Source organism: Dromiciops gliroides, chromosome 6 (assembly GCF_019393635.1).
Source record: "Dromiciops gliroides isolate mDroGli1 chromosome 6, mDroGli1.pri, whole genome shotgun sequence".
Taxonomy (NCBI): Eukaryota; Metazoa; Chordata; class Mammalia; order Microbiotheria; family Microbiotheriidae; genus Dromiciops; species Dromiciops gliroides.
The window spans coordinates 1542488-1609954 of NC_057866.1; the positions used below are offsets into that span (position 1 = coordinate 1542488).

General features: G+C 52.6%; 1 protein-coding gene and 1 pseudogene across 1 annotated transcript; both read left to right on the top strand.

The window, feature by feature from the left end:
* The first annotated feature begins 4825 nt into the window (after positions 1–4825).
* Positions 4826–59326, top strand: MUC5B (mucin 5B, oligomeric mucus/gel-forming). Its single transcript, XM_043970576.1, has 42 exons — positions 4826–4886; positions 5028–5087; positions 5195–5338; positions 5471–5554; positions 6122–6383; positions 7307–7421; positions 8361–8451; positions 10058–10164; positions 10973–11189; positions 11742–11867; positions 12427–12544; positions 12709–12847; positions 13581–13691; positions 14090–14159; positions 15180–15317; positions 15646–15810; positions 16153–16247; positions 17150–17276; positions 19648–19903; positions 20451–20503; positions 20763–20863; positions 21407–21558; positions 22369–22507; positions 22599–22712; positions 23345–23524; positions 24238–24477; positions 27440–27596; positions 28204–28332; positions 32974–33118; positions 33467–33510; positions 33601–33801; positions 34934–45817; positions 46801–46982; positions 49505–49685; positions 51574–51678; positions 51875–51912; positions 53609–53731; positions 54606–54692; positions 54913–55035; positions 56171–56219; positions 56607–56715; positions 58356–59326. Exons 1-42 carry the CDS (start codon positions 4826–4828, stop codon positions 58537–58539), a joined length of 16206 nt encoding a protein of 5401 aa, XP_043826511.1. The 3' UTR covers positions 58540–59326.
* On the top strand, positions 29688–30674 carry LOC122733001 (annotated as a pseudogene).
* Positions 59327–67467: the final 8141 nt, after the last annotated feature.

A 67467-nucleotide genomic window follows, 5' to 3' on the forward strand; every position in this document is an offset into this window, starting at 1 on the left:
AGGGAGGAAGCCGTCCTTGCAGAGGACAGAGCAAGTGGCCTGTGCATCAGAGATGGAGCCTGGGAGATCCTGACCTCGGCTCTCTGTCCGTGGTGCTGCATTGGCTCTCGGGGCCACGTGCTCATTGTCCCTGGGTGCTTCTCATCAGGCAGCCTGTCCTGAGACATCCCATGGCTGATGTGTCCACTAGAACCCCCACATCTTTTTCAAATGAAATTCTCCCACACTTGCTTTCGGGTGGAGGCGATCTTTGGAATCTAAGTCTAAAACTTGACACACACTCTATCCCTGTCGCACTTCAGGTTTTTAGAATTATTCCAATGCCCAACCCCCTCTTTTTGGATCCTGACTGCCATCCCAGCTGAGTGACATCAGCAAATGTGGCAAAGTCATTCCTAACACTGCCAAGCAGCTCAGGGCCCAGCATAGGTCCTTGGGGCTCCCCACTAGAGACCTCCTTTTGAGCAGATGGTGACTAATCTTTGGGTCTGGCCAGTGAGCCAGGTCTGAATCCTGCAGCTAAAGGATCATACAGCCCACTTTCCCCCGTCTCTTCCACAGAAATAGTGAGAGACTTTATCAATTTGATTTTATTTTGTAACAATATAAGTAAATGGTGTGTCCAGCATTTCTCTGCTCTACCAGCCTAGAAATGCTACTGCCAAAAAAGGAAATAAAGTGAGTCTGGCATAAGCTGTTCTGGTGAAGCCAGGCTGGACCTCGGTGACCACTGCTTCTGTTTCTGGATGTTCACTGACTATCCCTTTGATCACTGGCCAGAACCAGTCATGTTCATTGGCACAGGATTCACAAACGCTTTTCTTCCTTTTATTCAGGGGAAGGGGGTTGTCAGGGGTGAAAGGAAGCTGAAATGGGAAGATTTGTCCTGTAGACCTGAGGTTGTCATTATCTGGTCTCATCTCACACTAAAAGGCTTCTCTCCCATCTCTTTTCCTTCCTCCCTTCCTTTCTTTCCTCACTCCTTCTTTTCCCTCCCTCCTTTCTTTCTCTCTTCTCTCTTCCTTCTCCCTCCCTTCCTTCCTTCTTCTCTCCCCTTTTCCTTCCTTCCTTTCCTTCTTCCTTCCTTCTTTCCTTCCTTCCTTCCCTTATTCCTTCCTACCTTCCCTCCCTTCCTACCTTCCCTCCCTCCCTCCCTCCTTCCTTCCTTCCTCCCTCCCTCCTTCCTTCCTTCCTTTCTTTACTGACTTCCCACTTCCAGCTTAGCCCCCAAAGAGTTCCAGTCTGTGGGGCAGGGGCGGAATGTGAGGCCACTTCACATCTAGCTACAACTCTGTGGTCATCATAATGAGGCCGTGCTCCCTGGACCCCTCCTTTTTCAGAGGGACCTGGGGAATCGTCCAGGGGCTGGGATTCCTTGGGAGACTCCAGTCACTGAGCCCTTCCTCCTGGGCTTACCCTGCCACCCTGGCTCATGTCCAAGCACAAACACACAGGGTGCCCACTCCCAGGGAGGGGCAGTCCCCAGCACTGGTCTACTCAAGCCCCACCTCCCCAGACCCTGGCATGGGAGCTGGAGGGGAGCCAACATGGCCCTGCTATATAAACTTCAGCAGCCTGTGGCGGAGCCTTGCCTGCCCACCACCCTTCCTTGGGGCCATTCTGTGCCACCAGTGCCACTCAGCATGGGCACAGGGAGGGGGCTTCTGGACCTTCTCTGGACCCTGGTAATAGCAGTCTGCATAACACACCGAGCAGGTCAGCACCCTGCCCCACCCCAATGTTCTTCTCTCTGGGCATGGCCCTCATGGAGCGTCCTTGGGTCCCCAGAGACTGTCCAGGGTTGGGGGCTCCCAGTCTTTACCCTGGAGAGGAGCTGCACACCCTCTTATAGCTCTTCTATTGATACCCAAGACTGGAGCGTGGCTGCCCCCAGCAAAGCCCATTGGGAAAGGGGAGGTCGGAGGTGGCAAGACCAGGACCCCTGCCTCTGGGGAACCAGGCTGCGCACCAAGCCTGGGTCTGGTCTAGAGACAGGCACAGTAGTTGGTCCCCCTGGGGGAGGGTGGATGTCCCCTGAGGCAACCTAGAGGGGCCCCATGGGCAGGATCAATCGAGACCCTTTCAATTCTCCATCCTGTGAGTACCTCAAGCTTGTAAGTGGCACCATTCTAGGGCAGCCGAAGGGGATTAGAGCTCTGTAGGGCTTCGGTTGCCTCTCCAGTCAGATCCCGGTTGCTAATGAGTCCTTTAATCCTTACTGTCAACAGTGAAACTTAGTGCCCCAGGGGCTGCTCAGCTACTGACTAATTATACCTGGAAGGGGTGGAGAGGAGAGGAGAGGAGTGGAGAGGAATAGAGGAGATGGGAAGAGAGGGGATAGAGAAGGGGGAGCGAGGGGAAGGAGTTGTGCCTAGCCAATGTAATGAAGCTTGAACTAGAAGGCAAAAGGAAATCCTTTGGAGTGTGGGGGGGGAGCACATCCTGGGACAGAGCCAGTAGACCCAAATTCCTGACACCCTTGGGCTTTTCAACTCAGCCCCATCCAATTGAATCATTACCTGTCTGTCCTTTGACCTGTTGACCTCCCATACCACCCTGTGGGCTTAATCCCCACTGTGGCTGTTTGATAAGCAGAGGCACGGGCTCTTGGTTTCCTAGTTGTGACTGGCAGCAGGAGGGGCACAGGTGGCTCTCTGGTGGCAGCTTGGAAGGTTGGGGGGTGGGGAGGATGGGATATCGGGAGGGATGATTCTCACTGAAGGGAGAACATTCTCTGGGTGCCCCAGGCCCCTTCCCCAAGGTGGGCATCAGCTGGTGTCCCAGCCAACGTTGCCCAGCCTGGCCAAGGTCAGCTTTGTCCTGGAAAGTGGTTCCAGTCCAGGACTGGGGTTTAGATGCTCCCCCAGGCTAGGTCAGGACAGCTGGCTCACTGATTGTTCTGCTTAACCATGGGGGTGTCAGCTCCTGGGATGGGGCAATGCTGATCACATTATAGGTCTGTGCCAGGGGCAATTTCTCTTCTGGATGAGTCTAATGTGATTGGAGACACTACCACACATTGGAAAGAGCTCTAAGGCTGAGGTCAGGAGAGCCCTGGGTTCCAGTCCTGGCCAGACACTTGTTCCCTGTGTGACCTTGTGGAGATGACGATGTCTCTGAATTTCACCCTGCTCAAGTGGAAACTAAGGGGGGCTAAGAGCCTTCTCAGATTATATGACTTACTAGCTGCATGACTTGGTCAAGTCATTGAAGCTTCTGTGCCTCAGTTTCCCAATGGCAAGAAGAGGACAAAATAATAAACTGTCCTCCTTCCCAGAGTGCTGTGGGAGAGGTGTTTGCACATCTTGCGGCATGAGAGAAGAGCAGGGCTCCTAGGGTCCCGATATCACAGACTCTGAGCCAGAAAAGCCTGCAGAGACCCCACTCTTTCTCCTGGGTGGGGCTGGACCCACTGGCTCCTGTCCCCATTTCCCGCCAAGACAGCTCCCTCCTCCCTCCTCAGCCCTCCTCAGAAATGCCCCATCACCAACCAATGGAGGGTCCTGCTTCACAGCAGCCTGCACACATACACACACAAATGCACACAGCAATGCCTTACACACATGTACACACGTGCTACACATTGCACAGTGCATATGCAAACCCGGGCATACACATGTGCGTGCTTGTGCTCACACATGAACACTTATGTGCAGGCACACGTGCATGCATGTGCACGATATACGTGCGCGCACATTCGCTAACTGCCCCCTCACTCACACAGGCCCGGGAGTTGGCAGAAAGGGCGTGAGCTTTTCCATCAGAGAATCTGGCCAGTCACCTCCCTCCTTGGAGCCTCAGGAAAGCAAAGGGTCAGGCCCCAGCTTCTCTTGGGTCCTTTCTACCAGACACTTGGGCACGCTATTCCTTGGGGAATGAGAGAGGGCTGATCTCGGCTGGAGAATCTCTCTAGTTTCTAATGCTTCGGGAGAGGAGCAGGAAGGGTCTGCAGGGTCTGAGGCGCTGACTTCTTCGCCCAGGGACCAAGGGGGGGGGGCAAGGAGTGTGTGCTGCAGGGCCAGCTCAGGCTTGGCCTCCCAGAGGCGGGGGCAGGGGGTGTCTTCCCACCTTCCTTCCGGGAGCTTTGAGAAGGATGTGGAGATAAGAAAAGGTGAAAAATTAGACACCAGACAGGAAGGCTCAGTTGGAAACAGCCTGGAGCGGGGATAGGAACCCCCTCTTCTTTCCTCTCTCTGTGTCTCCCTGTCCCTGTTTATTTCTCTCAGTCTCAATGTCTGTCTCCCTCTGCCTCTGTCTCTGTCTCTGATCTCTCTTTTTCTGTATATCTCTCTGCATCTCTGATCTCTCTGTCTCCTCTCTCTGGTCTGTCTCTTTGTGTGTGTGACTTTCTTGGCCTCTATGTCTCTGTCTCTGTCTCCCCCGCTCCCCTTGCAGGGAATACCAGTAATAAGGGCTTTAGCAGCCACTCACCAGCCTCATGTTTTCAGGCTCCCAGGTTGTTTTCCTCTGAACACTCTGAAAGAGAGGCACTGCCGGAGCTCTTGTCTCCATTTTACAGAAGAGAACACTGAGGTTCACGGCTCTCTCCTTCAGGGCCAACATGGGGAGGGTCACTAGTCTTCCTGGGCCCTGGAAAGCACAAAGATGATGAGACAGAGGGTGACCCTGTGCTGAAGCCACCAGGTCACATGGGGTGGGAACATTCCACAGGAAATTCCAGGGCAGCCCATCCCTTCTCACCTGCCAGGCGCTGGAGAGCCGGAGCTGCTGCCAAACTTGGCACTGGCAGGAGCCAGAGCCAGGGACCTGGGGGGACACGGGCTGGGGGAGGGGGTTGGCATCCCCTGGTGCTAGACCATCTCCCATGCCTGAAACGCCCTTCCTCACTCACCTCGGCCTCTTGGAATCCTTAGCTTCCAGCAAGGGTCAGCTGAGTCCCTATTGGCCGCTGGCAGCCTCCGCTAAGCTTTGGCTCACTTTGTGTTGACTCCGTTGATCTGGGCAGACTTGAGTCCTGCCCAAAGAGCCAATGAGGGCCCGTCACTGATTCTATTCTGTCTCCCCAGAGACCCAGGAGGCGACCTACGGGAACCCCTACCAGCCAGACTACACTCAGCCAGACTATGGTAAGGGGATCTCTTCCTTTTAAGGGCGGCCTCCATTCCCCTCCAGGTCTCCTGGCAGAGCCTCGGTCAGACCCTAGAGGCCTCTCTTCTCCCTCCTGTTTACAAAGTCCTTTCCTGCCCACAGCCCCGGGAGGTCGTCAGGGTGGGCATTATTCTAACCCAGCTGAAGAGGAGGAGGAGGCTTAGGGGAGGGTCCCGGCCACCTCCCCGGGCTGCTGCTCCGCAGACAAAGGCCAGCACAGGCCTCCACCGTAGGACAGAGAGGGAAGGGAAGAGGATTTAGGCAGTCCTACAGTGTGTGATCTGGACCTAGCTCTGAGGCCCCCCCAGGGCCAGGCTTCCCCACACTGACCAAAGGTGGCTTTCTTCTCCCGACTCCTCAGACTACTTCACGGCCTCATCTGAGCCCCGGACTGGCCCTCGAGTAACCTTTATCCCCACTGGCACCATCACCCCCTATGCAAGTGGTAAGTCTGTAGCCCGGGCAGAGCAGAGCCTCGAGGGGGTGTCCCCCAGGCCCATCCTGGGCGGCTCCCCCCCCCCCCGTGTGTGTGTGTGTGTGTGTGTGTGTGTGTGTGTGTGTGTGTGTCTTTTTCCCTGGGGCCCATCTCTGTGCTGATGACTCCCGGAAGGATCAGTCATGGCTTTGAACCTCAAGTCATTCGTTGTGGTTATTTCTAATTCCTCCTTCATCTGTTCCATGGATCTCGTTTTCTGTCACCATTGACAATGTTTGATGATGACTGACTGACCACCAGTGAGGACAAGCCACACTGATTAAACCCCTGCTGTGTGCAGAGGCTGGAGCTTCAGCCTTCAGGAAGGCCAGGCCCCTGCCCTTGGGAAGCTCACAGTCCGGGAAGGGCTTAGACAGAAAAGCACATTATGAGATTGGTTCGTGCTCTGTCACAGACTGGGGCTGCCCTGGGGTGTGGGAGGTGGACCCTGCCTTAGACTGCAGGCCTGGCAGTCCTGGAGGGAGGGTCCCTTGCTCTCTGCCAGGGCAAAGGTTCCCAACCTCTCCTTTGCTGCAGCCCTGAATCCTTCACACAACGGTCAAGTGTGCAGCACGTGGGGCAGCTTCCATTACAAGACCTTTGACGGGGACATCTTTCAGTTTCCTGGCCTATGCAACTATGTGTTTGCCTCACATTGCCAAGCCGCTTATGAGGATTTCAACATCCAGATCCGGCGCTCCCTGGCTGGGGAGACCCCCACCATCAGCCGCATCCTTATCAAGACAGAAGGAGTGGCCTTAGAGCTCTCTGCCAACTCCGTCCTGATCAACGGGCAGCGGTGAGCCCCAGAAGTGTCCCCCTCCCCTTCTCGAGGGCTGGGACCCAATTGTCTACCTCCCCTTGGGACATTTCCTTTGGTTGTCAAGGTTCGTGGCTGCTAGAAGTCCAGAGGGCCTCTGTTGGCAAGGCCCCCGCGGCTATCCAGGCCACCCCGCCTTTTATTTGACAGAGAGAGAAACTGAGGCCCAGAGAATTGCCCAGGCTTGCAGGAGAAGATGATAGGCCCAGGATTTGAACCCAGATCCTCTGACCTCCATAGTTTTTCCATAAGCTTTCACTCAGTAGACCCTGAACTCAAGTGTTTGTATTTTGCGGGGCAAGGAAGGTTAAGTGACTTGGCCAGGGTCACACAGCTAGTAAGTGTCAAGTGTCTGAGGTCGGATTGGAACTCTGGTCCTCCTGAATCTGAACTCAGGATTAATGAGAGCAGGTTGAGGGCCTCCAGCCTGCAGCTAGGGGGCACCACAGTGCCTGGAGTCTTCTCAAGCTCAAATCCTGCTTCAGACATTCACCAGCTGTGTGACCCTGGCCAAGTCCCTTAACCCCTGCCTCGGTTTACTTAACTGTAGAATGGGGATCATCACTGCACCTACCCTCAAGGCTATTGTGTGGATCAAACAATATCCTCTTTGTAATGTGTTCTGGTAATCTTTAAGCACTATTGTTGTTATGAAGGGAAGGATATTGGACACCACAAAGGCTCCGAACTCCAGTGTGGGGAGGGGGTTGCAGAGGCCCTCCATAGGTAAGGAGGAGGCAGCCCCGCAGCCCGGCTGTGGCCTGGGCCATCCAGGGGTGACCAGACGCAGGCAGGGAAGCCCCGCAGAGGCCCGAGACCCTGGGGTCAGCCCTTCCCTAGGGAGGAGGCCCCTCCTCTCCAGGGGTCCCTCCATCTACCCCCATCCTGCTCCCTCCTTGCAGGGAGCAGCTGCCCTATAGCCGGGCAGGATTCGCTGTGGAAGCCAGCAGCAGCTACATCAAGGTCAGCGTGAGGATGCTTCTAACCTTCCTGTGGAACGGCAATGACAGTGCCCTGGTAAGGGAGGAGACCCTGGGAGCTGGCCCGCCCTCTCCTCACCCCTTCCTCTCAGCGCCAGTGAGGGGAGATGGGAGCTGCCTATGGCCAGTGGTGGGCAGGGAGGGGTAGCTTGTCCCTTTTCTGCAAACCTACCTCAGTATCTACCATGGGCCTGGCCCTGCTCTAGAGGCTAGGGACAAAAGTCCTGGCTCCTGCCCTCATGGGGCTTAAAGCAACAGGAAGAGAGACAAGGACACACACACCTGTCCAGACACTAGCACAGAGCACACGTATGCATATATGTGCAGCCATGCATAGACACATACACACGTGTGCATGTCTGGGCACATGCACATAGCCTTTTCTACCAATAGGAGGTCCCAGCATTGGCAGCAGCCGGCTGAGCCTCCTGCAGGGGGTGACTCTGAGCGGAGCTTGGAGGAAATCGAGGATTCTGTGAGGCAGGAAGGGCATGCTAGGCATTCGGGTAGCTCAGGCAAAGACTCGGAGGTGGGAGAGGTGTGATGTCTGGGGCATGGGTGGGCTTTAAAAGCCAAAGGCAATTTCTATTTTATCTGGGAGCTTCTTGGGTGGGGGCTTGCCCTGATTAGATCTAATCTGTGCTTTGGAGAGATCTCTGGAACCTGTGCAGAGAATGAGGGGAGGAAGTAGGAAGACTAGTCGGTCAATTGGTCAATCAGTCAACAAATGCTTATTAAGTGGCTGCTGTGTGCTGAGCTAAGAGCTGGGGTACAAGAGAGGGGACAGTTCCTGCCTCAAGGGGCTCAAACCCCATCAGGAGGAGATGACACAAGAAGAATGAAGTGTGGGAGACCCCCCCCCAGATGGCCCAGACCCCCCCACCCCTCCACTGCCCAGGCACTGCCTGCTCTCGACTTTATCAATGAATCGGTCTCCATTTCTTCCCACCCCCACCCCCTGCTCCATCCTTCTCAGCTGGAACTGGACATCAAATATGCCAACCAGACCTGCGGACTCTGTGGTGACTTCAACGGCTTCCCCACATTCAATGAATTCTACTCCAACAGTGAGTGACACCTCCCTTTTGGATGGCCAGTTCCTTGGCCTTCCAATGTGGGGGGCCTCACTTTTGGTCACTGGTCCTAGGGGCTCAGGAGACAGGGGCTGGATGTCAGGCCCTTGTGTCCAGCCTTGGGAGAGGAGAGGAGAGGGGAGGAGAGGAGAGGAGAGGAGAGGAGAGGAGAGGAGAGGAGAGGAGAGGAGAGGAGAGGAGAGGAGAGGAGAGGAGAGGAGAGGAGAGGAGAGGAGAGGAGAGGAGAGGAGAGGAGAGGGGAGGAGAGGAGAGGAGAGGGGAGGGGAGGGGAGGGGAGGGGAGGGGAGGAGAGGGGAGGGGAATAGAGGAGAGGGGAGGGGAGGGGAGAGGAATAGAGGAGAGGGGAGGGGAGGGGAGGGGGAGGGGAGGGGAGAGGAATAGAGGAGAGGGGAGGAGGGGAGAGGAGAGGAGAGGAGGGGAGAGGAGAGGAGAGGAGGGGAGAGGAGGGGAGGGGAGAGGAATAGAGGAGAGGGGAGAGGAATAGAGGAGAGGAGAGGAGGGGAGAGGAGGGGAAAGGAGGGGAGGGAGGGGAGAAGAGAGGAGGGGAGAGGGAAGCCAGTCAATTGCGCAGCCCCAGGCTAGGGAGGAGGGAGGCAGGGTCCCCCTCCACAAAATGGTGAGGCTGGGGGTGTCTGCCGAGGCCTTGCCTGAGCCCCTTCCCCAGCCTGATCTTTGCACTTTGTTCTGAGCACCGTCCCCATGGAGGGTGAGGTGGGCAAGGGGCTCCCGGAGTGGGGATGCCTCAGTGGGCTGGCTTCCTCTGCTCCCGCCCCACAGGCAACAAGCCCAAGCTCTCCCCACGGCCTCCCTTGGCCTTTCCTCCACCCAGCCTCCACAGGGTCTGGGGTTCCTAAGAATCCAGAACCTCCGAGCTGGAAGGAACCCCCTTTTACAGACAAGGAAATTGAAATCCAGAGTTAGAGGGCTGAGCCACAGTCACGCAGGTCTGCCCCAAATGCTGTGTGTGTTTGTCATTGGAGGCTCAACGGTGGGCGGTGTATGCATGTTTATACACAAGATGTGTGGTAAGTGAAGCGCCTCACTTGTGGAAACAGCGAGGGAAGGTGCTTCCCAAGGCCACTGGGCAGTAGAATCGGGACCCCTGTCCACCCGTGTCTCCTGGCTCCTGGCCCAGGGCCAGCCCCTTCAGAGAGAGCCAGGGTGGAGCACTGGCATCATTTCCAGTGCTCCTTGGGAGCAGCCTGGAGGAAAATCCCCTCCTGGCTCTCCCCTGGGACCGCAGACTTGGGCCTTTCAGCTCAGCCAGTCTGGGGCTCCTCAGGAAAGGAACATCTGGCCAGATGAGCCGGGGAAGCACTAGTAGCGCCCAGAGCCAAGCTCAAGGTCGTCTCTGGCACGCCCTGCAGGGTTTGGGGCAAGGACCCCTCGCCTTTCTGACTTCACCTTCCTGACTGAGGGTTTACTGTGAGGCTCCAAGCAAACAATGGAAGGCCTGGGGCTGCATGCTCAGGGTTGGGCTAGATGCAGCACCAATGTGTCACTGTGCCCTCCCTTGGTGCAGAGGGCACCCAGCCCGTCTGTGCTCCCCAGAACCCTGACAGCAGTGTGTCTCTTCCAGATGTCAAGCTGACCACTTGGCAGTTTGGGAACCTTCAGAAGTTGGATGGACCCACGGAGCAGTGTCAGGACCTTGTGTCTTCCCCGGCAAACAACTGCACGGATGAGGTGAGGATCCACGTAGCTCACGTGGCCTGGAGTGAGAGACCCTTCTCTGTGGCTCTGGACACCCCTGACACCATCCGTCCTTTGTCTGCTCCCTGTCGGAATCCTCTCTGTCCCTTGAGTTCCGGCTTCTCCAGGCCTGGCCACTGCCCCCTCCATGGGCTCCCATGATGCTCGGTGGGTGCGCTGCTCATCCCATGCCTGGGCCAACGGCCCCTGAGGGACCAACCGAGTCAACTTACCTTTGCTTCCCCCTCAGCAGACATCACAGGGCCATACCTGATGGCTGGTTTATGGGAGGGTGTAGGGCACAGTCATCCAGGAAGAAAAAGAGGATGGGGGTGGAAGAGTGGAAGCCCCCAGCCTGGCTAGCACACAGGAAGGCAGAATAGACCAGACAGGCCTCTGTGGGGAGCCCAGAGTGGCTGAGGCAGCTCTCAGTCTGGAAGGAAGAATCTACAGGAGGTGAAGTAACTCAAGGATGGGGGCCGTGGTCAGGGAATGGACCCCAACGTGCCCTGGGTGGGGCTCTGCAAAGAGCAGACCAAGAAGGGCCGGGAGGAGCCAGGAGATCTGGGACAGCAGGATCGTCAGTGAGAAGGGGTGCTGGCCATCCCTGGTCAAAGCCACCTCCCCACCTCTCATCTCACAGAGGAGAAAATCAATTGGAGGCCACCCTGGGGCGGGGGTGGGGGGGAAGGGAAGCTCGGCCTCTGATCCTAGCTCCGACACTTCCAGGAACACGAAGCCCCTCCCCCTCTCCGATTGCTATGGAGGCTGGGTTGCCGACCCTGCCTCATGTTTCCTCCAGGAGAGCAGCTGCCTCAGGGTGCTGAGTGGCCTGGCTTTGGGGGGGTGCAACCAGCTGGTGGATCCCAGACCCTACATCGAGGCCTGTGTACAAGACCTATGCAGGTGCCAAGAAGCCAACCGCTCCTCCTGCCTGTGCGCCACCTTCTCTGAGTATTCGAGGCAGTGTGCGCACGCGGGCGGTCAGCCCCTCAACTGGCGGCGCCAGGACCTGTGCTGTGAGTGGTGGGCATGAAGCCGGCCTTCAGAGAACTGATGATCTGGTCAGAGTGAGACCCACCCAGAGTAGAGATGCCCACCCAGGGCTATGTGAGGTCTGAGGGCAAAGGGAAAAGCCAGGAAGGCTTCCTAGAGGAGGCAGGCTTTACAGGCTGGGGCCAGGGGGATTTCACCAGGCAAAGAAGCAGAGGGAAATCATTGAAGCCCTTGGTGGTGGTGACTGGGACTGTAGCACAGGGGCACAGAGAAAGGCATAAGAAGAGGAAAGGAGGCACCAGATTGTGATGGGCCTTAAATGCCAGACCTAGGAGCTTGCCATTAACTAACTCTCTAGGCCATGGGATTGAAAAGCCGGAATTGTCAGGGCCTGGGGGTGGGGGATGGAGGGGATCGGCCCCATTTTAGAGATGAACAAACTGAGGCTTGGGGTGGGGGAGGAGCCGGGCTTGGCCAAGGGCACCCGAGTGGGAAGTAGGAGAACCAGAATTCCAACCCCTGTCTACAGAATCTTCTCCATGAAGCAAGCTTCTGCCTTGGTTTCCCCATTCCAGACAAGACGTGCCCGGCCAACATGCAGTACCAGGAGTGTGGCTCCCCTTGTGCGGACACCTGCTCCAACCCTGAGCGGTCCCAGCTCTGTGAGGAACACTGCATAGATGGTTGCTTCTGCCCCCCAGGCAAGTCTCTCGACATTTGCATTGGGCGCTTTGGCATCCCCCGCCTGGAACGTGGGGCTCGTGGCTTTCCAGTGAGATGGGAGGGGCCCAGCAAGGACGAATGACCTTGAGAATTACAGGCGGGCTGGCGGCCAACAAGCAGCTCTGAAGCACCTACTATGTGTCGGGCACTGTGGCCTCGAAGAGCCAGACCACGCAGTAGAAGGAAGCAGGACCCAGCCGTGAGCCTCCCCCGAGCGGGATGGGCTTCCCCTCCCCAAAGAGCTTCCGATAACAGCTGGAGGACTGCCCGGGGAGATGTGCTGTAGGGAGCCCCTCTCCCGATGCTGAGCTACTGACACTCTGGGAAACGGAGGTCCAGAGAGGGAGGAGTCGCCCAGCCTGGGCCCCATTACCCACCGCAAATGTTCCCTAGAGACCCTGCTGCACAGCTCTTGCGGCGCAGGGGCGGCTCCTCCAGCAGCCTCTCCGGCCGCCTCTCCCTCCGTGGGCCCTGGATGCAGAGCAGCTGGAGCCCCACCCCTTCCCAACACCTGGCCTGTGCTGCCTGTCTTTGTAGGGACCGTCCTGGATGACATCCGGGGCCAGGGCTGCGTGACTCTGGACCAATGTCACTGCACCCACAACGGCCAGACCTTCTTTCCCGGAGCCTCCTTCTCTACGCACTGCAGCTCCTGGTAACTCACCGCCCTCTGCCCCGACCTGTTAAGCCCCCCCCCCCCCCGCCCCAGATGTCCCTCCTGCAGATGTTATGGGGGGGGGGCTCGCCCTAAGCCCACGGATTCCTTCAGAGGCGGCCTGACCACTCAGATGGCCGTCCTTCTCTCTGCGTCCACTCTAGCACTTGCCTTTCTGGCCTCTGGCAATGTGAGGAGCTTCCATGCCCAGGCATGTGCTCCGTGGAGGGCGGGTCCCACATCACCACCTTCGACCAAAAGCGCTACAATGTCCACGGGGACTGCAGCTACGTCCTGTCCAAGGTGATCGCAGGGCATCGGAGGGCCAGAATGGGAAAGAGGGAGGCTGAGGAGAAGAGAGAGGGAGGGAGGGCGGCTCCCCTCCTTGGGAGTCAGACCCCCACCTCTGGGAAGGAATGGCGCCCCTCTCCCCCCCACCCCCGCCCCCGCTCTGGAGTGGAAGAGCCCCGCCTAGCGAAGCCTCAGTGGACTCCTTCGAATAGGGGGCGCGCAGGGGCAGGGCCGAGGCTCAGGCTGTGAGGTTGGAACACGTGCCTCCGAGCGCCCCTCCCGCTGAGGACCGGACTGTTGGGACTTTGGGGTGGGGGTACGCTGCAGCTCGCCTTGTCCATGCAGGTGGTCAGAGGCACAGGCAGCCCTGCCCACTCAGACACACACACATCCAGTGCACACTCACACACGCTGTTGTGCAACTCTTACACAATCACACATTCCCTTGCACTCTTACATGTTCACACACATGAGCATTTACACAGATCCCTATTCACACACACTTGCACACATCCACACAGATACATAGATATTCACATACGTATACACTCACACATATACACACAGATACATACACATGTATTCACAGTATCCTCACACACATATTCACACTTATACACACACCGATACACATTCACATAACAACATACATGCACTCCTACACATATTCACATACAACGCATTCACCCATAATTCTCACATGCCCACACACCAACGATGCCATTTTGGAATTCTGCCCCATCAGAAGTGTGAGGACGCCACCTTCACCATTCTGGGCGAGCTACGTAGGTGTGGCATAACAGAGAATGAGAACTGCCTCAAGTCAGTGACCTTGAGCCTGCATGGAGGAGAGACGGTAAGGCAGTCCCAGGTGCTTCCTCCCATTGCTCGGAAGGACCCTGGGACAGAGGAGGCAGAGCTGGAGGGTGCCCTTTCCTTATTTTACAAAGGAGGAAACTGAGGCTCCAAGAGGGGACGTGCGGGGAAGAATTGGCAGAAGCCAGATTCAAACCCAGGCCCTCCAAGGAGCCCCCAGGAGCTGCAATCAGGCCTGGAGGGGTTAACCCAGAGGGGAAGAACCGGGAGCCATGCATGGGGGAGGAGTGGGAAGGGAAGAGATGCCCAGAGCCCCTGGCCACTGGAGGTGTGTAAGCAGGGGCTGGAGGACCACAGAGAGATGGGCGGGACGCCTGGGAAGCTCTGTCTCTGATTCCGCGGCACTGTGACCACGCTGGGCCCCTTTTCTTCCTCCAGGTCATCAGGATCCAGCACAATGGGGGCGTGTTTGTGAACTCTATCTCCATGCAGTTGCCCATCTCTGCGGGTAGGTGGCCCTGCCAGACACACCTGGACGCACTGGGGTGCTAGAGAGCAGCAGCTTTGGGGGACAGTCCCCAAGGCCACTGGTCTTGAAGGCAGGAAGCTCTGTCCTCCCCATGCCTCAACAGCCATAAGTTGCCCAGAACCTCCCGCAGGATCACAGTCACCACTTAGGAAGGTTTGTTTACACTTGGCCTCAGGTCACATTGCTCCAGGAAGATGGGCCCCTGCCCAGCCATCTGGCATGTGCTCCCTCAGGCTGAGGAAAGAGCAGCCAAGGCGGGTTTCCTAACTAGCCAGCCAGGAACCCCAGAGTAAGAGCTGGAGCTCCCCGGGATTCTCTGCCAGGCCGTCCTCAAGACAGCGGCTGGTGCAGGCTCGCCTGGGTCACAGCCAGAGCAGGAAGGCCTGTGACAGGCCAAGAAGAGCCAGAGGTGGCCATCCCCCGGCTCAGGGTCTGTGGCAGCGGCCCCTAGATGTCTCCGTCCTCGAGATCCCAGGGTCTGCGATGTCACCTCAGCTGGCTGCACGTCATCCTGGCAGCTGGAATCAGGGGGTTCAGGGAGCCATAGGCACCGATGGACCAACCCCTGCTTTTATAGAGGAGGCCGAGCCACAGATGGGGTGGCCTCAGAGAGGCCTGCGGGAATCTGTGAGCGTGTTCCTTAATGACTCGCCAATTGCCTCTAGCAGGCTCTGGGGTCGCATCAGAAGGGACCAAGGCTGGCCAGGATGCGCCAGGCTGGGCCCTGCAGCCCCTTCAACATCCATTTCACCCCTGACTTTGAACTCCAAATTATTCAGGGAGAGTGAGTGAGGGGTCCGGAGCCATTCAGCGGACCCCAGAGCATTAGAGATCCCCTGCCCTGTGCCCCTGCCTCAGCATTATGTAAAGCAAGCATCTTGGCTGATGATCCAGCAGACGTGTGTGTGCATGTGCATGTGCATGTGTCCAAGGCTGGTTCTCCGCACAGCCGGCACCCCCTTCCCTCCTCCTGACTCCTCTCCTCCCCCGTGCCTCTAGCCAACATCACCATATTCCAGCCCTCGACTTACTTCATCCTGGTCCGCGCTGCCTTCGGCCTGCTCTTGCAGATTCAGCTGGTGCCTCTCATGCAGGTGTCTGTGCGGTTGGATCCCTCCTTCCAGGGCCAGATGTGTGGTGAGGACCTGCTGCCTATGGGACCGGCCGGCTTCCTTGAACCCCAGGCTGGGGGGGGGGTCCTCCCTCACTCCCCTTGCCTTGGCCCAGGCAGTGCACAAAATGCCCTTGGCTGGGCACCTCTGACATACCAGCCTCTTGTTCCCTGGTAGGGGGAGGGAGGAGCCCAGAGCGGTCCCCATAGATGGGCAGGAATTCCCTCCACAGTCTCTCTTTGGGCCACCCACTCACAACCATAGGAGGAGCAGAGTCCACGTTGGGGGGGAACTCGAGGGGGGCGTTTCCCTTCCTGGAAGAGTTTATTCGGAGGCCCACCCCCCACCTACAGGCCTCTGTGGAAACTTCAACCAGAATCAAGCAGATGATTTCACAGCCATCAGTGGGGTGGTGGAGGGGACAGGGGCAGCTTTTGCCAATACCTGGAAGACTCAGGCTGACTGTACCAACGTCAAGAACAGCTTCGAGAACCCGTGCTCCCTCAGCGTAGAGAACGGTATCTATCTGGGCGCTGGGGGTGCCCCTCATAAGGAGGCTCTGGGGCCTGGACAGGGCGGAGAAGGGGCCGGCATGCATGGGAGTGGGAGGGCATTAGGGGCTAGCACGGGCTATCTGGAGACATTGGGGAGGAGGACCCCAGGAACGGGGCAGGGGTGGGTCTGTGGGCAAAGGAAACGGCCCTCCCTCCACACTCGGTGAGGCTGTGGCTCCCCTGGCCGTGGGGAGCGGCTCCTGCACTCTGGCACTCGCTCCCATACTGTAGGGAGCTGCCATTTCTCTGGGCTAGGGCTGGGGACCTGGCCCCCAGGGAGGGGGTAACCACCTCCTGCCTCCCCAGAAAATTATGCCCAGCATTGGTGCTCCCTGCTCACGGACCCGGGTACCACCTTCTCCCAATGCCATGTGGTCGTGAACCCTGCACCCTACTACAAGGTGAGTGAAACTGGAGGGACCCTTTTGTCCAGTCCTGGCCCAGGCCTCAGCACCAGCCCCAGGGGCTGACCTCGAGGCTGGCTCCTTGCAAGGACAGGCCCCAGGAGCTGCCTTGCAGAGCCTTGCCTAAGGGAGGCAGCAGAGAGCTGAGTACAGGGCACCTACCCCCTGGGCACTGGGGTGGCCTCTGGGAGCTCAAGACCAAATGGACATCTGGGGCCCTTGTGCCAAGCCCTCCTCTCCACTGTCCTCTGTGGGTGCTGGTGGGGTGGTCACACCTGTGCCCTTGAATGCCTGACTGTTCTCACCGAGGAGTGCAGTGCCTCCCCCCACCTGCCTAAGATGTACCTGTCTCTAGGAACCAAAGGAAGGAAGGGAAGGAGGGAGAAAGGGAAGGAGAAAGGAAGGGACAGAGGAAGAAAGGAAGGCGGGGAGGGAAAGAGGAAGGAAGGGAGGAAGGAAAGGAGAAAGAGAAGAAGGGAGGGAAGGTGGGAGGAGGGAGGGAAGGAGGGAGGGAGGGAGAGGGAGGGACAGAGGAAGAAAGGAAGGCAGGGAGGGAAAAAGGAAGGAAGGGAGGAAGGAAAGGAGAAAGAAGGGAGGGAGGGAAGGTGGGAGGAGGGAGGGAAGGAGGGAGGGAGGGAAGAAGGAAGGGAGGGAGGCAGAGGGAGGGATGGAAGAAGGGTGGGAGGAAGGGAGGGTGGAATGGAAGAAATGTAGGAGGGAGGGAGGGATCTGCTACAGCAAGGATGGGATGGCGTCTGGGACAGGATTCCCAGAGAGCAGACTGGACACGCCTAGGGGTGGGGGGCTCAGCTCTGCCCACTCCCCCATCCCCAGGATGAAGTACAGCCCAATAAGGGGCTGGGTCTCCTGGGGCATTGAGGGCTTTCTCTGCTCCCCAGAACTGCATGTTTGACACTTGTAACTGTGAGAAGAGTGAGGACTGCCTGTGTGCGGCGCTATCTTCCTACGTGCAAGCCTGTGCTGCCCGGGGAGTGCTGCTGTGGGGCTGGAGGGCCGGGGTCTGCAGTAAGTGAGCAGGGGACAAAGGAAGCTGGCATTTCTGTAGCCACTCAAGACTTGACAAACACTGTACAGATGGAACCTCATGTGGTCCTCCTAACAGCCCTGGGAAGCAGGGGCTATGAACATTCCCATTTCACAGATGGGAAAGCTGAGACTAGTTAGGGTCAGATCAGGACTGGAACTCAGGTCCTCCTGAATCCTTTGTGATGCCCAGCAGCCTTACAACAACTGCACGGCACATTCCTAGTGGCAGCTTGGGGGGGGGGGGAGGGGCTAGTGGGCTCATCATCATCCCGTTTTACAGGCCAGAAAAGGGAAGTGGCTTGTCCCGGGAGTTTCAGGAGGGACTTGAGCAGCCTTCCAGTACAACCCCTTAATTTTACAAAAGGAGAAACTGAGGTCCAGAGAGAGGATGAGCCTTGTCCAGAGTCAAAATTCTGAGTCCTACATCCAGCCCCTTCACTGACCAAGAACTGGAGAAATCCAGGACCAGCACAGGGGGTAGAAGTATGAGGGGACAGGGCAAGGAGGGAAGGAGCAGATGCCCCAGGAGGGGGTCTGTGTGCCCCCGATTCACTTACCCACCCACCTCCCGCCCTTAGACACACACCACTCACACACATACACTCAGACACACACATTCACACAGACTGCACATGTATCTATATACACCCACACATATGCTCAGACACACACAACTCATACATAATTACACAGAGTACACCCTCCCACTCACAAACAATACATGCAGTCACACTGAAATACATACACACACCTTACATGCACTCACACACACATGTTACAGGACACCTGTGTGCTCAGCGATGGGCCTGAGCAGACACTGTGTCCAGTGTCTAGGAAGAAGAGAGGGATAGAGAGAGGAAGGAAGGAAGGGAGAGGGAGAGAGGGAGAGGTTGAGGGAGAGAGAGGGGGGGGGAGGGAGGGAAGGAGGGAAAGGGAGAGAGGGAGGGAGTGAGGGAGAGGGAGGGATGGTGGGCATTTTAAATGGCTACAATATGTCAGACACTATTCAGACCTTCTCTAGGGACTTCCCTCCAGTGGCCTCCCTGGGGTCCCCGCAGGCTCTGCCTTGCCCTTAGGACCTATGGGGGTGCCAGCCTTTCTGGCTGAGGCCCCAGTTGCTGCTTTGGGGATTCAGCCTCATGAAGCCAAGAACTACCTCCAACATTTCGGTGACTTCCTGAGGTCTGTCAAACATTTAAAAGTCAGCCTCTCCCCACAATCCCAGGAGGAAGGGGCTACAGGCACCATTGTGCCCACCTTACAAACAGGGAAACTGAAGTTTAAAGAAAAGTGAAGGAGTTCGGCCAGTGGGTCCAGAGAACTAGAAGAACCACAACAGATACAGAAGCAATGGCAGGGGTAGAAGGACCTTTCAGACTGATGCTTGATGTCAGGAGAAACGGCCTAATATAGAGGATTGTCTGAGAGTGAAGGGATGCTTCAGCAGGTAGTGAGCTCCCCATCCCCAAGCTCTTCCTCCAAAGGCTGGATGAGCCCTAGCTGGGGCTGTGCCAGGGGACTAGAGGCCCTGGGGGTCCCTGCCAGCTTGGAGACCTTGGGACTCTGTGACTGTCCCACAAGGCCATGGTTCTGATCCCTGGGAACCTCTTGGTAGGTGAGGCAGGAGCAGGGGCACTGGGTCTGGAGGCTGTGGCTGCTGTGAGCCCAGGACAGGCTGGATTTGGAGAGAGTGGGGAGTCACTTTGATGCCTATTTGCGGGATGACCTTAGGCCAGTCCCTTCCCTTTTGGAGTCATCACAGAATTCTAATAGTGGGCAGGTGGCCCAAGCTTGCTCCTTTACAGAGAGGGAACCAGACCAGCAAGGGAGAATTACTTACGCAGGCTTGGGATAAGTTACAAATCCAACTCGAACCCAGGTCCTCCCCGTAAACCTGGTGCTTTCGCCCCTGCATCCCACTGACCCATCTTTAAAAAGGAAGGGTTGTGCTCGTTTGTGGTTTGGGATGGGGAGATAGTTAGACAGGGGAGTGACCAGAGCCCCCAGGGTCCTTGGGCAGGGGAGGGACCAGAGCCCCCCCAGGGGCCCTTAGACAGGGGAGGGACCAGAGCTCTCCGGGGGCCCTTAGACAGGGGGAGGGACCAGAGATCTCCGGGGGGCCCCTAGACAGGGGAGGGACCAGAGCCCCCCAGGGGCTTTGGGCAGGGGAGGGACCAGAGACCCGCTGGGGGCCTTAGACAGGGGAGTGACCAGAGCCCCCCCGAGGGCCCTTGGGCAGGGGAGGGACCAGGGCCCCTCCCCCCCCAGGGGCCTTTACATAAGGGAGACCAGAGCCCCCAGTACCCCTCCTGGTCCTGTGTTTCTCAGGCCCCCGTTTCTCCCCCTTCAGCCAAGTACATGGGCAGCTGCCCGAGTTCCCTGAGCTACAGCTACGTGGTGGAGACGTGCCAGCCAACCTGCCGCTCCCTAAGTGAGATAGATGTCACCTGCAGTGTCCAATTCAGCCCCGTGGATGGCTGCGTTTGCGCCAATGGCACCTACCTGAATGATGAGGGGCAATGTGTGCCGGCTGCCCAATGCCCCTGCTACTTCAAAGGTGCCATGGTGGCCCTGGGAGAGACCATCCAGGAGAATGGCGTGGTGTGGTAAGAAGCCTGGAGCAGGGCCCTGGGAACCCTGGTGGGGGGCAGAGGTCAGAGAGGCCAGGAAGGCCAGGGACCATCGTCACTGACGTGGCCACGGCGCCGGAGTGGGGTGTTGCTGAGGGCTTCCCTTTCCCTCATCAGAGCCCACAGCAGCCCTGGAGGCCACTGTCCCCAAGGATTTGAACCTAGGGCTCCTGACTCCCGGCCCAGGGCTTATCCATCCATCCCGTAGCGTCCTTGTAACTCGAGCAGTCACATTGGCCAATAAGCCCCTTGAAAAGGCCGCTTCCAGGGCAGCCGCGGCTCTGCCCTGACTTGGGCAACGGATGGGGTGCAGGGGGTGGGAGAGGGTCAAGGACAACGCCAGCCTCAAGAGTCTGAGGGATGGGGAGATGGCGGCGCCCTCAGCAGCACTGGCAGAAGAGAGAGGGTCTGCCGGGAAGGCCAATGGTTGAGTGGGAGGTGCTCCCAGGATGTCTGGTCAGACACACAAGAGACGTCTGGAGACTTAGGCGCAGCACTGCTGATTATTTCCCCTTGCCCCTAGCTCCTGCATGAGTGGGAAGCTGAGCTGCTTTGGAGTCATGGATCCAACCCCAGGTACCAGCCTTCCTTTCCCCCTTCCCCTCCCTGCTCCCTTCCCGCGGCCCGAGCTGCCCACCGAGAGTTGTGGGGAGAAGAGACTGAGGAGAAATGCAAACCTTGGGCTAGCCCTTCTCGGGCTTGAGCTGCCCATGTGCTGTCCCCCCCTCCCTCCCCCATGGGCAGCCAGGTCCAGCCGGGCCCCACATGCAGCCCAGGGTCAGTCAGGTGTGGGTGTGAGGGCCACCTCCACCCATCCTCTCCTCCTCCCCCTCAGTCTGCACTGCTCCCATGATCTACTTGGACTGCAACAATGCTTCAGCGGGAGCCGTGGGGGCCCAGTGCCAGAAAAGCTGTGACACGTTGGATGTGGCCTGTGTGAGTTCTGGCGCCCACCTGTGGGGAAGGCTGATGCTCTCCATGAGCTCGGGGGCTGCTATGGGGATACCTTCACGTGGGGGTGTGACTAGATCGTATCCCTCCGATCCTGCGTCTCTGGGCTGTGGCCCTGGACTTCTAGGGGTCACTAGCGCAGGTCCATTCAGATCTGTGCCAAGCCCTCGCTGGTCCATCACATACTGCCAGCGGCTCTCGGAGGAGGCTGAGCTTAGAGACCTTGGTCTTCTGTCTTTATGAAAGTCTGAGCTCCATCCCTCAAGAGCCTCTGCACAGCAGGGAGGTGTCCGTGGAGGGCTCGAGGCTCTCCTTGTTCAGGATGGCGACCGGGTCTGTCCACACCCTTGGTACGTAACCAGGGTGAGCGGGCTGCTAGGGCCCCCGGGAGGCTGAAGACGGATGAATGTAGTTGTCCATCTGTGGTCGAGGAGGACTAGGAGACTGAGATGGAGTGGGAGTCTGGGGCCACCACCCTTCAGGATGGGTCACACCGAGCGGGCCACCTCACTGTCTTCTCTCAAACAGTACAACACCCAGTGTGTGTCTGGCTGCATCTGTCCCAGCGGTTTGGTAAAGGATGGGAATGATGGCTGTGTCAAGGAGGAAGACTGTCCTTGTGTTCACAACGAGGCCACCTACAAATCGGGGGAAACCATCCGAGTGGACTGTAACAACTGGTAGGCAGGAGTGGGAAAATTGGGCATGAGGGAGTAGAGCGGCAGGTCATTGCATCTGAGAGGTACCCACAGCTAGTGTCTGAGGCGGGTTGGAACCCAGGGCTTCCTAACCACAGGTAGACTCTATGCAAGGTCCACTGCTCAGTATGAGGAGAAGCAGAGCCCCAACTGGTTTGAGACAGAGCAGAGGGGACTGAGTGTTGGGGCCACCACAGAGGGGTACTTGCTCACATCTGGTCAGATTTGATGCCTTGAGTGCCCCTCCCAGCCTTGTGAAGCTGAGATTCTCTGGTGCCACTGGAGAGGAGTTGAGAAGCCATTACCATGGGGGTGTGAGGCTCAGCTATGACTGTGAACCACGTACCTCCCGGCTGTTTGGCCACCAGCCAACCCATAATAACCACCCTCTCCATCTCCCTAGAGCACCAACATCTGCAGAGACTTTCCTCTCGGTGAAGGAGGGAGTACAAGAATTATCACCATTTTATAGATGAGGAAACTGAGGTGTAGCCTGTTAGAGGTTGCACTCCTTCCTGAGCTTGGGGCTCTGCCCACTGTGTGCACACCAGTGCCCCAACAAAAATCCAGCGTCCGGGGGGGGGCAGCAGGCTCGGCCTGGGGGAGTAGCCATGGGGTCAGAGAAGGGATGCAGGAGCAGTGGCAGTTGGGGAGGCTTCCTGGAGGAGGAGGCTGAGGCTTGTGCCGGGCCCTGCTAGATGACAAGGGAGGACTGGCTGGTGCTGTGAGCAGGCTCCAAGGAGGAGCATGCTGTGAGGAATAAGCTTTTTGCCCCAAACTCCTGCTTCCCAGCACCTGCCAGAACCGGAGGTGGAAGTGCACCCAAGCCCCGTGCCTGGGCACATGTGCCGTGTATGGAGACGGGCATTTCATCACCTTTGACAGCGAGCGCTACAGCTTTGAGGGCAATTGCGAGTACACCCTTGCTCAGGTGGGCTCCCAGCCTTTTGCTTTCTCCGTCCACATCTGCCCAAGCACAGTCCGCAGACTTTGTGACCCCTTTCTCTCTCTTCTCCCCCCAGGACTACTGTGGGGGAAATGCCACCACAAACGGGACCTTCCGTGTGATCACGGAGAACATCCCTTGTGGCACCTCAGGCGTCACCTGCTCCAAAGCCATCAAAGTATTTCTCAAGGTGAGTAGAGGAGCCGACCCCCTCCTTCAGAGGGGACCCCAGAGGAGCGGCTTCCTCCCTGCTCTTGTCCAGCAGGGAGTCCCTGTATGGCGTCCCAGGGTCTGCCCCAACACCTTCCAGGGAGGGAGGCAGGCAGAACGTTCTACACTGGGGGACTTCTGAGCGTCGGGAAGGCTTCAGTGATTCAGCAGCTTCCTCTGATCTCGCCCTGCCACTCCATGCCCCGACATCAGTGGGCCATTGGGGGTCTGCCCAATGCTAGAGACCTGCCTCACTTTCTTCCACCCCAGGTTTCCCTGGCCTTCAGCCTCACTTGGCCTTTAGTGTTGCCCCTGCCCTGACTATCCTCTGGAGTCAAGCAGAATAGGGCTGGGCCATCTTCCATGGGTGGCTATGGGTGTGGAAGATACCTTCAGACAACCAGGCATCCCTAGGGCACTCCCCGGCACCCACTTCTAGCCAAAGAAAAAGCCTAAAGTCCAATCCCAAATAACCAGATTGCTGGGTGGTCAGTGCTGCCCCCTCCCCTAGAAGAATATGGGGGAGAATGAGTTCCTGGCACAGGAGAACTGATGGGAAAGCCTACAGCTGGAGCACCAGCTCAGATGCCCCCCACCTTCCTCCCTTGCCAGGGAACTGAACTGATATTCAACGAGGGAACTGTGAAAGTGGTGGAAAGAGGCACAGGCGAGGAGGTGTCGTACAAGATCCACTCCAGAGGCATCTACATGGTCCTAGAGACCGAAGTGGGGGTGGTTTTGATGTGGGACCGGAAAACCAGCATCTTCATTAAGTTACAGCAGCGCTACAAGGTCAGGCCCGGCCCCAACCCTGGCTCAGGGGAGAGGGAGCCTTTAGCAGAAGCAGCCATCTGCCTCCACCTCTGTCATGCCCGGGGCTGCCTCTTCCACCTCTTTTGTGTCCTGATTCTGCCTCAGGCCAGCTGTGTAGCCTTGGGGAAGCCCCTTCCCCTCTCTGGGCCTCCATTTCCCATCTGTATGTGAGGAAGGTGTGAGAAAAACCTGCGTCCTGTTCTCTGAGGTTGGGGCTCGTCTTCAGTTGAATAGAGGTGTCAGTATTTGCACAATCTGCCTGCCAGGGAGTGTCCCTCCAGACCCCTCTGCCTGTCAAGCGTCACATCCATAGAAAAGCTCCCTCCTCCAGGACTGCCAGGTTGGCGGTTTCCCTTATGGTGGAGGTCCCAATACCCTCCCCCCCTCCATCCCAGGTAGTGGGCAGTCTGCCACGGCTGTGGCCAGCTCAGAGCTGAGTGGGGCAGGTCTGTGTCCAGGCCTGAGGTCCTGCAGCCTGGTGGGACCCCGCACTCTGTCCCCAGAGCATAAGAGAGCATCATCCTCCACATAGGCCTCCTGGAGTGGGTGGAACATACCCATTTGGGATGGTCAGTGTTGATTGCAGAGTGCTGTCCTCAGTCCAGGAGATCCCGCGATGGGGCGTCATCTCCAGAGCAAGGCACCAGTTCCCATGGGGGTCCTGACCCTGCTCTCTGGGTTTCTGTGTGCAGGGGAAGGTCTGCGGACTCTGCGGGAACTATGACGGCAACAGCGTTAACGACTTTACCACCAGGAGCCTCTTGGTGGTGGGAGATGTGCAGGAGTTTGGCAACAGCTGGAAGATGTCCCCATCCTGCCCGGACGCTGTCCCCACCAGGGACCCCTGTACAGCCAACCCTTACCGCAAGGCCTGGGCCCAGAAGCAGTGCAGCATCATCAACAGCGCCGTCTTCTCTGCCTGCCACTCTCAGGTACTTCAAGGGGATGCCAGGGGTCATTTCTCTGGGCCAGGTGCCTGAGGAGCTGAGCCAAGGTCAGACGTGATCACCTCCTCAGTGGTCCTCGGCCACGTGCCACTACCGACCCTTCACTGAGTTGGCGTCGTGTCCCTTCCCATCTCCCATAAAGGGTGGAGCCTTGAAAATGGGCTCTGCAGACGTTTCTGCTGTACAAAGCCAGACCAGGCGCCCCAGGGAAAGAGGCTGCCTTGCCTCCTTCCTGCCATGGCCCTGCCCAGCCCACATTCTCCTCCTCTCCAGAAGAAGTCCTTGCTAGGGATACAAAAATAACAATTACCCATCCCTGCCATCCTGGAGGACACAACTTAGTCACAAATAACAACAGTACAAGGAAAGCTGAGCAGATAAAGGGAACTCATTCCATAGGGGTCAGGGGAGACTTTGGGAAGAGTGGAGTCTGGAGGGAGGACTGGGCTTCAGACAGACTTCTACCTACTCAGGGGCCTCTTTCTGCACTCCATTTCATTCTCCACACCCACAGCCACCCAAATCCTATTTCCCAGGCTGGGATGCTGCGGTTATTCCTCTGCTCCCAAACCTCCAATGGCTCCCTTTGCTTCCTAAACACCCCTCCTTTATACTAAAATAAGGTCAAAATGGGTACATGATTTAGACATAAAAGGTGATAGCATAGGTAAATTAGGAGAGGAAGAAGTAGTTTACCTTTCAGATCTTTGGAAAGGAGAACAGTTTATGACCAAACAAGAGATAGAGAATATTATGAAATGCAAAATGGATGATTTTGATTACATTAAATTAAAAGGTTTTTGCACAAACAGAAGTAATGCATCCAAAATTAGAAGGGAGGCAGAAAGCTGGGAGACAATTTTTTAGCCAGTACTTCTGATAAAGGCCTCATGTCTAAAATATATAGGGAACTAAATCAAATTTTTAAGAATGCAGGCCATTCCCCAATTGAGAAATGGTCAAAGGGTATGAACAGGAAGTTTTCTGATGAATAAATCAAAGCTATCCATTGCCATATGAAAAAATGCTCTAAATCACTATTGATTAGAGAAATGCAAATTAAAACAACTCTGAGGTATCACCTGACACCAATCAGATTGACTAATATGACCAAAAAAGGAAAATAAATGTTGGAGAAGCTGTGGAAAAATTGGAATACTAATGCATTGTTGGTGGAGCTGTGAACTGATCCAACCATTCTGGAGAGCAATTTGGAATTATGCCCAAAGGGCTATAAAGCTGTGCATACCTTTTGACCCAGCAATACCACTATTGGGTTTTTTTCCCAAGGAGATCATAGAAAAGGGAAAAGGACGCACATGTACAAAAATATTTATAGCTGCTTTTTTTGTGGTGGCAAGGAATTGGAAATTGAGGGGAATACTATTGTGCTGTAAGAAATGATGAGCAGGCAGATTTCAGAGAAACCTGGAAGGATTTGCATGAACTGATGATGAGTGAGATGAGCAGAACATTGTACACTGTATCAACAACATTATGTGTTGATCAACTATGATAGACTTGATTCTTCTCAGCAATACAATGGTCCAAGATAGTTCCAAAGGACTCATGATGGAAAATGTGGAATATGGATGCAGATTGAACCGTACTATTTCTATTGTTTTTGGTGGTGGTGTTTTTCTTTTTTGAGGTTTTTCCTTTTTGCTCTGATTTTTCTTCCACAGCATGACTAATGCAGAAATATGTTTAATGTTAGTGTGTGTATATATACATATACATATACATAAACACACACACACACACACACACACACACACACACACACACACACACATATATATATATATATAAAACCTATATCAGATTACTTGCTGTCTTGGGGAGGGAGAAAAATTTGAAACTAGAAATCTTATAAAAACAAATGTTGAAAACTATCTCCACATGTAACTAAATACCCTTCCTCCCATCTCCCACGATTCTCTTCCCTTATCTCGAGTCAAACTGAACACTCACCGTCCCTTGTTCTTGTCCCCTCTTCTCTGGTACTCCCTGAGGCTCCCAAGGGCTTAGTACTGAGTTCTGCTGCCCAAACTTAGAGGAAGCCTGACCTGGAAAAGTGTGCTGATGAGAGCCCTGAGTTTGAATCCTGCCTCAGTTTACAAGCTGTGTGACTGTCAGTCTCCCTGAGTAGCCTCACTTACTCAGTCGATAAAATGTAACCTCACAGTATTGTTGTAGAGTTCCCATGACAATAATGGCTGAGAATCAGGCAAGAGAGGGCTGCATATGCCTCAAGTCCTCGTAGAAATGTCAGGCTGGATTTGGGGGGTTTGTTTGTTGAAGCTGGGGAGATTGGAATCGCAGAGAATGCAGTTGAACTACAGCCAAACTCAGTGATCCTGAGAAGCACCTAATGTGCGCTGGGCCCCCCAGAATGATGGAGCCCTTTTCCCTTCCCTGAGTGCCCACTGCAGGCACATTGGGGTCTCCCTCTTGGGGCCATGGCTGGTGGACCTATTTAGACAGTTTGTGCTGGACCTCAGGCTGGGGTCAGGGCCTGGTGAGTCACAGGCTCAGCTCAGCCTTTCTAGCCAAAATGGCATGCCTCTATTAAGTACCTGCTGTATATAGGGGCCCAGGCTGAAGCTGGGACGGGCATGACCTTTAAATAAGATAGTCACAATCTGGCATTGATGGGCAAGGGCTGGGCAGGGAGGACTGGGGTCACAGAAGCTAAGCCAAGCCAACCAACCAGAGTTTGGGAGCTGCTGCCATGGGCTGGGACCTGGGCTCAGAAAGATAGAACATTTCCTAGTCTCTGCCCATCAGGAGCTTCTGTTGCTGGGCATGGGGTGGGAGGAAGAAGATAAAGCATGGAAGAAAAGGATGGCTGGGAAGGCTTCTGAGGAAAGCCAAGGGTGGAGGGGCAGGCAGAGAATCAGAGGCTGCAGTGGGGCTCGGACCCTTAGCTCCTCTTCCCTTCCAGGTGGACTCCACCAAATACTACGAGGCCTGTGTGTCAGACGCGTGTGCTTGCGACACTGGTGGAGATTGTGAGTGTTTCTGCACAGCTGTGGCAGCCTACGCACAGGCCTGCAATGATGTGGGTGTCTGCGTCTCCTGGAGAAAGCCGGATATATGTCGTGAGTTGATGGTGCATCTTCCAGTCCCTTCTTCCTGACACACCGAAGTGTGTGTGTGGGGTACAGAGCATGCACACCCTGGTACGATCTGACACATACAAGCAGCACGCTTGTATGTGCTTGAAGCATACAACCTACCTCAGTCACACCCATGGCAGTCATTTTAAACAGCTCCAGGCCCCTCATTCTATCAGAGCAGACCTAGCCCTGTACCTGAAACAGGACAGACAGAAGCAGAGTTGGAAGAGCTCCCAGCTGGGAGCAGGCAGGCCAGACATCATAAAGGTGGGGTCCAAGCAGTGGCCAGGTGAGGCTGCCCACAGCCATAGTCAGTGAGTGGTGCTGGAAAAGGCTTTGATGAATTAGTAGCAATCCCCAAGGTGAAGCAGGGAAATGAGGGATTACAGACATTGGGACCTACCTGAGCAAGATCATGGAGGTGGGAGAAGACAGGCTGGATATAACAGATGTGGAATAGAAGCATGACTCATTCCCCTGCATCCTGGGAATTTAGGAGAATGGCTGGTCTGGGGACTTAGTCTTGCTAGCCAGCCAGGAAAGCCCTCCTCTTCTCCTCTTCCCACTCCTCCCCTCTCCTTGCCCTCAGCCATGTTCTGTGACTTCTACAATGTCCACGGGGAGTGTGACTGGCACTACCAGCCATGCGGAGCACCTTGTCTGAAGACCTGTCGCAACCCGAGTGGGAAGTGCTTGGTGAATTTACCTGGGTTAGAAGGTACGTGCACCCCTGAGAGATTAATCTCAATTCCCAAAGAAGAAAACAGAAAGCCCAGGACCAGGGACAGCTCTCTGGGGATGGGCAGGGGGCAGGATCAGCTCCATTTCTGATCTACGCTCCATCATCATTCAATCAACAAGCAATTATTAAATGCTTGCCATGCTCCAGGAACTGTGCTAGGGATACATAGAAAGTCCAGAACAGTCCTTGACCACAAAGGACTCCTGTATCAAAGGACACAATATGGTATGTGTGTATACAATGTCAATGGAAGGAAATCTCAAAGAGAGAGGGGCTAGCAGCTGGGGAAACCAGGAAAGGCATCCTACAGAAGGCAGAGTTTGAGGTGAGCCTGGAAGGAGGCCCGAGAAGCTAAGAGGTGAAAGGGAGGTGGAAGAACATTCCAGGCACGGGGGATAGAGACGGGAGATACAGTGTCATGTACAGGGACCAGTCAGGGGGCCAGTGTGACTGGGTCAAAGGGGACATGTTGGGGAGTAAAGTGTAAGAATGCTGGAAAGGTGGGAAGGGAGCATGTTAGAAGGGGTTTTCAATACCAGACAGAACATTTTGTATTTGCTCTTGGAGATGGCAGGGAGCTACTGGAGATTGTTTGATAACGGTGTGACATGGTCAAGATGTGCACGTTAGGAAAAGCCCTTTGGTGGCTGAATGAAAGATGGACTGAAGTGGGGAGAGATCCAAGTAGGTAGACCCTCCAGTAGCTATTACGATAGTCCAGGTGTGAGGTGATGAGAGTCTGCACCAAGGTGGGGACAGTGTCAGAGAAGAGAAGGGGGCGTTGGAGAGACACTGCAGAGGAGGGGAAAAAGACCAGAGATCCAGTGGAAGCGACATTGGCAAGCCTTGGCATCATATTGGATCCGGGAGGGGTGAGAGAGAGTAAGGACTTCAGGATGGCTCCTAGCTTATGAGTCTGAGGGACTGGGAAGATGGTAATGCCCTTGACAACAATTGGGAAGTTCAAAATGACATGGTTTGGGGGTGGGGAAGATAATGACTTTTTCTTTTGTTTTTTTTTTTGGGGGGGGGGAGGGCAATGAGGGTTAAGTGACTTGCCCAGGGTCACACAGTTAGTACATGTCAAGTGTCTGAGGCCGGATTCAGGTCCTCCTGAATCCAGGGCTGGTGTTTTATCCACTGCACCACCTAGCTGCCCCAGATAATGACTTTTTCTTTGGCTATATTGAGCTTTAGGTGCCTATAGGACAAACATGTCTGGCTGTCATAGTTGGTAATGAAGGACTTGAGCTCAGAAGAGATACTAGGGCTGGGCCCAGAAAGAGGAAAGGAAGAGGCAGAGGTGGAAACAGCAGCAGAGGTAGCAGCAGATGTCAACCAAAAATTTCCAAGTCAGCTATGGGGACTGGATCTGCCCTGATAAGAAATGTGGAAATGTAAACTTTGTAAGAACTAGTTGTAACTGGCTTGGTAGAGAAAAACCAGCTGAAGCCAAGATGATGAAAGCTGGTGGGACTGAAATCAGAGGATTTCAGTGAGAAGAGCTAAGGCCTATTTAATATTTGTGACTGGCAGTGGGAAGGGGCTTTCGAATGAATTGGCCAGATCAATACTCCCATATGTGCTAAGCTATAGGAAAGGACAAAATGTGGTAGAGGTCTTAATGAAAGAGAAAATGAGGAGTATATTGAATGAGAAGAATCTGATGGAGAAAATGACAAGTTTGGTCAGAAGAAGAACAAGCAGAAAGGAAGGGCAGTTGGACCCACCTCTATCTCAAAGGAAGTTGAAGATGAAGGAAGGGAGGAGAAGAAGGTGAGGAGGATGATCTAAATGTGAACTGAATGAAGATGATGTCGATCTTTCCAAAGATAACCTTGGTGCCAGTGAAGAGGAAGACCTCACACAAAAGAAGTCATTCAGTCTTGGTCTTCCCACTCCTGATCTGCCTCGTATTCATCTTCCTACTCAGGCTCAAGGTCAAGGGTAATATCAGATGAAATTTCAGAATCTAACTTCTTTATTGACACATTTTGGTTTTCCTTAATTGATTTAAGTTTTCACTTTATTGGAGACAGCTAGGTGGCGCAGTGGATAAAGCACTGGCCTTGGATTCAGGAGGACCTAGGTTCAAATCTGATCTCAGACACTTGACACTAGTTGTGTGACCCTGGGCAAGTCACTTAACCCTCATTGCCCTAACAAAAAAAGAAAAAGGGAAAAAAATGTTTTCACTCTATTTCGGAGAGTTCATCTTCTATAACAAGTGATTTCCTTTAGATAACCCATTTGTCTCAATTAACTTTTTAATCTGTTAATGTGTTTTTTGATAGTCCTTCCCCAAAATTAAGATGTAAAATGAGACTTTCTTTGGAGGTATCTCTTTGTCTGTTCTAGCCCTCTTTTACTGAATTTTTTTTGTTGTTGTTGAGGCAATTGGGGTTAAGTGACTTGCCCAGGGTCACACAGCTAGTAGGCTCTTCAGCTAGAATCAGTCAGGTCCTGAGTTTGAATCTGGCTTCAGATACTAGCTGTATGACCCTGGGTAAATCACTTAACGTCTGTCTGCCTCAGTTTCCTCATCTTCAAAATGGGGATATAATTGCACCTACTTCACAGGACTGTTGTGAGGATCAAGTGAGATGATAATTGTAAAGTGCTTAGTATGGCGCCTGGCACATACTAAATGCTATATAAATGTTGGTTACTGTTATTGTTACATAAATGTTAGTTACTATAGAATGTCAGTTATTATTACTGTGATTTTGCCTTTCTTTGTATCCCAGAACTTAGCACAGTGTCTGACATACAATATGTACTATATAACTGTTTATTCCCCCCCACCTTTTTTTTTTCTTTTTGCTCTTCTTGAGTGTTGGAAAAGGTGGGCTGGAAAAAAATATCCGATAAAAATCTTAAGACATTTCTGAATAAAGATTGTTTTTAAGTTTTGCATTGATGTTTCTAGAAAATTAAAAGATCAGATTTAAGCTGATAAAATGTAGAGGAGTTATTGGAGTTTCTGTCCGTCTGTTGAGAGGCTTCTGTTCATGATTCACACTAGCCGGTGTTAAGAACAGTAGACTTTTGAGATTTTACAACCTGTGCATTGCTCTGAGGGAGAATGGATAATGTTTAAAGCATTGGCAAGGCAAGAAATGTGTTTAATTCTTTTATTTTAACCATCATTTACCATGGAGCAGTTAAATTTTTTTTAGTTGTGCCTTCAAATATCTGACATTATTTGACTCTCTGGTACTTGGGATGTAATAACTTTTTGGTGTACTTGTGTTATAAGTTGTATGTAGTGAAAGCCTGCTGTGTCCAAATAGTAATTAAGGGGAAAGTTAAGCTCACCTGTGGAAAAGTGGGTTGAATGAGAAGAATCTGATGGAGTATAAACCAGAAATTGTTTCATTCTGTTTCTCTGGTTTATTCTTTCTCTTGAAAGCTTTGTACTGGAGTATGACTTCATATTTTATAATACCTGGGTACAATGAGATCCACACAAGACTGAGTGAGTTTTAATGGGTATTGAATGATAGATTAGGTGTTGTGGATTTTCCCACAGTTATTCCCTAAAGTAATTCTTTTCTATGATTGGAGAGAAAAGTTAAGGTGGAAAATGATCAGTGCCCTAAATTTACATAGTTCTTTCAAGTAACTTGATGTGCTTCATGAAGTAATGACACAGGTAAAAAATAAGTTTTAGTTGCATCTAAGGAGTAAAAAATAGTCACTTACATGTTATTTTTCAAACAGTAATAAAAACTAAAAGCATTCTTGTAAAAAAAAAAGACACTAGTGCTTGGCAAGGAGAAGGGGCACCTCCTCATCCCAGACTGAAAGAAAGGAGAAGATGGTGGGGAGGATGTCTGAGTGAGGTGGGCATAAGAGGACAAGGAACTCAGGACGATTTTTCTTCCGTCCAGAATGAGGCCCTCAAATGAGAGGGGAGAGGGAGGGCACCATAGAAGGCTGGAGGAGGAGGTTTAGAACAGCCTTGTTGGTGAGTGTGCTAGAGACTCAGTGAAGGAGAAACGGAACAGGCACCTTGTTGCAGTGCGGTTAGGGTCAGGGGCTATGTAAGCGGGGGCGGTGGCAGCAGATGGCAGGAGTGATCCCAAACTGTCAGGGTATGATTAGTGATAAGGCGAAGGGGCAAGGACTTGAGAGGAGAAAACAGTCTATTGTTAAACTGGTTGACCAAGGAGTCAAGAAGGGAAAGGAAGGAGATTTTGGCCAGTGCCAGGGTACTGGCCAGGGGTTCACAGGGGCAGTCTCCATTCAGGCTGCACTGAAATCTGTCAGGGAGGAACCTGCTGTATCCCGCTTGGGCACAGCTCTTGTTGTTAGGAAGTTATTCTGACATGCAGACTAAATCCGCTTTGGGATTTCTCCCTCCCTTATTGCTCCGGGTTCTGTCCCTTGGGACCAGACAGAACCAACCCCATCCCTCCTCCCCATGACGCCCCCACCCCCAGCCTTCTCTTCCCAGACTGAACACTGCCAGCTCCTTACAGCAATCCTCCTCCCACACAGCAGGGACTTGAAAGGCCTTTGGCCATCCTGGGAGGGGGCTGTCTGCCCTCCTCCCTCCTCTTCCTTGGGCAGAGGACCTCTCACTGAAGCCTTGCTCCTCTCTGTCTGCTTCAGGCTGCTACCCAAACTGCCCGGCTGAGAAACCTTTCTTCAGTGAAAGCCAGATGAAGTGTGTTGACCAATGTGGCTGTTACGATAAAGATGGAAACTATTATGATGTTGGAGACAAAGTTGTGAGCCAAGCCAACTGTCAGAGCTGGTATGTAAGAAGGGTGGTCCTTCCCTTGGCTTGGGGGATCAGGAGAGCTCTGGACAATACCTGCCCCTGAATTTCCAATAAGGGGCAATGAAGGGATACCATTCATTTCAATGTGCATTTATTAAACACCTACTAGATTCAGAGTCACTACACTAACAGGAAAGGTCTCAGGTAGAAGACATTGCCTGAGCTGCATACATTGAAAAAAAGCTAAGAATTCTGAGATAAGGAAGGGAAGAGGGCCCGCACGTCAGGTGCGGTGGCAGCTTGGGATTTGGCATTGGCTGTGGTGCCTGTGGGTTTATTTCCCATGCCCCACATTCTTTCACCTCTCCTTCTAACCCCTAGTAACTGCACCACGAGTGGCATCCAGTGTATCCAGGACCAAAATGGTGAGTAAGCTGCCCAGGTGCCTGGGGCGGGGGACTCACAGCTCTTCAGACAGGGATTGAATGATACCATTTGGTCTTCTGGCTTCCCAGAGTGCACTTGCTTGTATGAGGGTCACACGTACCACATCCATGAGGTTATTTACAACACGACTGATGGCCTGGGAGCCTGCCTCATCGCCATCTGCGGAGAAAATGGGGAGATCATGCGGATGTCACAAGAATGCCCTGTGATGCCCTCCACCAGCGTGCCCTTCACCTTCACAACCAGCAGGACACCAGGGTCCACTGCAGGTAGCCTCTATGGTGCATTTGTCTGAAAGAATCTCTAGAATTCCTGCCAGCCCTAGCACCCAGCATCACTTGTGATGGTGACAGTTAAACATAAAGATTAATGATAATCATTTGATACTAAGACAACAGACCCCTGTCCATTTAAGAGCCCGGACCATTCCCGAGCACAGCCACATCCCCGTTTCTTGGGCCAAGTGTTCGGAAATGTCCAACAGGGAAATAGACTTTTCCTATTTAGTGTGGATGTTCAGAATCCCAGCCTGGGAGAGTTTGGCTGGGGGGGGGGCAGTTCTTGACAGCTGCCTAATCCAGCCACTCAGTCTTACCAAGAGGAAGGACTCGCCTTTCATCCCATGGCTAGTGATGAGCGGATGCTGGGGGTCTTGGCTGTAAGCCTGGGGTTCTGATCACCACGAGGCCTCATTCAAGGGGGCCGATCCCTGTTCCTCTGGGGCCTGCTGGTGACCAGCTGGGATCTCTAATGCTCCTTCATGGCTCCATGTGCACATCACTCCTCTGGAGAGCCTGATGTCACCTGGCCTGTGAAGAACCAAAGTTTCTAAGGTGTCACTGGAAGCCAGGCTCCCAGAGGCCTCCAGCAGCACTGTCAGGGCTGTACCATTGGGAGGGTAGGCCCAGGTGGGCATGATAGGATCTCTTAGACAGGCCACATGATGGATTTGGGGCTGGAAGACTGGGGTTCGAATCCCAGTGCTGACACGCTCTGGCAGCCTTGACTGTAGCAGTAAGCTTTTCCATAAGCAGCCCGCAGACAGGATCCCAGGAGACCAGCACCAAAAGCCCATGAGGGAGGAGATACTGTGCTCCCACTTCGGCTCAAACAGGTGGAAGTGACTGGCCTCCAGCCACATGGTAGGCTGCACACTCAGGGCTGCAGGGCTGCAGGGCTCCAGGGCTCCAGGGCTCCAGGGCTGCAGGGCTGCAGGGCTGCAGGGCTCCAGGGCCATTCCATTAGGGCTCACATCCTCTCCTCAGGAAGCCACCCTTGCTTTCCCTGAAACAAGAGCTGCTGTGACAAGGGCCCCAGGTGCTCGGCGGGTGTCTATTCCGTGGGTACTTTCACTATAGACCAGGATCCTCAAGAGATTTCCCTTTGTTTCTGTCTGTGCAGGGCCTGCCACTACCATCTCAGCAGCTTCCACAGTGTGCGTGCGAGAAGCTTGTGACTGGTCTGGATGGTATGACAGCAGCACTCCGGGAGCAGGACTCGCCAGCGGAGACTTTGAAACCTTTGAGAACCTACGGCAAAGTGGATATGAAGTCTGCTCCACTGCCCGTGACGTAGAATGCAGGGCTCGAGCATTTCCTGCCATGTCCCTAGAAGAAGTGGGACAGAAGGTGGAGTGCAGCGTCTCTCGTGGGCTGATCTGCTACAATGCAGAACAGGACCCACCCTTGTGCCACGACTATGAGATCCGCCTGCTGTGCTGCAGCTACCAGCCTTGTGGTGGGTCCACAGCTGGGAGGAGCAGCCTGCCTGTCCCAAGACCCACAACCAGAGCTAGACCGTCCACAGAGCCCCTCCAAACATCGGCCTTGACCTCACAGACATGGTCTACCCCGACCACAGTCACTACGCTCAGCGTGTCCTGTCAGCCCCAGTGCCAATGGACAGAGTGGTTTGATACAGATTACCCCAAGTCAGAAGCACTTGGGGGAGACACTGAGACATATGACAGGATCAGGAAAATGGGAAAGGACTTGTGCCAGGAACCCCAGGGCATTGAATGCCAGGCAGAGAACTACCCTGACCTGACTATTGAACAAGTAGGACAGGTTGTCCACTGTGATGTGCGTTTTGGCTTCATCTGTAGCAATAAAGAACAGCCAGGTATATTCAAAATGTGTCAGAACTACAAGATAAGGGTTCTGTGTTGTGATGACAGCCATTGTCATGGAAGGACCACAGTGACATCACCAGCAGCAACACTGGAATTGACCACCACCCGCAGGACAGGAACCACAGTACAAACATCTGTCCACATTAAAAGCCTGTTGACAGAGAGAAGCCCAGCCACTGCCACCACCCAAGAGGCCACACCCATCACTCTCTTGTCCACACATTCACCTCCAAGCTCAGGACCCATCATTACCAGTACAACATCTTCTGCACCTCCCTCATCACCCACCACTGTAATAGGTAGTAGCACAAGGACCTCAGCAGTGCCCACAGCAACAGCTTTGGGTACCACGACGACCAAAACGGTGGAGATGACAACAGCAGCTACACCCAGGCCAAGCCAGCCCATAGTCAGGACAACAATTTCTCCACGCATCCCTTCCTCTACAGAAGCAACACAGACAACACCAGGATCACCCCAGACTCCAAAGACTTCATCGTTGGCCACCACAAGCCTGGTGACAGAGAGAAGCCCAGCCACTGCCACCACCCAAGAGGCCACACCCATCACTCTCTTGTCCACACATTCACCTCCAAGCTCAGGGCCCATCATTACCAGTACAACATCTTCTGCACCTCCCTCATCACCCACCACTGTAATAGGTAGTAGCACAAGGACCTCAGCAGTGCCCACAGCAACAGCCTTGGGTACTACCACCAAAACGGTGGAGATGACAACAGCAGCTACACCCAGGCCAAGCCAGCCCATAGTCAGGACAATTTCTCCACGCATCCCTTCCTCTACAGAAGCAACACAGACAACACCAGGATCACCCCAGACTCCAAAGACTTCATCGTTGGCCACCACAAGCCTGGTGACAGAGAGAAGCCCAGCCACTGCCACCACCCAAGAGGCCACACCCATCACTCTCTTGTCCACACATTCACCTCCAAGCTCAGGGCCCATCATTACCAGTACAACATCTTCTGCACCTCCCTCATCACCCACCACTGTAATAGGTAGTAGCACAAGGACCTCAGCAGTGCCCACAGCAACAGCCTTGGGTACTACCACCAAAACGGTGGAGATGACAACAGCAGCTACACCCAGGCCAAGCCAGCCCATAGTCAGGACAATTTCTCCACGAATCCCTTCCTCTACAGAAGCAACACAGACAACACCAGGATCACCCCAGACTCCAAAGACTTCATCGTTGGCCACCACAAGCTTGGTGACAGAGAGAAGCCCAGCCACTGCCACCACCCAAGAGGCCACACCCATCACTCTCTTGTCCACACATTCACCTCCAAGCTCAGGGCCCATCATTACCAGTACAACATCTTCTGCACCTCCCTCATCACCCACCACTGTAATAGGTAGTAGCACAAGGACCTCAGCAGTGCCCACAGCAACAGCCTTGGGTACTACCACCAAAACGGTGGAGATGACAACAGCAGCTACACCCAGGCCAAGCCAGCCCATAGTCAGGACAATTTCTCCACGCATCCCTTCCTCTACAGAAGCAACACATACAACACCAGGATCACCTCAGACTCCAAAGACTTCATCGTTGGCCACCACAAGCCTGGTGACAGAGAGAAGCCCAGCCACTGCCACCACCCAAGAGGCCACACCCATCACTCTCTTGTCCACACATTCACCTTCAAGCTCAGGGCCCATCATTACCAGTACAACATCTTCTGCACCTCCCTCATCACCCACCACTGTAATAGGTAGTAGCACAAGGACCTCAGCAGTGCCCACAGCAACAGCTTTGGGTACCACGACGACCAAAACGGTGGAGATGACAACAGCAGCTACACCCAGGCCAAGCCAGCCCATAGTCAGGACAACAATTTCTCCACGCATCCCTTCCTCTACAGAAGCAACACAGACAACACCAGGATCACCCCAGACTCCAAAGACTTCAACGTTGGCCACCACAAGCCTGGTGACAGAGAGAAGCCCAGCCACTGCCACCACCCAAGAGGCCACACCCATCACTCTCTTGTCCACACATTCACCTTCAAGCTCAGGGCCCATCATTACCAGTACAACATCTTCTGCACCTCCCTCATCACCCACCACTGTAATAGGTAGTAGCACAAGGACCTCAGCAGTGCCCACAGCAACAGCTTTGGGTACCACGACGACCAAAACGGTGGAGATGACAACAGCAGCTACACCCAGGCCAAGCCAGCCCATAGTCAGGACAATTTCTCCACGCATCCCTTCCTCTACAGAAGCAACACATACAACACCAGGATCACCCCAGACTCCAAAGACATCATCGTTGGCCACCACAAGCCTGGTGACAGAGAGAAGCCCAGCCACTGCCACCACCCAAGAGGCCACACCCATCACTCTCTTGTCCACACATTCACCTCCAAGCTCAGGACCCATCATTACCAGTACAACATCTTCTGCACCTCCCTCATCACCCACCACTGTAATAGGTAGTAGCACAAGGACCTCAGCAGTGCCCACAGCAACAGCTTTGGGTACCACGACGACCAAAACGGTGGAGATGACAACAGCAGCTACACCCAGGCCAAGCCAGCCCATAGTCAGGACAACAATTTCTCCACGCATCCCTTCCTCTACAGAAGCAACACAGACAACACCAGGATCACCCCAGACTCCAAAGACTTCATCGTTGGCCACCACAAGCCTGGTGACAGAGAGAAGCCCAGCCACTGCCACCACCCAAGAGGCCACACCCATCACTCTCTTGTCCACACATTCACCTCCAAGCTCAGGGCCCATCATTACCAGTACAACATCTTCTGCACCTCCCTCATCACCCACCACTGTAATAGGTAGTAGCACAAGGACCTCAGCAGTGCCCACAGCAACAGCCTTAGGTACTACCACCAAAACAGTGGAGATGACAACAGCAGCTACACCCAGGCCAAGCCAGCCCACAGTCAGGACAACAATTTCTCCCCCCTTCCCTTCATCTACAGAAGCAACATCTACAAGAATAAGGCAATCCTCAATCCCAGTAACAACACATGGGAGCACAGCTTTCAGGCCAGGGACTACGACATTAAGTCCTCCTGGCCCCATCTCAACAATTGCAACAATCTTTCCACATATCACAACCCTAGCCTCTACTCCCTGTCAGCCAAAATGTGAGTGGACAGAATGGTTTGATATGGACTTCCCGGTTTCTGGAATCAATGGGGGAGACTTTGAAACATATGATAATATCAGGAAAGCAGGAGGAAAAATTTGCCTAGAGCCCCAAAAACTTGAGTGCCGAGCTGAAAACTACCCTGAAGTAAGTATTGATCAGATTGGTCAGGTTCTGCAATGCACCCTTGAATTTGGGCTGATCTGCAGAAACGAGGATCAAAAGGGAAAATTCAATATGTGCTTCAATTACAACATCCGTGTGCTGTGCTGTGATGACTACTCAGACTGTCCTTCCACAGTAGCAGGGATGACAACCCAAAATGGCTCCCCCTCTGCATCAACCATCAAACCAACAGAGACTCCATCAACACTAGGGAGCACAATACACAAACCTACCATGTCTACTTTACCACTAAGGACATCTACAGAGGAGGCTATTTCAGCTTCCCAAAGTGTTTCTGTTACAATCAAGAACATAACCCACACTTCCTCAGGATCTCAGGGCACAACTTGGAAGTTTACTAGTTCTAATGCCTTGACAGCTCCTCTCTTAACACAAACTGTCCTGATTACCACTGGTCAGTCCACAACAGCAAGAACCTCCCCTCTGGAGTCTACCACAGCAAGACCAAACACCCTCTCAACATCTGGGGCTACTGAGCTTACCAAGTTGCCAAACACAACTCCCGGATCCCTGGGCACCAGCTCATCATTTCAGACCATCTCCACTAGCCAGACGACAACTTTCCACCCCAGTACTTCAGGCACAAGTGTGGCCACGTCAGCCACAGAGTGCCAGCCCACGTGTGTGTGGACAGACTGGTTTGATCAGAGCTACCCAGTTCCTGGACAAAGTGGTGGAGACTTTGAGACCTATGACAACATCCGGGCTTCTGGGGAAACCATCTGTGAGAAGCCCACAGAGATTCAGTGTCGGGCAGAGAAGTACCCGACCCTGCCCCTCAGTGAAGTGAAACAGGATGTGGAATGCAATGTGAGCATTGGCCTGATCTGCAGAAACCAGGACCAGGATGGACCCACAAAATACTGCTTGAACTATCACATCAGAGTGCTTTGCTGTGACTATAGCCACTGCCCAACCACCCCATCTCCTCCACTTCCCACCATATCTACCATGACCCCAAGAGGTTCTTCCATTTCTCCCACTATTACCACCAAAACCTCCACACAAACTACTTCTCAACCCATTGGCACAACACAGAAAGTAACCACATCTTATTCACTGCCAACTCTATCTTACAGTGAGACCTCTAGTGTGCCCACCACACACACTAATTCTGAGTCCACAAGGATCCACTCTTGGTCCTCAACTGTCTCTGGTGGAACCACCCTTTCAGTATCTCCCACTCCCAGCAGTATGGTCACCAGGACTGTGACTGCATCTACACGACCGACCTCTCCGCGGGGATCCTCAAATCTCCCAAAGGTTAGCAGTCCAGCCACAGCATCCACAACCTGTGAACCCATCTGCATTTGGACAGACTGGTTTGATCAGAGCTACCCAATTCCTGGACAAGGTGGTGGAGACTTTGAGACCTATGACAACATCCGGGCTTCTGGGGAAACCATCTGTGAGAAGCCCACAGAGATTCAGTGTCGGGCAGAGAACTACATGGACATACCCATTGACCAACTGGGGCAAGTGGTTGAATGTAATGTGGACATTGGTCTGGTCTGCAGGAACCAAGACCAGTCTGGAAGATTTAAAATGTGCTTCAATTACCACATCAGGGTGCTCTGCTGTGATTACACCTACTGCCCAACAACAGCTAGACCAACAAGCACACCTTACACTGGTACACTGTCTACTGTGGAAACCCACCCTGGCACTACCCCTACACTGCCAACCCTCATCTCCACGACCAAGGCCACTGCCACTGCCACAGGCAGCATGGTGCCCACCACTCAGTGTGTGCCTCAGTGTCGCTGGACAGAGTGGTTTGACACGGACAAACCCAGAACAGGCAGATATGGAGGAGATATTGAGACTTATTACAGCATCGTGGATGCTGGGGGCAAGATCTGCTTGGATCCTATAGCCATCGAGTGCCAGTCATCACTCTACCCAGACATACCCCTTAACCAGCTCAAGCAGGTGGTGCGGTGCAACGTGGATTATGGCTTGATCTGCAGAAACAGTCAGCAGAAGGCTCCTGAGACAACGTGCCTCAACTACCGAATAAGAGTGCAATGCTGTGATGACTACAGCCACTGTGGGACAACTCCCTCTCCAACAGGCACAGGTTCCACAGAATCGGCTTCCTGGACAACATCCTCCACCAGCATCACAACCACGTCTGCCAGCCCCAGATCCTTGGGCACCTCCCCTCAGGTGCCCAGCCTGACGACCAGGGGTACCACACCAACACAAGGCACACAGGGCAAGACTGAGAAAGCTACCAGCTCAGTGCCACTAACCTCTCTGCAATCGACACCTGCCACCACATCACCTGCTGGCCCATCAGCAACAACCACTGTAGGAACCTCCCCTCTGGAGTCTACCACAGCAAGACCAAACACCCTCTCAACATCTGGGGCTACTGAGCTTACCAAGTTGCCAAACACAACTCCCGGATCCCTGGGCACCAGCCCATCATTTCAGACCATCTCCACTAGCCAGACGACAACTTTCCACCCCAGTACTTCAGGCACAAGTGTGGCCACGTCAGCCACAGAGTGCCAGCCCACGTGTGTGTGGACAGACTGGTTTGATCAGAGCTACCCAGTTCCTGGACAAGGTGGTGGAGACTTTGAGACCTATGACAACATCCGGGCTTCTGGGGAAACCATCTGTGAGAAGCCCACAGAGATTCAGTGTCGGGCAGAGAAGTACCCGACCCTGCCCCTCAGTGAAGTGAAACAGGATGTGGAATGCAATGTGAGCATTGGCCTGATCTGCAGAAACCAGGACCAGGATGGACCCACAAAATACTGCTTGAACTATCACATCAGAGTGCTTTGCTGTGACTATAGCCACTGCCCAACCACCCCATCTCCTCCACTTCCCACCATATCTACCATGACCCCAAGAGGTTCTTCCATTTCTCCCACTATTACCACCAAAACCTCCACACAAACTACTTCTCAACCCATTGGCACAACACAGAAAGTAACCACATCTTATTCACTGCCAACTCTATCTTACAGTGAGACCTCTAGTGTGCCCACCACACACACTAATTCTGAGTCCACAAGGATCCACTCTTGGTCCTCAACTGTCTCTGGTGGAACCACCCTTTCAGTATCTCCCACTCCCAGCAGTATGGTCACCAGGACTGTGACTGCATCTACACGACCGACCTCTCCGCGGGGATCCTCAAATCTCCCAAAGGTTAGCAGTCCAGCCACAGCATCCACAACCTGTGAACCCATCTGCATTTGGACAGACTGGTTTGATCAGAGCTACCCAATTCCTGGACAAGGTGGTGGAGACTTTGAGACCTATGACAACATCCGGGCTTCTGGGGAAACCATCTGTGAGAAGCCCACAGAGATTCAGTGTCGGGCAGAGAACTACATGGACATACCCATTGACCAACTGGGGCAAGTGGTTGAATGTAATGTGGACATTGGTCTGGTCTGCAGGAACCAAGACCAGTCTGGAAGATTTAAAATGTGCTTCAATTACCACATCAGGGTGCTCTGCTGTGATTACACCTACTGCCCAACAACAGCTAGACCAACAAGCACACCTTACACTGGTACACTGTCTACTGTGGAAACCCACCCTGGCACTACCCCTACACTGCCAACCCTCATCTCCACGACCAAGGCCACTGCCACTGCCACAGGCAGCATGGTGCCCACCACTCAGTGTGTGCCTCAGTGTCGCTGGACAGAGTGGTTTGACACGGACAAACCCAGAACAGGCAGATATGGAGGAGATATTGAGACTTATTACAGCATCGTGGATGCTGGGGGCAAGATCTGCTTGGATCCTATAGCCATCGAGTGCCAGTCATCACTCTACCCAGACATACCCCTTAACCAGCTCAAGCAGGTGGTGCGGTGCAACGTGGATTATGGCTTGATCTGCAGAAACAGTCAGCAGAAGGCTCCTGAGACAACGTGCCTCAACTACCGAATAAGAGTGCAATGCTGTGATGACTACAGCCACTGTGGGACAACTCCCTCTCCAACAGGCACAGGTTCCACAGAATCGGCTTCCTGGACAACATCCTCCACCAGCATCACAACCACGTCTGCCAGCCCCAGATCCTTGGGCACCTCCCCTCAGGTGCCCAGCCTGACGACCAGGGGTACCACACCAACACAAGGCACACAGGGCAAGACTGAGAAAGCTACCAGCTCAGTGCCACTAACCTCTCTGCAATCGACACCTGCCACCACATCACCTGCTGGCCCATCAGCAACAACCACTGTAGGAACCTCCCCTCTGGAGTCTACCACAGCAAGACCAAACACCCTCTCAACATCTGGGGCTACTGAGCTTACCAAGTTGCCAAACACAACTCCCGGATCCCTGGGCACCAGCCCATCATTTCAGACCATCTCCACTAGCCAGACGACAACTTTCCACCCCAGTACTTCAGGCACAAGTGTGGCCACGTCAGCCACAGAGTGCCAGCCCACGTGTGTGTGGACAGACTGGTTTGATCAGAGCTACCCAGTTCCTGGACAAGGTGGTGGAGACTTTGAGACCTATGACAACATCCGGGCTTCTGGGGAAACCATCTGTGAGAAGCCCACAGAGATTCAGTGTCGGGCAGAGAAGTACCCGACCCTGCCCCTCAGTGAAGTGAAACAGGATGTGGAATGCAATGTGAGCATTGGCCTGATCTGCAGAAACCAGGACCAGGATGGACCCACAAAATACTGCTTGAACTATCACATCAGGGTGCTTTGCTGTGACTATAGCCACTGCCCAACCACCCCATCTCCTCCACTTCCCACCATATCTACCATGACCCCAAGAGGTTCTTCCATTTCTCCCACTATTACCACCAAAACCTCCACACAAACTACTTCTCAACCCATTGGCACAACACAGAAAGTAACCACATCTTATTCACTGCCAACTCTATCTTACAGTGAGACCTCTAGTGTGCCCACCACACACACTAATTCTGAGTCCACAAGGATCCACTCTTGGTCCTCAACTGTCTCTGGTGGAACCACCCTTTCAGTATCTCCCACTCCCAGCAGTATGGTCACCAGGACTGTGACTGCATCTACACGACCGACCTCTCCGCGGGGATCCTCAAATCTCCCAAAGGTTAGCAGTCCAGCCACAGCATCCACAACCTGTGAACCCATCTGCATTTGGACAGACTGGTTTGATCAGAGCTACCCAATTCCTGGACAAGGTGGTGGAGACTTTGAGACCTATGACAACATCCGGGCTTCTGGGGAAACCATCTGTGAGAAGCCCACAGAGATTCAGTGTCGGGCAGAGAACTACATGGACATACCCATTGACCAACTGGGGCAAGTGGTTGAATGTAATGTGGACATTGGTCTGGTCTGCAGGAACCAAGACCAGTCTGGAAGATTTAAAATGTGCTTCAATTACCACATCAGGGTGCTCTGCTGTGATTACACCTACTGCCCAACAACAGCTAGACCAACAAGCACACCTTACACTGGTACACTGTCTACTGTGGAAACCCACCCTGGCACTACCCCTACACTGCCAACCCTCATCTCCACGACCAAGGCCACTGCCACTGCCACAGGCAGCATGGTGCCCACCACTCAGTGTGTGCCTCAGTGTCGCTGGACAGAGTGGTTTGACACGGACAAACCCAGAACAGGCAGATATGGAGGAGATATTGAGACTTATTACAGCATCGTGGATGCTGGGGGCAAGATCTGCTTGGATCCTATAGCCATCGAGTGCCAGTCATCACTCTACCCAGACATACCCCTTAACCAGCTCAAGCAGGTGGTGCGGTGCAACGTGGATTATGGCTTGATCTGCAGAAACAGTCAGCAGAAGGCTCCTGAGACAACGTGCCTCAACTACCGAATAAGAGTGCAATGCTGTGATGACTACAGCCACTGTGGGACAACTCCCTCTCCAACAGGCACAGGTTCCACAGAATCGGCTTCCTGGACAACATCCTCCACCAGCATCACAACCACGTCTGCCAGCCCCAGATCCTTGGGCACCTCCCCTCAGGTGCCCAGCCTGACGACCAGGGGTACCACACCAACACAAGGCACACAGGGCAAGACTGAGAAAGCTACCAGCTCAGTGCCACTAACCTCTCTGCAATCGACACCTGCCACCACATCACCTGCTGGCCCATCAGCAACAACCACTGTAGGAACCTCCCCTCTGGAGTCTACCACAGCAAGACCAAACACCCTCTCAACATCTGGGGCTACTGAGCTTACCAAGTTGCCAAACACAACTCCCGGATCCCTGGGCACCAGCCCATCATTTCAGACCATCTCCACTAGCCAGACGACAACTTTCCACCCCAGTACTTCAGGCACAAGTGTGGCCACGTCAGCCACAGAGTGCCAACCCACGTGTGTGTGGACAGACTGGTTTGATCAGAGCTACCCAGTTCCTGGACAAGGTGGTGGAGACTTTGAGACCTATGACAACATCCGGGCTTCTGGGGAAACCATCTGTGAGAAGCCCACAGAGATTCAGTGTCGGGCAGAGAAGTACCCGACCCTGCCCCTCAGTGAAGTGAAACAGGATGTGGAATGCAATGTGAGCATTGGCCTGATCTGCAGAAACCAGGACCAGGATGGACCCACAAAATACTGCTTGAACTATCACATCAGAGTGCTTTGCTGTGACTATAGCCATTGCCCAACCACCCCATCTTCAAGCTCCTCTACTCCTGTGTCTTCCCATCCAAGGACTCCGAATGTGAGCACACCTACTTTGCAGACATCCACTGGGTCTATATTTTCCACTTCTTTATCCATCTCTCCTGTGCCACAGACATCTCCGACACCCTTCACCTTGACAACTCCATGCTTCTGCTTTGTGTCAGGGGATCTGTTTTCTGCTGGTGAGTAGAATTCTCTACGAGTTCCATCCATCTTCTGGTTTGTGTTTCTTTGGGATCTCTTTGGGTTTGTCATCACCCAATTATTGTCCCAAGTTGAGGGAAAATTAGCTGGGGTTTATTATATATTTGTTACTTAGAAATTAGAGGCTACTGGGCCAGTTTGGGGGCATTAAGCATTTGTTAAAGTCTATTAAGTATTAGTAAAGATAGAGCACATGGCCCAGAAAGTTCAGAAAACCTAGCTAGGATCCAGGGAGAGAATCATCTACGTCCTGCCTCCTTGAGCGTTCCAAGGCCATGAGAGAGATCAGTGAGCACAAGCTCTCTGAGGGAAAGGTGAGAGGCAGCCCTTACACACTGCTTAAAGCTCATTGGCTAGCATCATTCAAATCTATTGGTTCACTGGATCTGAGGGTGATTTGATGCAGTGTGTGCTGAGGTCAGAGCCCAGAGAACAGATCCTCTGGTGGGAACAAAGCTTTCGGGTGGATGTGGTTTTGAGTGAGGTAACTTCCTGACCTTGGGCTGGCCTTAAGAAAGGTCAGGCCAGGGGGCAGCTAGGTGTCACAGTGGACAAAGCACTGGCCCTGGATTCAGGAGGACCTGAGTTCAAATCCGGCCTCAGGCACTTGACACTAGCTGTGTGACCCTAGGCAAATCACTTAACTCTCATTGCCCTGAAAAAAAAAAAAAGAAAGGTCAGGCAAGGCTCTCTCAGCGGGGGCTTCTGGGAGTCCCCAAACCCCTATTATTAATAATTCTCTCACAGGTTATATGATTAGTCCAACAGCTTTTGTGAAATTTTACGGAAATTCTCAAAGCAAAATAAATGCGCCTTCTCCACCCATTCCCATGAGCAGTGATGTTTGGGCCACCTTGGCTTCTTGCCTTCCCCTCCTTCACACATCTTTAGGTTAAAGGACACACATATGCTCCTAAGCATAAATGACTATCTTCTCTGGCTTCTCTTTTCATTTTCACAGGTGAAGTTATATACAACAAGACGGACAACGCTGGGTGCAGTTTTTATGCCATTTGCAACCAACAATGTGAAATTGAAAGGTTTCAGGGACCTTGTCCAACTCCAACATCATCTGTACCCTCATCAACTGTCCCACAAAGCACTCCTCCTCCAGGCTGCTATGATGTCCTTCCACCAAGACAGGTGACTGACACATTTTCTGGTTCCTCTTCAGAGTGGGCCATCTTTCTCCCCATGTGAAATAGGCACATTTCTGAGATGGATGGATGGATGGATGGATGGGCAGGCAAATAGGTGAAATTATCAATGGACAGAGAGATTATTGTTTTTGTTGAATCATTTTTCAGTTGATTCTGATTCCTCATGACCTCATTTGGGATTTTCTTGACAAGGATACTGGAGTAGTTTGCCATTTCCTTTTCCAGCTCATTTTACAGAGGAGGAAACTGAGGCAAAGAGTGATTAAATAACTTGCTCAGGGTCGTGCTGTTGCTGTTGCTGTTGTTTGTCCATTCTTGGAGAGGACCATAACATCGGAGACATGATGTCAAAACTTGCAATGAATTGGATTTAAGTGAGGAAGGATTGTTGAAAGTCACCAGCCTCACTCTCTCCTCCAGAGCCAGCTGAGTCGAGTGACAAGATATACTACAGATAGCCCCAGATTCAGTGGGAAACCTTGGACTTTTAAGCTAAGGCTTTTCCCAGATCTCCGTTTGCCTGAGACAACACCCATTCAGTGATTAAGGCTAGGTAAGAAAGGAGGCAAAGGCCTCTTTTAGCTAGTTAAAAAAATGGATAGACAGAGAAGTGGTGGGTGGTGGAGAGAGACCTTCTGGGTTAGGTTTCTGGCCAAAAGAGATACACTTGCTATTTGTAAGCCATCAAGAGGCTAAACAATCTATCTAGTAAGTGTCTGAGGATGGATTTGGACTGGGAAGCTGTGTCTTCCTGACTCCCTGGCCGGCATTTTATCCACTGTGATGCCACCTCGCTATCCCAAAATAGATGGGCAGTATGAGCCAATGGATGGCTAAATGGGTACAGACATGAATGGATGGACATGTGCGAGGTTCTACGTGCCAGTCATAATACTGAGTACTAGAGATACAAATATGAGAAACTGTTCTTCCTTCAAGAGCACACACTCTAATTCTAAATCTACAGATGGATAAACAAATGAGTAGATGGTTAGCAATATGGATGGATACATGCAGATACAGACAAATCCAGCAGATGGCTACAATGAATGGAAAAATCAAGGGATGTGCAGTTAGATAGATGTATGATATATGTTTATAAGGCAGAGAGCAGCTAGATAGATGGTTATAAAAGAAGCATTGTTTCATAGGACATAGAAAGCTGGACTTGAAGTCAGAAAGAGCTGAGTTCAAATGTGGCCTCAAACATATTCTAGCTATCCGACCCTGGGCAAGGCACTTAATGCCTCTCAGCCTCAGTTTCCTCATCTGTAAAACATACAGTAACAGTCTTTGTCAATAGGGTTATTGTGAAGATCAGAAGAGGGAACACAGGAAAGGGCTTTGTACACCTGGAAGCTGGCTGTTATGACTAACAAGGTAGTAAATGGAGAGATGGAAAAACAAGTATATGGATTATATAAGATTATGGGTTCCATTTCCTCACCACTTACTTTTTCCTCAATTCCATGCAGTCTGCTTTTGAACCCCTCTTTCTAGGCTGAAGTCACTCCCTCTGAGGTCAGCTGTGGTCTTTTTAATACCCAATCAACTGGGGGGCAACTAGGTGGTACAGTGGATAAAGTCCTGGCCCTGGATTCAAGAGGACCTGAGTTCAAATGCGGCCTCAGACACTTGACACTAACTTTATGACCCTGGGCAAGTCACTTAACCCTCTTTGCCCCACACCCCCCAAAAAAACACCCCAATCAACTATCCCTTCCCCTGTCTTCATCTTTCTTGACCTCTCTGCAGCTTTTGAAACTGTTGAACACCTGTCCCCTACATCTTTTCTCCCCTGGCTTCAGAGGGATCATAGACTTCCAGTTCTTGCCTTACCTCTCCACCTGCTTCTTCTTTGCTCCCTTTACTAGCCTGTCCTATTCCCATTTCTGCCATGTTGGGATTTGAGAACAGTCCGTCCCGGGCATTCTCTCTCTACAGACTCCAGTCTTGACAAGAGTGTTGTCTTTCATACCAGCGCCTGCACTCGCCATGGGGATAGAACTGGATATGGGGAAACAGTGCAGATAATGCAGAACACTGGATCATCCAGAAGGGATTTCTCTGAGGATGTCCAGCAGCATTTACCTTCCTCCCTGTGTTTTGCATGCTCCTCTTGCCACTGAAACGAGTTCATGCTATCTGACTGTGGAGGCAATGGGCATTTGAGCTGAGAATGGGCTCAGGATATGGGAAAGAATATCTGCATAAAAAATTTCCAATGGCTGATCCCCCGAGTGATGAGCCTGGCAGGAGAGGGTCTCTACAAGGTACTTGGTGAGGGGCAGAGCTACCTATGGAATACATTTAGGAAATGCCAGGCAGCCATCATAGCCCTGGAGATGGCAAGATCCAAGAGCCCTGGAAGTAGGCTCTCTTTGACTTCCTGCTGAAGGTCTATGGGCTAGGCATTGGGTACAAGCCCTAGAATGAGCCCTGCCTCAGGCTCTGGGGGACAGCCACTGACCGAGCCAATATCTGGTCTTGATATGTTCCTCCCAGCCTGGAGAGCAATGGACCAGTAATTGCCAAGACTGCATCTGTGACAACAGCTCACTCACGGTACAGTGTAGACCTGTACAGTGCCTGGAGCCCACACCACCCCCCAACTGCCAGAAAGAGGGCTTTGTCATTGTCTTCCAGCCTCGGGCAGAGAATTCCTGCTGCATGGAAGCACGCTGTGGTAAGCCCAGCCATCCCATTCTGGGCCCCTCAGGGAAGAGAGATGGGGTCCGAATGGAAATCTCTTCAGAAGCCTTGGGACAAGAGGATGGGTCCAAGGGCACGTACTCCAGAGTCTCGTCTAGTGGCTGAGCTGCAGACTCGGCATGGGAGAGGGGCTGGGGTGCAGCCCTACCTTCTTAGAGCTGACGATCTGGGGGAAGCCACTTAAAAAATGGCAGCTCACTCCTTTCTGAATCCTTCCAACAACTGTCAGAAAGAGATCTTGCTGCTTCAGGGCACGAGGGACGGTGCTAGGGACAGGTGGGGTCCGGGTCCAGCAAGTGCCATCTTTGCTGCCTGCTCCCCACATGGGACCCTCCCTGGGCTGGAAAACCAGGGGGCTGGACTGGATGGGCTCCAATTAAGTCCTAGCATCTGCGTCGATTGAGTACAAACTCCACTGCCTGCACTGCGCTTAGCAGTCGGGACCCAAATTCCAAGGGGAGACAAGTGCTGCCTGCGGGGAGCTCCCATTCTCCTATGGAGTCATAACACATGACAGGTCAGGAAAGGCAGGAGGAGGGAGGGTTACCAGATTCGTGCAGCGATGGGGGAAGAGAGGCCGGGACTAGGGGCTTCTCAGCTCAAGTGAGGAGGAGGGTCATTGCAGGCACAGGAGAGGAGGGGACAGTCTTTGAAGCTTGCTGAGCAGGGGCCATGACATAGTCAGACCTGAGCTTAAGGGAGACCCCTTTTGCAGCTGAGTGGAGGATGGGCCAGAGCCGGGGTGACCAAAAAGCCCCAGAGTGAGGGGGTGAGGACTCAGCCTGAGATGTGGCTGTGGGAGATGAAGATGAGAAGATTTCTGGAGGGAAAACGATCAAAGAAGACTCTACGGGGCCAGGGAGGGAAGAGGGAAAGATTCCAAATGAGTCCTGGCTTCTGAGTCCGGGTGGCAGCCCAGACCCAAAGCGGGACCTTGAAGGGACAATCTCCCATTGGAGCCTGGCCAAGGGGTTGGCAGGACAGCTGCAGGCCGCTGGTGGTGATGTGGACCTGCATCTCTGAGGAGACCTAAGGGCTGAAGAGCAGAGACTCCCAAGTCCTTCCAAAGGGAGCTGGGGCAGGAGGAGAAGGCAGGGGAAAGCACTGGAGTTGTTGGGATGACCCCCAAGAGTTAGGGAAGAGAGCATCTTGGTCTTTTCAGCACTCCCTCCCTGTCCCAGAGAGGTGTAGGGCAGGACAAGCTGAGAAAGGATGACTACCCCCTACCCAGCGAATCAAATGCTCATTTGTTGATTAGGCAAGCCCCAGGATTTCCTGGGCTTTCTTCCCCTGTATTGGCAGACTGCTCTCCAAAGGAGAGTTCTATAGGTCTGGAAGCATTATAAAGTCAGGGTACTGCAAATGGAAGGGCTCTCCAATGAGCTCAGTCTGGGACCTGGAGACCTGGATTCCAATTCCAGCTCTGACATGAATTAGTTGGGTGACCCTGGGTAAGTCACTTCCATCCTGTAGCTGACTCAGTTTCCTCTTCTATAAAATTGGAACAATGTGAGTTATGCCGCCTCTCTCAGGGCTGTTGTGCAGTGAGCCTGTGGTCGACCTTAAAGTGCTAGCCTAACTATTTACTGGCTGCATGACCTTGGGAAAGTCACTTAACCCCTCTGTTTTTCCATCTGTAAACTCAGCATGGAAATGACTCTCCCACCCACTTCTCAGGGAGAGAGGATGCAGAGGGACCTCTGAACAAACATAGCCCTTTCTCTGGTATTGGTGTTCCCTTTGAGAGTTTCGTCAGGGAGGGGAGGTGCTGACTTCTGCAGAGATGCTCTGAAAGGAAGGGGAGACTTCTCAGGATTCCTGGGCTCTCCCTTGACCCGTGGCACATTCTTTCACCCCTTCAGTCTGCAACCAGTCCAGCTGCTCTCAAGATCGGCCGAGCTGTATGCCCCAAGAGGAGCTGTTCAGCATCCTACCTGTAAATAAATGCTGCCCTGTCTACGGCTGCCGTGAGTACTACACTGTGGGGATTCCTAACACTGGGCTGGGCTGGGCTGGCCAGAATATCGCACATTTATGTTGGGGGGAGCCCAGCCTTTCACCAGCCTCCCTTGTCCCAGTCCAATGGGCAGCAGGGAGGGGTCTGGAAACTGCATTCTAAGCTCCTCTTCACATCATCATGTTTCACGTTCTTGTGCCTTTTAGGACAGAGAATGTGTGAGCACAACGGGACCACCTATGGGGTGAGTGAGTCCTTCCCAGGCGGGTCTCCAGCAGGGCTTCGACCACAGGAGTGCGACATTCCTCAGGGAGCCCCACTTCTCATGGGAGAGACACAGGGTACACAGGGCCAGTTCCCAGGGAAGGAGCTCATCAGGAGGTCATTCTCTGTGGACAGGAACATGGTTAAGGGACCAGGGACCAGCTCCAACAGCAAGAGAGATAGACTTTTATAGAAATATTTGCATAAACATTCATTAGGCACCTACTGCTTGCCAGTCACTGTGGTAAGAGCAGAGAGATCTGGAGAGAGAACCAGAAGAGACTATCCCTGCCTTCAAAGAGGTTACAGTCTAATGGGGAAGGGCAGACATCATGCAAATAATACATATTAACAAAGCAAACTATGTAGGATAAATAAGAAATAATGAAAAGGGGGAAGGCACTGGGATCAAGGAGGGTTAGTGAAGACTTCCTCTTCAGAAGGAAATGGATTTTAGTTAGGACTTAAAGGAAGACAGAGAGGAGGCATCCCAGGCATGGGGGGAAAAACCCAGAAATGGGGACAGGAACAGAGGGAGGGGCAGGGAAGGGGCAGGGAGGGAGAGAGAGAAGGGAGGGAGGGGGAGAGAGAAAGAGAGGGGAGGGAGAGAAAGAGGAGGGAAGGAGGAAGGAAGAGAGAGAGAGGAGAAGGGAGGGAAGGAGAGGGAGAGAGGGGGGAGGGAAGGAGAGAGGAAGAGAGACAGGGTTACAGAGAGAGGGAGGGAGAGGGAGTAAGGGAGAGAAAGGGGGAGGGGAGGAAGAGAGAGAGAGGGAGAGGGGGAGAAGGGAGAGACACCAAAAAACAGAGAGACAAGAGACAGAGAGTGCACAGATGAAAGCCAATTTGCACAAAAGGGCACTCTCTGGTCTTGTCCTACACTCACTGGCTGTGTAACACGGACCACCTCCTGAAGCTTCTCTTGAGTCCCATATTTTTCATGTGTACAATGGGCACTCTGCCTCAGTGGCATTGATCCCTCTGCTCACCTCCCCCTAGGCAGTGCTCCCCAGATGGTGGGGAGAGGAAAGATCTATGTCACTCATTCCCCTGGAAAAGCAGAGTGAAGGCTCTAGGGACTTGAGAAAAAAGTCTCCATGTGTGCAGTTACTTTGCCCAATAGTTGCATCCAGGAAAAGGTATCCTGGCTCAAGGTTCCTTGATCACACTACACCTGAAATGCACTGGAACATTCTCTCTAAGAGAACCATGGCCTTAGACCATGCTGCAAGAGAACAAACATATCCTCCTTCTATTCGGCTGCTCTGTGTGCATGTGTGTGTGTGTGTGTGTGTGTGTGTGTGTGTGTGTGTGTGTGTGATCGTGCACAAGTGTGTGCTTTTGGAGGTGTGCCCATTTGTGTGACTGCCTGTGGATAGATGGATGTGCACACACATGCGGGAGCGCCTCCTTGAGGCTGCTGCCATCCCAGTCAGGTGTATTGGGGAGCTTGGGAAGCTTCTCGATGCTCACCACCTGCCACCCAAAGCTTCCTTTTCTCTGGCCTGGAAATGATATTTGGTCCCAACACTTGTGCAATGGTTCTCAGCAGGCCCCCTGCTTTATCATGGGGTGGTGCCTCGAACCCCCCTCTCCCCTCTCCCCAGTCAGAGATCCTGGGATGGGGCAGGAGAGGTAGGGTGCTACTCATTCCCTTGACTGTCCCCTCTTCCTCTCAGATTGGGTCAAAGGTGCCATCAGACCAACCCTGCCACACCTGTACCTGTCACATCAAAGTGAACCCAGAGACCAATAGCACCGTGTGGTGTGAGGTGGAGCCTTGCTCCACCACCTGTGCCCCGGTAAGAGCCTGGCCCCTGCCCTTCTCAGCCAGTGACCCTTATCTTGACCTTTGCCTATCTCCTGGAGGACCCCCATCTGTCTCTGTGTCCCCACCTGGGGCCAGGTGCTCAGAAACTCTCAGGAGGCAGGTACACCTGCATCAAGTGTCAGCAGCTTTGAGCTCAAACCATCAACCTCTTTTGTTATTTTACTCCCTGCTCCTAGAGAGTGAAGAGTTTGCTCCCACACAGACCACTGTATGGGGAGTCAGGAAACATGAAACTAAGTGCTCCCCATGCTGCTGACAACCCCGTGACCCTGAGCCTCAAGTTTCCTCAGATGTAAAAGGAAGAGTTGCCTGAGATACTCTCTGAGCTCTCTTCCACCTCTGATGATTCTAGGAGCTCATACTTTACATAGGAAGTTAAGACCTAGAAGGCGCCTGTGGGACCAGGCTGTAAATACGGTCTGTCCCAGGGCTTGCCCCATGGGGGCTGGGGTCCCCAAGGGAAGCATCCCGGAGGAGGTTGGGCTTGGGCTGGGAGCTCAGGGCTAGGAGGGAAGCTGAGAACCAGTCTAGATGATGTGAAGAGAACAGGGAGGGCCACAGTGAGAGAGGAAGTGGGATGGGAGGCCTCAAAGGCCAGACCAAGAAGTTGGTCATTTATGCTGCTGGGGTGTGGCCCCACTGAAAGGTCTGGAGCAGAGGAGTGGGGATGTTGTCAGAGATGGTCCTTCAGCACCTTGTTTAGATGGGGAGGAGGGCGCAGGATGGATCAGAGGTCAAGAGAGGGGAAAGGGAAAATGAGGGAGGAGACGCCTGCCGAGGTCCAGGTGGGGAAAGAGCAGCCCTGGGGAAGACTAACCTGCTTTTTTCTCTTCCTCTCACTATAGGACCAGGAGTACAAGGTCCTGCCAGGGCAGTGTTGTGGGCAGTGTGTGCCAGCAGCCTGCCTCACCCCTGATGGGAAATGGATTAAGGTGAGAGACCCCAGGGGGCTTGCCTGGGGAGAGCAGAGCCAGGGCCACTCGCTCAGGCTTTTTTGGGGGGTGCACCTTGGGAACCTGGGCAGCATGTGGGCACTGCCCCCGCCCCAAGGTCCCAGAGCCTCCCCTGGAGCAGGTACTCAAGCTCTGCTCAGTGTGAGGGTTCTGAGGCTGGTAGACCTGGGCATCTGGCCACCTTCCCACTGCATTTCAGTTCAACGAGACCTGGGTGAACACCAACACAGACAACTGTACCGAATACGTCTGTGAGAAAGTGAACGGAGAACCCATCTTGTCTAGGAGACCAACTGAGTGCCCAGATGTACCATCGTGCAAGGTATCAGCTTCCCTCCCTCAGACTCATGCCATGCGTTAGAAGCCTAGGGGACAGGGCAGCTAGGTAGTACTGTGAATAGAGCACCGGCCCTGGAGTCAGGAGGGCCTGAGTTCAAATACGGGCTCAGACACTTGACAATTACTGGCTGTGTGACCCTGGGCAAGTCACTTAACCCCAATTGCCTCACCAAAAAAAGAAGAAGACTAGGGCACGATGCTGGCTCCAGAGAGCACTCTCATTCAGACCTGAGGCTTGCACACAGACCTGATGAGCATCTCATCCCCTGGCCTCTCCCAGGATGGGCCCAGACCCACCAGGAACCCTCCCAGCTGCAGGCACTGTCCCATTTCATGGAAGACTAATAAAAAAGCTGGAGGTGGGGAGCAGGGCCTTGAAGGTAAGGCTGAGGCATCTGTTAGCAAAGGGGGGTGTCACAGAGCCCTGAGAACTGAAGGTAGAAATACAAGGCAGACACTCAGGGCTGCAGCCCAGGCAGTGCCAGGGGCCTGGCTCTGATAGGCTCTTCGAATAGACGTGGACACCATCTCCAAAGCTGGAGCAAGCAATGCTGGCAAACCCAAACCCATTTAAATTGTCTGATGGGGCAGCCAGGAGGCACCACCGGGCACAGAGAACTGGCATGGAGTTGAGTTCAAATCTAGCCTCAGATACTTGCTAGTGAGTTCCTTACTCTCTGTCTGCCTCAGTGTCCTCAAATATAAAATGGGGCAATAACAGAATCTCCCTGCCAGAGTCAGCGTGAGGATTGAATGAGATTCTATTTGAAACGTGCTTGGCGTGTAGCAGGCACCACGTGGACGTTAGCTGGGATGAGGGGGAGGAAGGAAGCCAGCCGCAACTCCTTCATGGCACACCCAGACCCAGCCTTTGGGGCCCTGAGCTCCAGTCCAAGGAGCTCTGCCACTTGCCACCTGTGAGACTCCTCACGATCTGAGCCTGTTGCCTCCTTGGTGGAAAGAAGGAATTGGGCTGCCCTGGGAGGATCCCAGGAAACTGCGACCCAGCTTCCTGGGTGCCTGCTCACTGGCATCCTGGAAACCCTGTCTCTACTTCCGACGGACCAAGCTTGTGCTGCCCCGCCTAAGCCTTACCTCTGCCTATGCTCTGCTTGCAGGGAGTCCTGAAGAGAGTGGGCTGCTGCTACCAATGTGAAGAGGTTGAGGGTAAGTCGAGACAGGACATCTGTGAGGATGCCTGGGACCCCTTCCCATGCCCATGGAGCTCAGCATAAGAAGGAAGCAAATGCCTGGGCTAGCCCCCGTCATTGAGGCCTTGTGGACTTCCCGTGGGATGCTACAAACAAGCCCTGCCTCCCACGCCCCCATCCCCTGTCCTGTGGGGCCCCAGATCTACTGGGCAGGCAGCTGTGCTTACAGTCTCCTCACACACCTCCCTCCTCCATCTCGGCCACCGAGCCCCCATCCCTGCCCTGCCCCAGACCTTGCCCAAGGGTGGAGGAATGATGGGATGGCTGACCTACGGAAAGGGAGCCCCTAAGGCAAGGGAAGGGATATCGGACCAGGGCAGAACTTCCTGCTTCCTCTTTCTAGAAGACTGTCGGGTTCAGTACAATGAAACGCTTCTCCAGTATGAAGGCTGCGTGTCGGAGACAGCTGTCAACCTCACCTTCTGTGCAGGGTCCTGCGGCTCCGTGTCAATGTGAGTGAGGAACAAGCTCTACTCCATCTCTTACCCACCCATCTGCTTCCTCCCTTAGTACCCAATTGCCCCGAGGCCAAACTCAATCCAAAAACTTCCCTAGGAGGTCAGTCTGCCTGCAAGTGTCTAAGCCTCAGCAAGTATCTACACTGAGCAAGAGCCTCACTCCTGGCAGGGACAGCTCTACCCACCCATCTATGAAAGTGGAAACTTCCTGCCCGGTGTGATTTAAGGGGCTCCCCTCCATTCCCCGGACCCCCAGCCACAGGGACACAAGGGCCTGCCTTTAGAACAGATTGAATGAGTTCATATTCCTAAAGAGCTTTGTTACCTTCCAGAGCTAGAGAGACGCTGCTAGTGGCTACCATCGCCATCGTCATTGTCCCCACAAGCTTCCACTAAGGCGCCAAAGCCTGTCGATAAAATGCAGGCATTATCACAGGAAGGGGGCCCCATTAAATCCTTGGTAGTCCATCGCCATGAGCCTGTTTCTCAGATCCCACAGCCTAAGAAAGTGTTCACTGGAGGGGGGGATCAGGCATGACTGTGTGAGGAGTGAGGGCCCAAAGGGGAGATGGGACCCCAAATATTGTTGCTTCCGTAGCTCTAGTCTACTAAGCACAGAGAACACCCAAGTGCAGTCTGAGCATACATAGCACAGGGGAGTCTGGACTGGATGGGTGTCACCCATGAGGCCGAGAGTCCACATAGCGACAGTTCTTCAGAAAGATTTTCTGTGCTCCCCCTGACCACTGCCAGGCCAGAGACATCAGGCTGCTGCCCCACTGGCCCAAGCAGACCAAGATGGCCTCAGGGTCAGTGAGGGGAAAGGATGGGCAGGTCGTGTCTGTCTCCCATGAAGGGCAGGCTTGTTCCTGCTTTTGTGCTTCCTGCTATCGGCATCCAGGCATGGTAAGGGAGCCCTGACAGTGCTCACAGAAAGCCTTGCTCTTGAGCACTTCCAGTCTGACCAGGGGTAAAGCAAGGTTGGCCCATGACTGGGGATGGTGGATGCCAAAGGACAGGCACCAAGAGGAAGAGCTGGAGAAGTGTGAAGGAGGAAGAGTCCTGGCAGGGTCACTGGAGGTGAACCCAGCAGAATGTGGAAGGTTTTGACAGTCAGCAGAGAGGTCAGGAGGGGATTTCAGGCAAGCCCTATGTTCACGGAGGGCTGATACTTCAGAAGATGAGAAGACAGGATGAATGGGAAATGAAGCACCCAAAACCAATGAGGAAAACCCCATGTACAGTAAGACAAAGGTCTGGAGACCCTAGGGGACCATAATTAATTATCCTGGAGAAAGCTGCACAAGAGCTATTTGTAGCTATGTCTTCTGAGAAGGCCGCAGGATTTTCCTCTTGGGGTGAAGGGGGTCTTCCAGCAGACTGAGTAAGCACCAGGAAGGTCTTTGGTAGAGAGGCCAGGTCTGGATTGGCCTTGAGACCATTCCTAAGGGTCTGGCCCTCCTGGCCCTGCCCAGTCTAGTTGAGTGGCTTTGGGCAAGCCCCTCCCCTGTCCCAAATGAAGGGGTTGGACTCCATGGTCCCCATGAGCCTGCTGTACTTTCAGGCTCCCCACCCTTCATAGGTGCTGGGGAAGTGCTCTGTTGGCTGGATCTAAGACTGACTTCATCCATCAGGTATTCTCTGGAGGCTAATGAGATGCAGAGGAAATGCGCCTGCTGCCAGGAGACCCAGGTACACCAGAAAGAGGTGAAGATGAAGTGTCCCGATGGCACAGAGATCCAGCGCAGCTACATGAATGTGGTTGCATGCAGCTGCACGCCTGCCTGCCTGCCCTCCCACACTGAAGTCCCCACCTAGGAACCATGATGGAGAGGGCTGGAAGGAGGACACTGAATCTGAATCAGGGGCCACTGTGGAAAGAGACTCTTTTTTCTGAGCCTAGGAAACTCTATTTGCCTTCTTTGCCTGCTTGCTCCTCGACAATCCCTCTAGAAGCCCCAGTTTCTTCCTGAACCCCCCCATAGGTTAGAGGTCAGCAGGAAGGGAAGGCTTGAGAGTCCTGGGGTCTTTCCCTGACTGGCTATGAACCCTGTGGAGAGGGTCTGGTGGATATAATGAGGCTCAAGATTTCTGTCTCAAAGAGAGACTGGGGGCCCCTGGGCTAATAGAGATTGAGCTCCTTGAGTGAAGGTACTGTCTGTTATCCTTTGTACCCCCAGTGTTTAGCACAGTGCCTAGCATGCTGAAGGAACCTAATGTTTACTGGCTGCCTGACAGGAGATCTGCAACCACTTAAAGGCAGTGAGAGTGGCCATGCACCACCAACCCCAGACTTACTAACCTTTCTAAGGTGAGGCTGGTCATACCACTGGGTGCTCTCCAAGGTCTTCAGAAGTCTTAGCATTCATTCTTTCAGAAGGAACCTCAAACATAGGACTAGGCATGCTCCTTCAGGTCCTAGCTTGCTCCCTCCCAGACTCTGGTGGGGGGAGGGGTTTTCACACTTCAGGAAATGTTTCTCTCCTCTCTGTTCCCATGGCCACAAGTGGTGAGTGTCAGTGCAACCTCCTCCCCATTTCTGGTTCCCTGGTCCTAAGTCCATGCAGACAAGAGTGGTATCAAGGCTAAGGAGTATCGTGCTGGCAAGGAGAAGAGTAGAGCAGTTGCTGGCAACTTTCTTGGGTTCTTATCCCTGTTCCTTAGGGATTCGACAATAAACCGTCCGTATTCTGGGTCATCTTGGGCTCTGCCTCTATTTGTGCGTCACCATCTCCAGTCTTCAGCATCTCCCAGGCTGGACTTGGGGAATACCCATCTCAGAAGGGAGAAAGGTAGGGACCTCAAGACTCTGTGAGTCTTGTGGCTGGTGAGCCAGAGACCCTTGTAGATCTTGGCAGGGGAAAGCAAGGGGTGGCCTCTCCACCCATTAGACAAGCCTCATGGCTCTGGGAGAGAGCCCCACAGCCTTCTCAGAATTTTTGGAGGTAGGATCATGGCCTGGGGCCAAGATCTGGGCCGGGCAAGGACACAGAGGTAAGAAGAGCCAATGGTTATTTTAAAATCATAGATTCTCAATAGCCTTCACACAGGACAGCTTTTCAGAAACTTGAACATGGCCAGGGCCTTTACTGATGTTCAGGGGTTGGGATCCCCAAACCTTTCCACAAGCCTCATCCTCCTCTGAGGCTCTCTAACTTGTTGGAGACCCAGATATGAAGAGAGCAGAGGACAGGGCTCTGCCCCCTTTCTAGTCCTAGAGAACTTCCCTCTGTCACTGTAAGCCAAGAGCACACCAGTTGCCACTTCACCCCGGGGCTCATATTGGGCTTGGACTCCACTCAAGCCTTCAGAGCTTTTCAAACCAGCTATCTGTCTATGCCTCCCCTGTCTATCTTATACTTGTTGATTAAACCATGAATTTCTTGTTCTTCAATCTTACTTCATTATATTTGCCCTGGGGCTCCAGCCCGCCAAATTCCTTTTGGCTCTTGACTGGGTTCTGCAGAGTCTTCATAGCCCCTTCATGCTCAGCACTTTAGAAAGTGAGGAGGGAAGCCGTTGCATGCATGGGTGTACAAAGGCACAGTGACACCAGGCAGGGTGCTATGCCCAGGGAACAGTATGAGGAGGAGCTAGAAAGGAAGGCTGTGTTCAAAATGTGAGCAGCACGGGCAGTTTAGCCTAAAAGAGTCTGCTTGGTCAGGTGCACCCTTGAGGAAGAGCCAGCTCTTTGGGGGTTGAGGGGAGGCTGGATTGGAGCAGTGAGACAAGACACAGGGAGACTATTGCAATGGTCCAGATGAGAAAACTTCAAGAACTCAAACTGTGAGGAGAGCGCATGGGGCTGATGCAAGGGACATTGAGGAAGAAGAATGGACAACACTGGACAACTGGCTAAAAACAAGAGGTGAAGAGGAGAGACTGTCAAAGATGATACCTTGACAAACACCAACTGCAAATCACTCTTACCATCTGCCAAGCCTCAGGAAATTAGGGGGCGCCAGAGTGGACAGAGTAGGGACAGTTGGGAAGACCTGAGTCCAAGTTTCGACTCAGATATATACTGCTCGGTGTCCTCATTTGTAAAATGGGACAATAATAGCACTTACCTCCCAGGATTTTTGCAAGAATAAAATGACAGAATAGATGTAAAGTGCCTTGCAGACCTTAAAAACACCATATAAAGTTTAGTATTATCATTTTAAATTATGCAGTTGAACAAATCTAGAGGAAATTATAAAACTGTGCTGTGAAAGACCCATTACAAATTTTTGAATTCAATTTTATGTTTTCAGTTACAAATTCTCTCCCTCCCACTTCCCTTTCCCCACTATTGAGAAGGAAACAAAGCCAAAACCTGTTACAAAGATGTATAGTCAACCAAAACACATTAGCCATGTCCAGAGAAGTAAAAGGAAAAGACAAGAAAATCTGCCTTGGCCTGCTCCATCAGCACTTTGTCTGGAGGTGGAGAGCACGTTCATCAGGAGTCCTTTAGATTTGTGGTTGGAAAACCACTACAAACTCATGTTACATAATCTCAGCTGCTGCAAGGCAGCCCTTGTACGCCTCCCTAACTGATCCACCGTGTTTTTTCCAAACCTTTTCATCCCTCCTCAGATCTTGTAACTCTCCCTCCCTTCCCTATCTCTGATGAAAGCCTTGCCTCATAATATGTCACTGAAAATTTGAGGCCATTCCCCGAGAGCTCCCTCTTCTTTTCTTCCTCATCTCACATTACCCAGATGTCTTCTGCCATTGTCTCCTTCACTTCTGTCTCATGGAAAGAGGTGGCTCTGCTTGCCAAGGTGAGCCCTGCTACCTGCACATGTGATCCCATTCCATCTCATCTTGTCCTCTTCACTCACTAATCTTCATCTCTCCCTGGCTACTTCCCCACTGCCAACAAAAATACCCATGTTTCCTTTGTCTTCAAGAATCCCCACTGACCCACCCACCACGAGCTCCTCTCCTTTGTAGGAAACTCCTTGAGAGGATTGCTTGCAATTGGTGCCTCCACTCCTTCCCTCTCATTCTCTCCTTTACTCTGCAAACGGGCTTCTGACCTCATCATTCAACTAAAGCTGCTCTCTCCAAAGTGATTCAGGATCTCTTTTTCCTCCATTATTTTAATGATTTATTTATTTTAAGCAATCTCTTCTTAAAATTTTGAGTTCTGTATGTATGTATGTGTATCTAAGCATGCATATCAGTATGCATGTGCCCATGTATGTACACACATGTACACCTGTGTACACACATACACAGACATGTGCTCATACACATACCTATACACATACATCTCTCAGTGTCCAAATCTAATGACCTTTTCCCTTCAATCCTTGTTCTTATTGACCTCTCTACAGCCCTGTCCCTCGTTTTCTTCTTCTTGGCAATCCCTTCGCTCTAGACTTTTGTGACCCCACTCTTTCTTCCTCTCAGACTGCTCCTTCCCTTTCTCCTTTAGCATAGGTCACACCCACTAGCCATAGGTATCCCCCAGATCTGTGTCCTAGGCTTTCTTCTCTTCCCCCTCTATACAATTTCACCTGGTGATCTCATTAGCTCCCTAGGATTCCCTTGTTAACTCCATATGGATGATTCCCACATCCATATGCCCATCCTGAATCTCTCTCCTTACCTTTAGTCACTTGTCTCCAGCTGTCAATCAGACATCTCAGACTTGGTTTGCTATGGGTTTCTCAATCTCAACCCATTCACAACAAAACCCGATCTTTCCTCTCCCAAACCTCCCTTTGTCCTTACTTATCTATTCCTATCAAGGGCACGGCCATCTTTCCAGTAACTCAGGCTCGCATCATAGGTTCCATCCTCCGCTCCTCTCCTTGCATTCACCCTCCATATTTAATAAGTTGCCGAATCATGTTGCTACTTTACATCATTTCTTTCACGTGTTGCCTTCTCTCTATTCATGTGGCCATGGCTGTAGTTCAGGCCCTCATTGCCACACTCCTGGGCTACTGCAATAACCCTGTGGTTGTTTTTCCTGCCTCAAGCCTCCCTCCACCCCTGTCCATCCTCCCCCTAACTGCCAAGGTTATTTTCCTAAGGTACAGGTCTATGTCAGCCCCTACTCAGTAATCTCCAGTGGCTCCCCATTCCCTCCAAGATCAAATAGGAAGCCCTGCTCAGTTTAGAATTCAGTGCCCTTCATAAGCAGTTGTTTCCTGCCCTTTCTATATCCTCATGCCTCACTGCCCTCCATGCATTCTATAATCTACCTACACTGAACTACTTGTAGTTCAGCAGATACAACAGTTAAATCCCATCTCTGTGCTTTTTTGTGGGCTATGACCCATGCCTGGTATGTTCTGCCCTTTTACCTCCATCTTGTGGCTTCCTTGGAGACTCAGCTCAAATTCCACCTACCCCAGGAGGCCTTCCCTGCACTACCCCCCCCCACACACACACTAGTGCCTTCCCCTCTTTCAGGTTATCCACTATGTAATTCTCTTGTATGTGCCCAGTTATTCACATGTTATCTTCCCCATTAGATGATAAGCTCCTAGAAGGCAGGGCTGTTTGCCTCTGCCTCTGCATCCCCATTGTTTAGCACAGCATTTGACACATAAGTGCTTCCTCAAAGTTTACTAACTGACTGACTAACTAATGGTGACAGCAAGGAGTCCAGAGTCTTGGGAGCATGAGAGAAGCCCAGAGACTGTGGCCAAGGAGGAAGCAGGTCTGCCTGCAGCCTACCAGTGGTAAAGGGGAGTGCAGTTTAAGCTACAGTGAGAGGGGCATGGTGTCCATGAACAAAAGAAGTGACACATCTCAAGTCAGGAAATCCCCTGTAAGCTCGAGCTCTATCTCTTTTCCTTGAAATCCCCATATGGATCATCAGATCATACCAAAGTGGAAGGGTCTGCCCTGGAGGGGATAAGGTCCCCGTCATTGGGAGGTATGAGCAGTCACTTCTAGGATGACATAGAAATGGGATTTGCAGGCAGGTACAGTTTGGCCTGTTTGGCCTCCAAGATCACTTACACATAAGAGACCCAATTAGGTGGGCGGTGTAAGTGCCACCTCTTCCAAGAAGCCTTCCCTGGCCCCCACCATCAGCAGTAGTCTTCACTCCAGACCTTCCGCGGTCAGCCCTGTGATTGTACCTCTTAATACAAACACTGTCTAATATAGAATACCCTCATAATCTATGTAGTATGTGCCTTCCTAAACTGTAAACTCCCTGAGGGTAGGGGTGGGTTCCTATCTAGTCTGGATAGCTAGGTGGCAGAGTGGATAGAGCACTGGCCCTGGAGTCAAGAGGAACTGAGTTCAAATCTTACCTCATACACTTACTAGTTGTGTGACCTTGGGCAAGCCTTAGACATCTGGGGTTGTTTCCACTTGTACTAATGTATATCTTGCCCCTGGACCTAGATGGCTCTGGAGGAGTGAGGCTGGTGACCAATTCAGTGCAAGTCATGACATCATCCCGATGTCATGGTCCTCTTTGAGAACAAAAGACAAACAACAATGACTCACCCAAAGTCTAGCACAGGATACATATTGCTTACTTTGAGTTGAATTACTCCCAATTTACAGATGGTAAAACAGTGCATGGTTGTGATAGGAAGCGCCCAGAACACAGGGCAATGGAAGGACCTACAACTCACAGTTGGGTAAAGCTATAAGGATGCTGCCTAATTAAGTCTGAGATGGTCCTTTCCTCCCTTGCTGAAGTCCCTGGCTACCAAAGTGATGTGTTGCTGCCCTCTGGCGGCTGCAAGCACCCTGCACCATGGACAGCGCCCTGCTCATGTTGCCTCACCTCTCCCCAATTCCAAGGACTTCGTGTATGTATCTGGGATGTCTGTCTAGGATGGTTGCCCCTCTTACAGTATTCTAGGGTTTACCTTAGTCAGCAGGCACCCTGGGAATCAGGTCGACTCCCTCTTTTGACTTTTCTTTTTAGGCCCCAGACAGAAGCCACCCCATTCTGCCTTCCCCACAAAAAGCAAATGCTTTACAGATATCAACCCTTCATATTCAATTCACACCTGTGCCCTCTAAGTATATTCCTTTCAGCTGCCCTAATACAGAGAAAGATCTTATGAGTTAGAAATATTACTTTCCCATGTAGGAATGTAAACAGTTTAATCTTTTAATATCCCTCCTGATTTCATTTTCCTATTTACCTTTTTATGCTTCTCTAGGGTCTTGTATTTGAAAGTCAAATTTTCCATTTGGTTCAGGTCTTTTCATCACAAATGCCTGAAAGTCCCCTTTTTCATTGAAGTCCCATTTTTTTCCCCTGAAAGATTATACTGTTTTGCTCGGTAGGTGATTTTTGGCTGTAGTCCCAGTTCCTTTGCTCTCTGGAATATCATATTCCATGCCCTCTGATCCTTTAATGTAGATGCTGCTGGATCTTGTGTTATCCTGACTGTGGCTCCACAGAATTTGAATTCCTTTTTTCTAGCTGCTTGCAATATTTTCTCCTTGACCTGGGATCTCTGGAATTTGGCTATAATATTCCTGGAGGTTTTCCTTTTGGGATCTCCTTCAGGAGGTTATTGGTGGATTCTTTCAATTTCTATTTTACCTTCTGTTTCTAGAATATCAGGGCAATTTTCTCTGATAATTTCTTGGAAGATGATGCCTAAATTCTTTCCTTGGTCATGGTTTTCAGGTAGTCTAATGATTTTCAAATGATCTCTCCTGTATCTACTTTCCAGGTCAGCTTTTTCCAAGGAGATAGTTCATATTGCCTTCTATTTTTTTATTCATTTGTATTTGCTTTGCTGTGTCTTGGTTTCTCATAAAGTCACTAGCTTCCATTTGTTCATCCTAATTCTTAGGCAATTATTTTCTTCAGAGAGCTTCTGTATCTCCTTTTCCATTTGGCTTTTTAAGCTGTTGACTTTTTTCTCATGATTCTCCTGGATGGCTCTCATTTCTCTTTCCATTCTTTCCTCCATCTCTCTGTTTTCCTTCTATCTCTCCTAGTTTCTCTCTAAAGTCCCTTTTGAGCACTTCCAAGGCCTGAGACCAATTCATATTTTTCTTGGAAGCTTTGGATGTTGGAGCTTTGATTTTGTTATTATCTTCTTCTGAGGGTGTATTCTGGTCTACCCCTCCCCCAAAGAAGCTGTTTTCTTTGCCTACTCATCTCAACCCGGAAGCAGATGTCTGATTGAAATCTGATGCTCTATGGTCAGAAGCTTGGCAATGAGGCACAAAGAAGAGGGTGGGCCTGGCTGCGAAGGACTTTAAACACCAAACCAAGGAGTTGATCCTTGTTTCCAGAGATGATGTAGTGGAAAGAACAGTCTAGAATGAGAAGGCCTGTATTCAAATGCTGCCTCTGGCACCTATGTAACCTAGGAGAAGCCTCCTGATCAATCATCACCAATTATCAGTGAAGGACCTTATATCCCATGCCAGGTGCCTTTGTTCAGTACCAAAGATACAAAGGAAAAATGAAGGATCCCTACCCTCCAGGGTTATATCCAAACAGGGAAAACAACTTATATGTGTGTGAGTGACACAATTCGATTGCTAGGTGGTGCTATGGACAGAGCACTGGACTTAAGAGTCAGGAAAATCTGAGCTCAAATTCAGCCTCAGACACGTCCTAGCTGTGTGAGCCCAGGCAAGTCACTTCATCCCTGCCTGCCTCAGTTTCCTCACAGCACATGCCTCCTGGTATTGTGTAAGTATGGAGTGAGATAATATGTGCAAGGGCCCTGCAAACCTTATATGCTGTTTGAATCTGAGCCAGTTACCACCTGCACTTCAGAAGAATACTCTGGAGGAGTGTTCAATCAGGGTGCTGTCTGACAGGTGATAAATGTTGTAGAGGCAGAGACAGCAAGGTCTAGCTGCTGACAGGCTGGGGTGTGAGGGAGGAGTCAGTCACTGAGCAGGGACAGAGTCCCTGGGGGGTGCTGGTCCCCTTGATGGTATCAGAGAGTTTAGAAAAAGGGGAGATGATGAACTCAGTTTTGAAGGTGTGGAGTGTGACGAGTCTACAGAACATCCCATTAAAGCTTCAGGCAGAGATAGCATTTGGCTGGTTTTGAAAGAAACAAGGAGGGTGTTCCAGGCAGAAGACAGCCCAGGTAAAGGCATGGAGATGGGAAATGGAGTATCGTGAGGGGGAAATAAGAACAGGAAAGCCAGTCTGGCTGAACAACAGGGTGCAAGGGGAGTGATGCATAGTGAGGACAGACTAGAAGGCTGCTATTTCTATTTCCTTGGTCACAATTTATCTTTATTTACCTATTACTGTTGTCTCTCCCCAAGTGAAGGTAAGTGGCTTGAGGCCAGGCGCCATTCCCTATTTGTCTTTGTATGCCAGACTAGTAGAATGCCTGGGCCACAGCAGATACTTCACAGATGCTCAGTGAATGCCTGAGTGAGCACCAAGGGCATGTCCAAGAGGCTCAGAGGAGCCAAGGCAATCAGGGAAAGCTGTCAGGAGCAGGCGAGGGACTCAGGCTAGCCAAAAGGAATGTGCGAAGGCATTCCCCAGGGCCAGCCTCAGAGAAGGGAGGACTGGGGAGTTTTGTTTTCCTCCGGCCTCATATTCTCTTGTTCCCTGATGAATGGGGGATGTTCTCACTGAGTCTCTGGCACCATAAAACCTCCCTGGGGGTGTGTGAGTGATGCAAGAGGACCTGGCAGAGGATAGGGGAGAGGAGAAAGCTCCACTCTCTCAGGGGCTCGAGCACGGGGCTCAGAGCCTGCAGACATGACAACCTGTTCTCCTGGGCCCACAGAGGGAAGGGAGCCAGTCTCCAGTTCTGGGCTGGTTTATCA

Coding starts and splice junctions, on each gene's coding strand:
- MUC5B (XM_043970576.1), top strand. CDS start 4,826: ATGCCTGAAACGCCCTTCCTCACTCACCTCGGCCTCTTGGAATCCTTA. Junction 12,848..13,580: donor GCAGCTACGTCCTGTCCAAG/GTGATCGCAGGG, acceptor CTGCCCCATCAG/AAGTGTGAGGACGCCACCTT. Junction 49,686..51,573: donor CTGCATGGAAGCACGCTGTG/GTAAGCCCAGCC, acceptor TCACCCCTTCAG/TCTGCAACCAGTCCAGCTGC.